The 72,089-nt window shown below is 39.5% G+C and overlaps 2 protein-coding genes across 2 annotated transcripts; one reads left to right on the top strand and one right to left on the bottom strand.

Moving 5' to 3' along the window:
• The first annotated feature begins 22,156 nt into the window (after positions 1 to 22,156).
• Positions 22,157 to 24,026, top strand: LOC104214691 (amino acid transporter AVT3C-like). Its single transcript, XM_009764400.2, has one exon. The coding sequence runs from the start codon at positions 22,494 to 22,496 to the stop codon at positions 23,769 to 23,771; it is 1,278 nt and encodes a 425-aa protein (XP_009762702.1). The 5' UTR covers positions 22,157 to 22,493; the 3' UTR covers positions 23,772 to 24,026.
• A 518-nt stretch (positions 24,027 to 24,544) lies between these two features.
• LOC104214692 (uncharacterized) lies at positions 24,545 to 56,764 on the bottom strand. The gene is made up of 13 exons (XM_009764401.2): positions 56,032 to 56,764; positions 54,078 to 55,179; positions 52,099 to 52,317; positions 37,618 to 37,844; positions 36,774 to 36,848; positions 35,711 to 35,782; positions 35,533 to 35,631; positions 35,338 to 35,406; positions 35,148 to 35,262; positions 34,177 to 34,245; positions 26,259 to 26,589; positions 25,967 to 26,087; positions 24,545 to 25,666 (listed from the first exon to the last, which is right to left on the bottom strand). Exons 1-13 carry the CDS (start codon positions 56,164 to 56,166, stop codon positions 24,869 to 24,871), a joined length of 3,432 nt encoding a protein of 1,143 aa, XP_009762703.1. The 5' UTR covers positions 56,167 to 56,764; the 3' UTR covers positions 24,545 to 24,868.
• Positions 56,765 to 72,089: the final 15,325 nt, after the last annotated feature.

Genomic DNA, 72,089 nt, shown 5'->3' with positions numbered 1-72,089 from the left:
CCATGTACTATATTTGGCTACTTCCTTTCACTTGGACCTGCAAAACGAAATCAGGGGTTAGTCTTAGGAACCCAAACTAGTTTAGGTCCCTTTCTATGGGCAAAGGGATAAATCAGATTTCTTCTAGCCCACCCAGGTAGCTTGTTCTTTTCTTGAACAAAATTTTTATTCTTTTGACTGGCCTTTTCTTTTGCATTACATTCATTTTTGTAATGACCAGTCTTGCCACAGTGGGTGCAGATTTTATTCTCAGGAAGTGTGAGGTACTTACTTTTAGGGTCCCATTTTGGTGCTTGAGTCTCATAGCCAAGTCCTCTTTTATTGTTGTCGTGATGCTCTTGCAACCACGAAAGTGCATCAGAATCTTATTCCATTTGCAAGTTCTGTCTAGTTCATGTTTCACCTTTCCTAGATCTTCTTGTAGGACTTTAATCAATTTATCCTTCTTATACAATTCATCCTTCATTTTACCTAAGTTTTCCTCTAGAGTGAGATAGGTGAGATCAGCTTTCTTCTTTCCTGTTCCTAGTTTCAGTTTTAGATTTTCAGACTTAAGTTCTAGGACACTAGTGTCAAGTTCAAGAACCTGGTTCTTCAACTCAGCATTTTTGCAATCACTCTCATTAGCCCTAGACTCTAGACTTTTGCATTTTGCTTTTAGGATCACACATTCCCTAGACAGATCTTCCTTTTCATTGTTCATTATTTCAGACTCATCAATGAAGTCTAGTAACAACTCAGATAACCTTTCTTTAGACAGAAATTTAATCTTGTTTTTGAGATGAAGAATACTTACCTCTTGTTCATCATCTGATTCTCTAATGGCCATAAGATCCTGTTCCTCTTCAGCTTCATCTTCTGAGTCCTCAACTAATATTTCTCCCCAGGCATCAACCATAGGCTTTGTTTATCCTTTGTTCCTTTTTGGTTGAACCTGTTCCTTGTTCATGTTCCTTCGTTTAGTCCTTTCTTTCTTCCACTCAATTTCCCATTGAGGGCAGTTCTTGATTATGTGATCAGTCTTACCACACTTGTAGCAATCCTCATTGGTCTGTTTCTCAGGAGCCCTTGGTTTGTTGAAGGTTGTACCTCTAGAAGAACCCTTTCCTCTCATCAGGTACTTTTTGAAATCTCTAGTGATCATAGCCATCTCATCATCCTCCAGATCTGAACCTTTAGCAATTCTGAGAGTTAGACTTCTCTCCTTCTTGGGTGTATCCATCTTCATAGTTTGCCTTTTCAGCTCATAAGCAGTAAGATTTCCAATCAGTTCATCTAGCTTGAGGGTAGCAATATTCTTAAATTCCTGAATAGTAGTGATTTTGCTTTCCCATGAGACTGGCAGAACCCTTGTCAAAATTTTCTCAGCCTTGTCTTCTTCAAGAATAATCCTTCCAAGAGACTTAAGTTCATTTGTCAGTGTAGTGAACCTAGTATACATCTCTTGGATAGTTTCTCCTTCCTTCATAGTAAAATTCTTATATTGAGAATACAACAGTGTTCCTCTGGATCTTTTCACTTGAGGTGTTCCTTCATGAGCCACTTGCAAAGTGTCCCAAATTTCTTTAGCAGTGATACAACTTTGGATCCTACTGTACTCATCTGGACCTAGTCCACACACAAGCCATTTCTTGGCCTTAGCATTTTTCTCCCACTTTTTCAGGTCTTCTGCAGTGCAGTCAGCCCTAGTCTTTGGCACATCCACTCCTTCATCATTCTTCTTTGTAGTTGCTAAAGGACCATCAGTGACTATGTCCCAAAGTTCATAGTCTTCTTCTATGATATGATCCCTCATCCTGTTCTTCCACCAGGAGTAGTACTATCTATTGAAAAGTGGAGGCCTGGCAGTGGATTACCCTTCCCTGTTCCCAGGTGGTGCACTCATGTTGATATTTTCCTAAGGTGTTAGTCTCTTCAAGGATAACCCGCTCTAACACCAATTGATGTTCTAAACGTTAATACCACACAAGAGGGAGTGATTTGTGTGGTACCCAATTTTCGCTCTAGAAGAACCTGGTTCTTCTAGGTGTTCTAACTACTACTATTTGTGGAATTTAAAAGTACATAAAATAAAGAACACAGAGATTTTTACGTGGAAAATACCTGGCTCAAAAGGTGAAAAAAACCACGACCTACTACTCAGTAGGATTTTCCCAAACTTTCACTAAAATCACTAAGCCAAAACAACATTTACAAAAACTCTTTGTAAACCTAAGGATTAACTCTAATGTCTGTGTGGCACACAACCTCAACTGTTGCGACACCTTCAAGTTAGCCTATAACTTGAACACTCAAAGTACCTACTACAAATGCTTCTATGAAAGCTGAAAGGTACAACTTTAAACTACCTACTACAATTGAACTAGAATAAGAAAAAACACAATGGAACTGGTTCTTCTATCTTGTTCAAGTAGCTTCAGAAGTGCACACTCGAATCTCACATGAATTGCTTGCAAAATTGCCTTGCTCTTTTGCTCTCAATTTAGTTTACCTTCTGCGTAAGTGCAATGCCTGTAAAATAGAACAATCACTGTTATTTAATGAGTTAGTAATTAGAGTTTGATTGAGACTCAATTGCTGATCTTCCATCAAAGTTGAGTCCTTGATCAACACAAACTCCAACCCTATCCTTAATCCGAATTTGTGTTCTCTTCTCATAAGGAGACTTTCCCTCCATATCCAATTTTTCGATCAGTTCAGGAGATATTGCTGCTTGATCAATGGGACTTATCTACTTCACGTGCATCTCACATGTATAGGTTGACAATCACTGTGCTTCACCTGATGGACCTGGTCCATGACTGAGTTCATTTGTCATTCTTCAAAACTTCACCTGTTCTTGGAACAACATAATGTATGGACCTTTCCAGTTGGGAGAAAATTTTCCTTTTGCTTCCTTATGATGGGGGAGAATACGCCTTAAAACGAGTTGCCCTACTTCAAAGTTTCTAGGCCGCACTTTTTTGTTGTAGGCACGGGCTATTCTTTGTTGATACAACTACCCGTGGCAGACTGCGGCCATTCGCCTTTCATCGATCAGGGTCAACTATTCCATACAGGTTTTGACCCACTCACTGTCTTCAATTTCAGCTTCAACAATGATTCGGAGAGAAGGGATTTCAACTTCCGCGGGTATTACGACTTTAGTGCCATAAACCAAAAGGTACGGGGTTGCTCCGACCGATGTGTGCATAGTGGTGCGATACCCCAACAATGCAAAAGGCAACTTTTCATGTCACTTCCTGGAACTTTGAATCATCTTTCTCAAAATATTTTTGATGTTCTTGTTTGCTGCTTCGACGACACCATTGGCTTTGGGATGATAAGGGGTAGAGTTTCGATGCGTTATCTTGAATTGTTCACATATCTCTCTCATCAAATTACTATTCAAATTTGTAGCATTATCTGTAATAATAGTTGCAGGAATACCAAAACGGCAGATGAGGTTGGAATGCACGAAGTCTACTACAGCTTTCTTAGTGACAGATTTGAGAGTAATTGCTTCGACCCACTTTGTGAAGTAGCCGATAGCGACTAATATGATTCTATGTCCATTTGAAGCTTTCGGCTCAATCGGCCCAATGATGTCCATGCCCCAGGTGACAAATAGACAGGGTGCTAATATAGGATGCAGTTCTGTAGGCGGTGCATGAATCAAATCACTGTGCACTTGACATTGATGACATTTACGGACGAAACTGAAGCAGTCTTTTTCCATAGTCATCCAGTAATAACCCGCTCGAACGATTTTCTTTGCCAAAATATACCTGTTCATGTGGGGTCCGCACACTCCTGCGTGTACTTCATACATGATCCTTCCAGCCTCTTCGGCGTCAACACATCTTAACAAGTTGAGATCCGGAGTCGTTTTGTATAAGACATCACCGCTCAAGAAGAAACCACTTGTGTGACGTCTAATGGCTCTCTTTTGGTCTCCATTGGCCTGCTTGGGGTATTCTTTAGTTTTCAGAAATCTTTTGATGTCATGATACCATGGCTGAATATTTGGTTCTACCTCAACTGTATTGCAGTACCCGTGCCTTTTCCCGGATTTGGATTTCCAAAGGGTCGATATGGGCATTGCCTGGGTATGGCAGCATTGAGGCCAAAGTAGCAAGTGCATCAGCTAGTTCATTGTGACAATGCGGGATGTACATGAACTCTATTGACTTGAATCGCTTTCTAAGATCTTCCGCATGTTGCCTGTAGGGAATAAGTTTGACATCTCGAGTCTCCCATTCTCCTTGGGCTTGTCGGATAATCAGATCCAAATCTCCCATGATTAACAATTCTTCGACATCTTGGTCAATTGCCATGTTCATACCCATAATGCAGGCTTCATATTCGGTAGTATTGTTTGTGCAGAAAAAACCGAAGCCGGGTTGTGGCTGGATAATGCTGACCAGTGGGTGAGATCAAGATTGCCCCAATTCCAACACCTTTTGCGTTTGCCGCTCCGTCAAAGAACATTTTCCAAGCATTGGTATCTTCGGATATTACCTCAACTGAATTTATCTCTTCATTCGGGAAATAGGTGCTCAATGGTTGGTATTCATTGTCAACTGGGTTTTCAGCCAAATGATCAGCTAAAGCCTGGGCTTTCATTGATGTGCGGGAGATGTAGACTATGTCAAGTTCAATGAGTAGGATCTGCCACTTTGCTAACCTCCCTGTGGGCATTGCCTTCTGGAATATGTACTTTAAAGCGTCCAACCTTGTGATGAGATAAGTGGTGCAGGCCAACAAGTAATGCCTCAGCTTCTGAGTAACCCAAGTCAGAGCGTAGCAAGTCCTTTCCAACAAGGTATATTTAGCTTCGTAACTTGTGAACGTTTTTCCCAAATAGTAGATTGCTTGTTCTTTCCTCCCGATCACGTCATATTGCCCGAGGACACATCCAAAAGAATTCTCCAAGACTGTCAAATACAAGAACAGAGGCCTTCCCAGTTCAGGTGGGACCAAAACTGGCGGGTTTGACAGATATTTTTTGATTTTGTCAAAGGCTTCTTGGCACTCGTCTATCCATTTAATTGTTGCATCTTTCTTCAACAGCTTGAAAATGGGTTCACATGTAAATGTTAACTGGGCAATGAATCGGCTAATGTAGTTCAATCTTCCCATCAAACTCATAACATCTTTCTTGGTTCTTGGAGGAGGCAACTATCGAATGGACTTTATCTTTGTTGGGTCTAACTCGATACCCCTCCGACTGACTATGAATCCTAAGAGTTTGCCAGACGGTACCCCAAATGCACACTTGGCTGGGTTTAGCTTCAGATCATATTTATATAGCCGCTCAAAGAATTTTCTCAAATACGAACATGGTCATCCTGGGTCCTGAACTTGATGATCAGTCGTCCACATACACGTCTATCTCTTGGTGCATCATATCATGGAAAATGGCAGTCATGGCCCTCATGTAGGTTGCCCCGGCATTCTTCAGTCCAAAAGGCATGACCCTGTAACAGTATGTGCCCCAGGGTGTGGTAAACGTTGTCTTTTCTGCATCCTCTTCATCCATCAACACCTGGTGATATCCTGCGTAACAATCTACGAAGGACTGTATCTCATGTTTGGCGCAGTTATCAGCAAGGATGTGGATGTTTGACAAAGGGAAGTTATCCTTAGGGCTTGCTTTATTCAGATCTCTGTAATCCACACACACTCGAGTTTTCCCATCTTTCTTTGGCACTGGAACTACATGTCTAACCACGTGGTGTATTGAACCACTCGGTTCACCCACGCTTTCAACTGTTTTGTGACCTCTTCTTTAATTTTGTCACTAATATCAGTTTTAAACTTTCTTTGCTTTTACTGTACAAGGGGGTATTCGGGGTAAGTTGGCAACTTGTGAATCACTAAATCGACACTTAGTCCTGGCATGTCATCGTATGACCAAGCAAACACATCTTTGAATTCAAACAAGAGTTGGACCAATGCGTCCAGGGTTTTTTCATCTGTGTGAATGCTTATCTTGGTTTCCTTGACTTCTTCAGAACTACCCAAATTAATCGGCTCACTATCATTTAAGTTCGGCTTAGGTTTATTCTCAAATTGTTCCAATTCTCGATTTATTTCCCTAAAAGCCTCTTATTCATCATATTCTGGTTCTTGGTTCATTATTTCACAGTTAGATAGCATGTTTGGATCTTGGCATGAAGTCCACAAGCATGTCATGTTATTTAAAGCTGCATTATTAGAACTGAAAGAAGAAATAAAAGAGAAGAATAGCAAAAATCAGAAAGAATAAAGAAAGATGAACGATGAAATATTGATTTCATTTCTTTGAATTTGAAGATAACATGGTTTACATTGGGAATTAAAGACATGAAACTAAAGAAAACATCCGAGTTACACCCTGAAATAACTTGTGATGCAGAAAAAGTGGTAGGACTGGACTACCAGGATTCCCGCCTGATTGGGAATGAAGTAGCCTTCCAATTTTGCAGTTTGGCACTAGGTCCCATGTATAGAACCTCAGCGGCGCTTGAGCCTTCCCCTAGTTGGACCATATGGGTTTCATACAGCATCTGCCTCATAGCCCCACAGATTTTTTCAATTTCCTCGGTTGTAAAGGCCTCATCTTTCTCTTCCTCATTGTATTTAGGCTTGACAAACATTCTATAAAGATGTAGAATCGGCTGAGGCAAGACCCAACCATTGTTCTTTCTTTCATCCACCCATTTTCCATCAGCTGATGTGGGTTGGAAACCTACCCCAAAGAACTTCTCACTAGTAGCCAGAGTGATAGGTTTGGCGATTCCTTGCAATGACTTCCCGAGCCCCTTCCCGGGTTTGTAACCATGCCTGATCATTTCTTTGGCAACCATGATTGATGCCTTTAAAAGAAAGGGTTGAGAGCAAGGGTTTCCTTCTTCACATTGGTCCGCGATCACAACCTCAAAAGCCTGATAGACTATATGTTCACTTCCTTCTCTAGCTTCAAGACAAGGGACTGACGGGTCCTGATAAATCGATTGCTCATCTTCCCCGTGAACTACAATCTCCTGATCTTCATGTTCGAATTTCACCATCTGGTGGAGAGTAGAAGGCACAACCCCTGCTGTGTGAATCCATAGCCTTCCCAAGAGGAAATTATAGGAAGTATCCATGTCTGTCACACCTCCTTTTTCCGCCCCCGCGAGGGGTGAAGGAGTTTTTTCCAATTAAAGGACAATCGAAACGGGATTTGTTTGTTTATTTCAGAGTCGCCACTTGGGAGATTTAGGGTGTCCCAAGTCACCAATTTAATCCCGAATCGAGGAAAAGAATGACTCTGTATTACAGTCCGCGAACCAAAAATCCGGATAAGGAATTCTGTTAACCCGGGAGAAGGTGTTAGGCATTCCCGAGTTCCGTGGTTCTAGCACGGTCGCTCAACTGTCATATTCGGCTTGTTTATCTGATTTTATACAATTATGAGCTAATGTGCAAGTTTTAACTTTTAACCGCTTTCGTCATTATTTATATATTTTTTCAAGAATTGCAACATCATGGAAATACATCTCCAACCACGTCACATCAATGCACCCGTGGTTGTTGGCACATTTCAACTCTGTTGAGATTTGGATTTGGGTCACATAAATGTGCACCCGAGTTTTAAGAAAATTAAATTATTAAAAGGCGTGCCTAAAGCGACTAGCGTATCATTTACTTTGGGTAGGGCCGTGAAATTTTGCTAAACGGTCCATCCCGAAGTCTAAGCAATTTTAAAGCAAATATTTACCGAGGGCCCCACAATTTTGTATTTTTATTCGGTGAGGCTCATCTCATTCTTATTTTTTAAAGGAATTTGCAACGTCATGGACATGCATCTCTTTCTATTAAGTTCGTTTTCTAAAATAAATGAAGAAAAGGTCCTACTTTATTTACATACTTTCGAGTTATTATAGTCAAGTTTCGAAAATGAGTCGTTTAAAGAGTTTACATGGACAACAGATATAATGTTCTATATACAAACAGTAAAAGAAAGAAAAGACTACATTAAACTACAACTTCAAATCTTTCTCATTTTTTGCATTCATGCTTCGAGTGGCTTACAAGATAAACCAGTGTATCAGTTTGTGTACCTGGTATTTGGAAGGCAAGGAAAGAAGATGAAGATCAGTAGAAGCAGCAGTAGTGTAAAGACACAGCAACAACAACAACCCAATAGCAATTCGACCCAGGTTCAAGGCCCAGAAAACTTTGAAGAAAACCGAACAACTCAATAGAACAAACCCAAAAGTATGTAAACAAACTAAACAGCAACAACCCACGCGTGTATTAAAACCCGAAACTAAACTCGTTTCTCACTTTGTTTTTGTTTTCTCTTTTTAAACTCTATCACACTCTCTTCAGATTTTTCAGAATGTATTCCTCTCTCAAAAATGTTCTCCCCCCTTTTTGTTCTGAAATTTTTATCTCCCCCAAAATTCTTCCAAAAATCCCCTAAAAATTCCTCTTTCTAAAAATTCTTCCAAAATCTCCTCTCTCAATTCAATCCCCTCATCCCCCTTATATACAAAGCAAGACCCCCTTTTACCTCTTTCCCCTTTAACTTTTATTATTACCCACACTTTTACTTTAGTAAAAGTAGTCAACGTGGGCCTCTCGTGTTCCCTCTTTTTGAAAAGTAGTCAAAGTGGGCCTTCATGTTCCCTCTTTTTGAAAAGTAGTCAAAGTGGGCCCCCTTGTTCCCTCTTTTTTGAAAAGAAGACATCATTATCCACCTTTTCCTTTTTGCTTTTATCATTACGTCTTGCCCCCCACCATAATTAAATAATCTGCGATTGGTTAATTCCCGTATTACCCCTAAAACTACTGTTACTGCCCTGATTCAAAATCTGTTATAACTTCAAAAATCTGTCCAAATAACAATTATCGCACATTTAAATAGCAATTAACTATAAAAATCACACAATTTAGACGTTAAATGCTAAAAATGCAACGTACATTATTTTTATGATTTTGTAAAACAAACTTAAATAAATACTAAATACAAATGCGGCATATTTTTGTAATTTTTTATTAATTTAACCAATAAACACGCACAGACAGAAATACAAATAATTATCAAAAATGCTACAAAAATTCTAAAATTGCACACAAAGGAAAATTGTTTTATTTTGGATTTTTTGGGAGTAATTCTTTCATAGGGAAAAAATCACGTGCTTACAATGTCTAAGACCTGAAAGGTCACCTCGAAGTCCACCGGGCCGATAGTCAGAATCAGATGAATCTTGCCTATTGTATCTCTCTTTATGCCGTCAAAGGCACGCACACAGACGTTTTTGGGTCTGATTCTCTCAGTACCGATTTCCATCCACTGCAGAGTTGAGAGAGGGCAAATATACACCCCAGAACCACCATCTAGCATGACCCTTTTCACATAATACCCCTCGCATTTAACTGTCAGGTAAAGGGCTTTGTTGTGTGCGGCCCCTTCCGGGGGCAAATCATTCTTGCTGAAAGAGATTTGATTGACTATAAAAAACCTCTCTGCCATCCTCTCCAACTGTTCTACAGTGGTTTCAATGGGCACGTATGCTTCATTAAGAGTTTTGATCAACACTTTTTGATGTTCAGTTGAATTCATTAGCAAAGACAACACGGAGACTTGGGCTGGAGACTTTCGAAGCTGGTCGATTATTTCGTAGTCTGCCATTTTCATTTTATGGAAGAATGTTTTCGCTTCTTCAGCACTCACTGGCTTCTTAGGTGGGAAACGCTTCTTTATGGAATTATTCACTTCCTCCAGATTGAGGTACTTCTCAGCCAGGTTATTTTCCTTAACTTCTCCCAAGATCTCTTTGCCTTTGTAAGTAACTACCGCTTTGATATAGTTCCATAGAACGGTAGTGGGATCTATCATGGGCCTTTGCGGTGCGTGGCCAATAACCATGGGCTCATTCAACCTTGGTGGAATTATTGGCCCCCGCACCACGTAGGTCCCCTTGGGTACATACATTTTGGATCACTTATTGATCTCAAACCTTCGAGGAGGGCTCAATTACATCTGTTCTTTCTTGTGGCCTCGGGGTACATAGAGAACAGCATCTTTCGAGGGCGCTACCCCGGTTTCTGCTTCCACTTTCTTTTCTGTCTTTTGAGGTATGGTTTTACTCTTTTTCTCCCCCTTGTCTTGTTTTGCGACAGCCCTTGGCTTCTTTTCCACATCGGTTATGGCAATGATGGCTTTTAGAGCTGGGTCAAACTCTTTGTCTTCACAGATCATTCCAATAACCGGCCCGTTGATGTGAGCCGGTAATGGATTGTTGGTTACATTAGGAACGCCTTTGTCCTTTAGAACTATTCTTTTTTGTTTTATCAGATTTTCTACAGCCCTCTTCAGGGTCCAACAGTCATCTGTATCATGCCCTTCTGCCCCTGAATGGTAGGCACATCGAGTACCAGCTCTGTAAGTGGGCGACGCTAGGTTATGCCGGGTTTGGGGTACAGGCTGCAACAAACCCATCTGGACAAGTTTGGGGAACATGCTGGAAAAAGACTTACCAATGGGTGTGAAGTTGGTATCTTGGGTGGTTCCCGGGCACGAAAGTTGTTCTGTAGAGGTCGGGGATTATAGTGAGCTTGGTGAGGAGGTTGATTTCTGGGAAATGGAGCTCGGTTTTGAATAAATTGTTGTTGTGGCCTAACGTAGGATTCATCACTGCGTATGGCTGAGGAACTATAGCATAAGCCACATCTTGGTGCGGATAGTAATGTTGTGGGGTTCTTTCAGAGAAAAGAGGGTTGGGTGGACGGGGTTTTCTTGCACTTGAAGTTGTCATTGCTGCTTCTTCCTTTTTCTTTCAATTTTCTACTCCTCCAGACCCGCCTTGGATTGCTTGGAAGGTAGCCCTTATAGTAGACTGACTCAAGATTTGCCCTGTTTTCAACCCATTTTCAACCATTTCATCAATTTTGATGGCTTCAGCAAAACGGCTTACCCATCGCAGACATCATGTTTTGATAATAATCAGCCTCTTAGGCTTGAAGGAAGACACTGACCATCTCGGACGCGTCCATTGGAGGTTTGACTCTGGCCGCTTGTTCGTGCTATTTGATAGCATATTCTTGAAGCTCTCCGAGGACTTCTTCTTTAGATTTGACAATGAATTCCTGTCAGGGGCAATGTCAATGTTATATTGAAACTGCCTGACAAATTCCCAAGCCAGGTTATCCCAGATATGCCAGCGAGATATATCCTGATCCATATACCATTCCGAAGCGATACCGACTAAACTCTCTCCAAAGTAAGCCATGAGAAGTTCTTCTTTTCCGCCTGCTCCCCGCAGTTGGTTGCAGTACCTTTTGAGGTGGGCAATGGGATCCCCATGCCCGTCATATTTTTCAAACTTCGAGGTTTTGAACCCCGAGGGTAGATGTATGTGCGGGAACATGCACAGGTCGGAGTAAGATACACTCTTTTGCCCACTCAAACCCTGTATATTTTTGAGACTTTGCTCCATGCTTCTCATCTTTCTGGTAATCTCCTCTTGTTCAGGGGTTTTTGCGGTTTTCTCCTGCCCTGCAGTAAACTCATACCGAGGTGGTTGAGGGTAAGCATTGGTAGAAAACTGGGTTAGTTCCATTGGGAAAGGTGGTGCTTGAAAGGTGAAAGAAGATGGATCGAAGCTAGGCCTGGGTAGAGTAGGTTGTGTCGCAGCTGAGCCGCAACTGAAGTTAACACCTGGGGGCGAGGCTCATAAGGTGTTCCTGCAAAGTGGGCGAAAATGGTAGGATATCCCAATGGGGTATTTGGATAATTTATGGGGATGTTGGAGGTCCCACTTTCCCTAGGAAACAGCTCAGGGAATCCAGGTATCGCACTTGGTGGTTCTTTTTCGTTTGCCCAGGCATCCCATATTTCCATCATGCGGAGACACATAAATCTATTTTCCTCAGCACTTGCTGACTCAGAAGTTGGGATGGCCGAGATCGGACTATCCTCCGGAATAGGAACTGTTGGCAGATGGATTTCCGAAAACATTTCAACGATTCCTTTTGACCTCGTGAAGTATTGATGTGAAGCCAGACTACCACAAAACCAACTACCTTACTATAGAACTTGGGCTTAATAGTAGACAACAAACCGGTCAGTTTGGAGCAGCTAACACATAGGTAATCGCATGTTGGGGTGTGATGTACCTAGACAGTTAAATGTGTTTCTACGTGTTTCGCAACGGTTGCGTGTTTCATCCCGGCTTTGCTTACTTTTCCCAATTTTCTTTTTCTTTCCGCTTTGACCTTTTTGTGTTTCTATTCCCATTTTCCGCTCTTTTCTTTCCTCTCTTTTCTTGCTCTCCTTTTTTTGTTTTTGTTTTGGTTTTCCTTTGGCTCTCTTTTTCTTTATTTTTGGGTTTTCTTTCAGTTCTTTCTTTTCACATCCTTCTCTTATTTGAGTTATTTACAAAAATCATGACCGAATCCGATGAGGATTGCCTATGTATCACGATACCACGTGAATCAGATCATTACGTAGTTCAAGAAAAATAAATGCAAAAATAAAGAAACAATTGTTTGGAAATTTTCAATTTTCATTAATAAAACTGCTAAAACTTTTCTATTACAAAAGACTTCAAACTACTCATTTCTTGGAATTTTTAAAACTACAAACAGACTCAAAAATAAATTCTAAACTAGAACTGCAATACAGACTCGATAAATGAAAAATCATGAGTACATAAGTGCTTCGACTCCTAGGGCATGTGGGACATTATTCGGTCTTGTCACGGGCCTATGTGCGAGATCCCCTTGAAGCCACTCCAAATCACTCATTATTTGGCGGACAAATGTCATTACTGCAGCAAATAAAGTGGTTTGAGTCATGTCCTCGCATGCGTGGCATTTCATAACGATGTAGTCGGCAATGGCTCTAACCCTCTCTCATAACACCCTTTTTCCTGAAGCAGGCACCCGATTTGCTGATTCCGAGCTTCCAACACTTGAGTGTCATGATGATTTTGATTCTGCAACTGTTGCATATCTTCCTCCATTTGAGCCATCAAAGCATAACAATGTTCCCTATCGGCTTTAAAGTTCCTAGCCTGTTTGTACGCCTCATTTTCAAGGGTGGTTAGCTTTCTCTTCAGATTGGTGATTGTCCCCTCATATTTTCTTTTCATTTGTCGCACAAACTCTACTCGCCCTTCTGTATTCTTTGCCAATTGTGCTCGGACTTTTGCTAGACTGGCCTTAGATTTTTCTAGGTCATCCTGATATTCGAGTAATTTCTTTCTCAGACTACTTATAAGCTTTTCATCTGCTCGGCTTCTTTCCGGGTTTCTAGCAGCTATTCTCATTTTATGGATCTGAGCTTTGAGGACTTCGTTTTCCTAAGTTAACTTCTTCTTTTCCCCTTCATTTGCGGCAGCTTGGATACTATTGCCAAATTTGAGGTCCCTGATTTGTCCCTCTAATTTACTTATCTTGGCCCTATAGCTTTCTTCTTTTGCCAACTAGTCCCACTGCTCCCGCGAGTCGTTAGTGAATTGTTGGACATGGGGTCTCTTAGCAGGTCTCTCAGGAATCTGAAACCTTTTACCGAACCAAATCATGTAATTGGGGTCTACCTCACCTCTAGCTAGATCCCGCACCATAGTCTTAGGTTCGAAAAATCTGCACTTCTGCACTCATTCCAACCTTGGCGAACTCTTCCTTCTAGAAATACAGCCTTTGGGCCCAATTTGACAACATGCCCACTCAAATCTTCATCATGGGGGACGGTTTGAAACCTGCCCAGTTGGCGCAAAACCCTATGAGGAGCATATGGCTGAATGCTCCAAATACCCATCAGGAGAAGATAGCACACTTCGGCTGACATGTATACAACTTTGGTGGCAGGGAGCCATCCGAACGTCCACTCAATTTTATCAGAAGTTAAAGAACTTAAGTGTGCAAACCAAGCGTCGGTACCCTCTGGAAATTTAACACCACCCACTCGGCTTTCAAATTCTTCGATGCAATTCAAACTAGTCATGTCGTAGTTCATGTACCCGACACGGTGGCAGAGATGTTCCTGTATCCACAATTGTAGTAGTAGGTTACAGCCTTGGAAGAATTTTCCCCCTTCTCGACAGGGGAACCAGGGTGCCATTAGTTTTCTTGATCGCGACATCAACCACTCCCATGAGGCCCAATTCTATGTTGCCGACTTTTCGCGGAAAAATTATAACACCCAAGAATGCTACTATAAAAACCAAACTCCGTCGTGCCTCCCATTTATCTTTATTTCCGACATGGGTCAAACCAGTATCCGATGCTTCAAAACCTTGGGGATTGCCATAGCGTTGGTACAAGAACTGGAAAGTGCAAAACCCTTCAGATAAATTCCCATCCTGAATATCCTGGCTAATACTCAACATATCCAGAAACTTGTGAGGAGATACTGGTCTCGATGACACTGGGTACCGACTTCTAAGGTTTTCGCTAAGGCCGACATAACCCGCAATTTCCTCTAGCGTGGGTGTGAGCACAAAATCAGAAAAGCGGAACACATTGCGAGTCGAATCCGAAAAAGGTATCAAGGCTTCAATCACGTCCAATCTTGGCTTGGTGTTCAAAAGTCCGATAAGACCACCCAAAACCTTTACCACGATTCCTCAGCTGGCTTTTCCTAAGTCGTTCTACCACATGTGGAGCTGTAAGGGGATCTCCTTAAAAGTTGTGAATGGTTCATTTTCATCTGTGCTCATCCTGCACATTTATTAGGGTAATTTAATTAAAAAGATTATGACTCATTTTGACTCAAGAAAAAGTTATCACTATTTTTTTTCAAAATTTTCAAAAAATTTGTTTCTGCAAATACGGCCTTTCAGCACTTCGGAAGAAGATTTTAAGGTTGTATTTGCTAACTGGCCAAAACTTTGAAAAAAGCGACTAAAGGTGGTTGTTCTTGCAAAAACGGTCTTCCGGTGCCATTTTGGGGACATTTCTATTTTAGACAAGAATGGCATCACCCTGCTTATTTAAAATAAAACAATAAAAATTTTGTTCTTTTTGGGCTATTTTCGTAAAATGGGGAAGTTGGACCTGATGGGAGTTGCCTACGTATCCCACATCTGGTGAGAATCAAACTGGTGTAGTTCAGGCAGATTTGACAAAATGAAAACAAAACCAACTATTTTTAAAAACAAAATTTTCTCTTCTTTTTTTTTTTTAAATTTCGGCAGAGTTTCAGTATATTTTTTGGACATTGGTTTTTGCAAAAATAAGCAATTATCTCTCTTAGCCCTCACATTGACTTTTCTTTTTTTCCAACTTTTCTCCTATTATTCATAAGCCGGTCAACATGCAAATCCGAAGCAAATAAATGCTCAAGTAGCAAGCAGGATGCATCAGGATGGTCTTTTCATTTCGGGTATACCTGTCCTGGACAGACCCAATCCCTGTGTTGAGTCTCCAAAGTCAAATGCACGTGATGCAAACAAACGTTCCTACTAGGGATCCGGCATGAGGTTTTGTTATGCTAGGTTTAAAACCTGGGTGTATTGTTCTAGACCTGGCTTACCCGAGCGGATAGATCGAGCCGGGGGGGCAGCATACCGGGAATACAGAAGCTTCACCGGCTTTGCAACTTGTCCGAACCTCGTTCTAAAATTGGATAAGACTCTAAACAGAAGAGAAGTCACATGAAGTGCACACTCCCCAGATGATTTAGAAGACTCAGAGAGAAGAAGGGTTTCGTAGCAGTTTATATACAGTTCACAAAATATCAAAGCGGTAAAAGCGGCAATTAGCACATTAGGCTTAAACATGTAAAAAAATCAGATAATAAATAAAGCAAACTACAACAGCTATTCTAAGCTCGAATTCTTGAACCCTGAACCGAAGTTCTGGGTTTGGGTCCCCAGCAGAGTCGCCGGAGCTGTCACACCTCCTTTTTACACACCCGAAGGTATATATATAGGGGAGTTTATCCACTTTAAGTGACATTATTCGAATTGGAATTATTTATTCAATTTTATTCAAAGTCACCACTTGGGATGGTTTGTTTTCTGGTGTCCCAAGTCACCGGTTTATTTTAAAATCCCAAATCAAGGAAAATTCGACTTTCCTTTTGAAGTCTGCGAACCAGAAATTCCCAATAAGGAATTATGTTAACCCGAGAGAAGGTGTTAGGCACCCCCAGATTCCGTGGTTCTAGCACGGTCGCTTAAACTATCATAATTGGCCTATTATCTGATTTTAATACATGTTTTAACCTATGGTATAATTCTAAATTATTAACCGCCTTTAATTACTTTTAGCAAGATTCAACGATATCTAAAACGCGTCTTTGAACCACGCCACATGAAATGCACCCACGGTCCGCGACACATTTTATTTTAACATTGTTGAGATTTGGATTTGGGTCACATGAAATGCACACCCGAGTTTAAGGAAGTTAATTTAAATTACGCGCCTAAAGCAGCTACGCACTTTCAAAATTTGCGAGGGCCATGGAAAATTCAACTAAATGGCACGCCTCGATTTTTAAGTATTAAAATTAATTAAATGAGGGCCATGCGTTTTGAAATTTTATTTGGCATGGCACGCCTCAAATTATTCTAACCAAAAAGGTTTTTAAAAAAACTTTTGGGGCCATAAGTTATAACTTGCCTAATATGGCTCGCCTCAAATCTCTTTTAAGAATCTAGTTAATTACGGAAAAAAAACATAAAGGGATTCTAATTACTTTATGCTAGATGTTCGAACCTATGTAGCAAATAATAGGCATTGTATTAAGTAACCAATTGTCTAAAAAGAAATTGCCTCCACAATAGCGACTGAACGAGGGAACTGGGTTCAACAAAACAAGATAGACCAAAATAATACAAAGTATATAATCCCATTTGCAAGTGTCTTCAGACTTGGGCCCAAGATGAGCCCAAATCTTTCAAGAACCTGAAGTGCAAGAATTTCAGTGTTCTAAGCTTTTCAGACTCCAGCCATTTTTTGGGTTTTCAGTATTTTTAATCTCTAAATTCTGACTTGTGAGTGAAGAAAGAGTGCCTTTATAGGCAAGCTTTAGAGCAGCAAGAATGAATTCAGTGTTTTGCACTTTAAACCCTTTGGAATTATCATTTTTACTGTTGTATTAGCTTAAAAATCAGTATTTCAGTTTAGTCTCAAAGACACCTTCCCAGAAGCTTCCTAAATCAGTTATACATATATTCCCTAGCCTAAATTCCTAAATTAACCCCTAGGAACCCTGTTTTTACCCTAAAACCAGACGGGTCAAATTGACCCAATGGTTCATACTGGCATGAGTCTAACAAGACCTGGGCTAATCCCTTTTCTTTGGGCCCAAGTCCAAATCAGAACTTCAACAGAAGATTCGAGAAAGCAGAAAAAGGAAAGGGCAATTCGGAGTCATTTGGACTCCCTGAACCAAAGGTTCTCAATGGCCCAAAACTAAAGGGAAATTCAAATAAAATTAAACTAACGAATCAAAACAAAACTAATGAAGATAATAATTAACATAAAACTTAAATTAAAAGAAACACATGCAGACATGATTTGAGAAAACAGAAAACAAGAAAGAAGAAAAAGAAGAAAATAGAAGAAGCTAGGAAAAAATGAAAAAGAGGAGATACTGAAAATACCTATCAAAAACAAACAGTCTTGATCTATCTTCAAAGGAAACTTCAATTTTTGACCGAAATGGACCTTAATCGTGTGTTCTCAAATGAAAACACACGAATAAAGTCGATTTCAACCTCAAATCTTCAATAAACTGGCCAATTTGGTTTTTGAGATTTTAGGGTTCAGATCTTCAATTTAAGATTTGAAGAGTTCCGGACAGATTCGAGGGCAAAGAGTTATGGATTTGGTATGAGGGAGTCATGGGGGTCATGTGGTGTAGATTTGAGATGATCTGGGGGTGGCGCCGCCGGCTTGAGGCGTTGGAAAATTGGGGCGGCTCTTAGGGTTTGGTTCGGTCTCTGAAGCGGAGGGGAAATGAGAGAGATGAGTGAGAGGGGGGTAGGGGCTTTAGGACAGTTATATAATAAGAGGGCCCTCAATCCCGGACCATTTGATCAGATGAGATCAACGGTCCTGATCAAAAGCGAATGAAACGGGGTCATTTGGTTGCTGAGTGGGATTTGGACCAGGTAGGGGGACGGGTTTTGGGCTGGTTTTGGTCGGGTATTTGAGAGTAAAATGATTGTTCTTGAGAAAAATTAAATAAATGGCCCAAAAATCTGATTCCCTCACTCTTTTGTTCCTTTTCTTTTCTTTTTCAATTTCAAAATTATTTTCCTTTTTTTCCAAATTAAAAAAATAAAACCTAAATTAATTCTTAAACCAAATTATCCTAGAAAATTAAATTAATTAACTCTAAGTAATAATTATCACAACTAATTAAATACCAAATTAAAAGAAAACTACCAAAATTCACGGCTAAAAATTAAAAATGCAAAAGTAAGTTATTTTTTGTGATTTTTCTATTTTTGTAAAACAAACTAATTTACTAATTAATCTAAAAATGTAATATTAAATCCTAAATGCAAACGCAATATATTTTTGTATTTTTTTATTTATGAATTAACTAAAATTAAACATGCACGCAAAAAATTCTACAATAATTCCTAAAATAACAAACAATTAAAAGGAAAAATCTAATTTTCGGAATCCTGTAGGAGTAATTTATGTGAAGCAAAAATTACATGCTCACAACAAGAAGAGACTCCTGGCACTGCAGAACGGAGCATAGAGAGCAGCTCACCACTAACTCTCCGTATAACGGGGGTACGCGCCTGAATGGCTGCTAGATGCACCTGCCTCAGATCTTGCACGATTAGTGTAGAAGTGTAGCGTGAGTACATAAACAACATGTACCCAGTAAGTATCTAGTCTAACCTCGAAAAAGTAGTGATGAGGGGTCGACATCGACATTTACTAAAGGTCAATGAATAAAGTACAAAAATTATAAATAGGCATGGAATACATTAATAATAACGAAATAATGAATAATAAGTTAGTGGTTCTTTAATTAAATATCAATCAAAAATCTCCAACTATCACATACTAATTTTAACAAATAAGAGCCATCAAGAAATTATAAATTCTTAAGTCATGGAGGAAATATCAAGTATAACTGGACTCCGAGAAATATCATGCATAATTTATGCCGGGGTCATATGGTCCGATCCAGAATAGTGTGTACACTGCCGAGGGTCGACCGCGTGAACTATAGATGTATCTATTATATTGCCAAGGCATTCGGACCGATCCACAGGAAGAAAGAATACCCTACGAATTTCGATTAATAGCTACTACATAAGAATAATACTCAAAGAAGGTATAATCCCCACCAACATTCAAGTAACCCACCAAAACTCAAATAGTGAAGCTCAGTCTTTATAAATCATTTATCCAATTTCAAATATAATTTAAGTAATTAAATTAAAAATTTGGGTACAAATAATACAAGTAATGCATTGTAGAGTCCTAAAACTATCCGGACATAAGCATTATTTTTAGTTGTCACGACCCAAGTTTCCCTCTGTAGGATGTCGTGACGGCATCTAGTCTCTAAGACTAGGTTATAAGCCTAACAATTTACGGAAAGAACTGAAACAACGACTAAAATCTAAACATCAGCATATATATATATATGTGTGTGTGTGTGTGTGTGTGTGTGTGTGTATGGCTTATGTAGATCAAATATGATGAATGGGATTGTTGCACTCCACTCGCCTCCAATGCGGAAGGCTGTCGTCGAAAAGTTTATGGACTGGATTCAGTCAGCCTCATGACATAATCAGAGTGAGGCTTTGGTTACCAGCAAATGCTTCTCCAAAGGCGACCCTCTCGAGTTTTCGGTTGTTTCCTATTCTATTATTTATTCTCGCATGCCCTCTTTCTTTTGTCTGTCTGATAAGAAGTTAGTAGTGAATCTCCGCCCTATATATATATATATATATATATATATATATATATATATATATATATATATATATATATATATATATAGAGAGAGAGAGAGAGAGAGAGAGAGAGAGAGAGAGAGAGAGAGAGACCTCGGCATGTACAAGTAAATCTGCAACTCAGAGTAAGAACAACTCCCAAAATCCAGTAGTTATATGTCACAAGTTTTAAAGGAAATACTAAATATCTCTATATATCAGAGTCTAAAGAGGATAAGGAAAACAACATAATAAGGATAGAGGGGGATTTCGAGGTCTGCGGACGCTGGCAGATATAGTTTGAAATCTCTAAACAGTAGCACAATACTCTACTATCGAGGCTTATAAGATATACCTGAGTCTGCACAAAAATATGTGCAGAAGCGTAGTATGAGTACATCACAATGGTACCTAGTAAGTGCCAAGCCTAACCTCGGTAGAGTAGTGACGAGGTCAGGCCAGGGCCCTACTGGAATATAAGAAATAAGGCAGAAGGTGAAATGATAAAAATAAATGGCCGATTAATGAAATAATAAGAATGTACGAAAAAGCAGCAGCACGAAAAACAAGAAGACAATTACAACACGTAAGGGAAACACACATCTTACAAGTTAAGGAATAACAAAATGAAACAGAGGGAGCAATAAATATAGGATCGGGGATAATACTCTCAAAATGACCGGTCAGGTCGTTATATTAGCTACGTGCGAACTCTCGTCACATCGTGTACACGTAGCACCCACAATTATTAGCAACCAACTATTTATAGCACCTACGGGGATAATTTCCTCTTATAAGGTTAGGCAAGAGACTTACCTCATTTTAAAATCCGCTTTTCGGTCCACAATTCACACTAAAAGCTTCAAATCGGTACCATGCAATTCGAAACTAGCCAAATATTGTACAAATTAATCAATATATGCTCAAAAGTTTATAATTTAACTATTAGAGTAACTACCCAACCCAAATTGGAAGATTCCTCACTCCATGCCCCAAGCCCCCGGGCCTACGTTCCCGGATTTCAGAAATATTTTGTAAATAAATATTACTCATAACCTCACGAACACAAATATATAATTTCTACCCAATTCCATAATTATTTTCATGGTCTAATCCCATTTTTATCAAAACCTAGGTTTTCTCCAACTAAATCCTATAATTTTCACAATTTATATGTAAAAATCTACTCAAAATCCATGTATTAAACTCACATTAAGTAGTAATTACTTAACTTACAATGATGGGTGAAAAATCCCACTCCAAGAGCTCCAAAATCGGCTAACCCAAAGTGAAATGAGAGAAAATGAATCCAATCCCCGATTTAAAACAAGTCTCTACCTAGTTGACCCTTCTTCGCGATCGGGGAAGAAGCCACGCGATTGCGAAGGCAAAGTTGGCCTAGGCCCTGAGATCCTTCATCGCGAACGCGAGGGCTCTCTCACGTTGAGACTTTTAAGAGAGCCTCCTCGCCCACCATAAATGATTGATCATACGCCTTCTGATCCGTGTAACTCTTCTGTGTGGACTGTCTTGTGCGAATTCGCTCCTGAATCAACTTTACCTTCTCCAAGGCATCCTTCACTAAATCAGTGTTATATAACCTAGCATCACCGGGCTCAAACCATCCGATGGGTGAATGACTTCGCCGACCATATAAAGTCATCTGTTGTACTGTTTTAGAGAGAATTTGAGTTAAGAGACTAATCCAAAAAAAAGAAAGTGATATATATATATATATATATATATATATATATATATATATATATATTATAAAATGACAATCTCCTCAGTATATTTTAATCATCCCATGAAAATGACAATCTCCTCAGTATTAACCAACTCATAACAATCATTTCATTATTATATCCCCTATAAACAATGCTTGCATCATAATTTTCGCGTATCTAATGTGTGAACTAACTTTTAGACAAGTTGAGATTTTTGTTATGTACTAGGTGGAAGAAAATTGTGATAGGAATTAGGTCACACTTGTTTGTTTCTGCAATCTGCAATAGTATTTGTGTATTGATGCTCATACTACGTGCATCTTGCCCGTCACTTTATAGCCTTTTAGGTTTGTATATTCATCAAAGGAAACTTGTTAAACAATGGTCTTTTTCAATATTTTAAAATTATGTAAAATATTTGTTAATGAATAATGATTGAAAGTTGAAACAACTTCATATGACCGACCATCTGTCTTTTTTCACCAGAAACCAAAACTTATTTTGACCACACAAAAAAATAAAAAAATAAAAGCCGTGCACAGATTTCTTAGCTCCATAAAATATCATTGTCACTTTCAAAGGTTTTCTTTAAATGGTCTCTTGATTTTTTCTCTCGCTTGACGAAAAAGTGTACATCTATGCAGCTTCCACCGCCATTTTCTCCTCCTCAAAACTCCCTCTGAACCCCAGAACTTGGCACTTTGAAACATTGAAACAAACTTCAATTATCTTTCTTTCATCTGTAATAACTGAAATAAACTTAAAGTTTCTCTCTTTGATCTGTAATAACTACAATTTCTTCACAGTTTGAGTAATCTAAATCAATAAAGTTGTAATCTTTACTGGTTTTTTGGTCACTAATTTGGATTCTTGATTTGAACTGTGAACTATGGGGTTTGAGAAAGACAAAGCAAGTTCATCATCCCATATTCTGCAAATCCCAAGAGAAGATACACCACTTTTAGCCAACACCCAACATCTTTCTTCACCTTCCAAAACTTTTGCTAATGTTTTCATAGCAGTAGTAGGAGCTGGAGTTCTTGGTCTTCCTTATAGTTTCAAGAAAACAGGATGGGTAATGGGTACTCTCATGCTTTTATCAGTAGCAACTCTTACTTGCTATTGTATGATGCTTCTTGTTTATTCAAGGAGAAAGCTAGAATCCCATTTCAAAGTTGCCAAGATTTCATCTTTTGGTGATTTGGGATATGCTGTGTGTGGATCTGTAGGTAGATGTACAGTAGATGCTATGATTGTTATGTCTCAAGCTGGTTTTTGTATAAGTTACTTGATTTTCATAGCCAATACATTAGCACACTTATTCAATTATTCTGTTACAAATCCAAGTCCTAAAATCTTGGGGTTGTCACCTAAAAAAGTGTATATTTGGAGTTGTTTCCCATTTCAGTTGGGGTTGAATTCAATCCCTACACTCACTCACTTAGCCCCTTTGAGTATATTTGCTGATGTTGTTGATTTAGGTGCTATGGGGGTAGTTATGGCTGAGGATGTGTTGATTTTTCTAAAGAATAGACCTGTTCTTGAAACATTTGGTGGGTTCAGTGTTTTCTTCTATGGTCTTGGTGTATCTGTTTATGCTTTTGAAGGTGTTGGGATGGTCTTACCTTTAGAAGCAGAGATGAAAGACAAGGAAAAATTTGGGAAAATCTTGGGTTTGTCAATGGCTTTCATTTCTTTGATGTATGGTTCTTTTGGAGTATTGGGGTACTTTGCCTTTGGGGAAGAGACCAAAGATATAATCACAACCAATCTTGGGAGAGGATTGCTTAGCACATTAGTGCAAATTGGACTTTGCATAAACCTTTTCTTTACTTTCCCATTAATGATGAATCCTGTTTATGAAGTGATGGAAAGGAGATTTTGTGAAGGGAGATACTGCTTTTGGTTGAGATGGATTGTGGTTTTGGTAGTCACTTTAGTGGCATTAATGGTGCCAAATTTTGCTGATTTCTTGTCACTAGTTGGGAGCAGTGTGTGCATTGTTTTGGGGTTTGTGCTACCTGCTTTGTTTCACTTAATTGTATTCAAGAAAGAACTAGGATGGCTTGGTTTGGCTTTGGATTCTGCACTTGTTTTAATGGGTGCAGTTTTGGCTATCTATGGAACTTATTCTTCCATGCTGGAGATCTTTGGAGTCAAAGCATAAAGTTGGCTACTTGCTTCCTATTACAATTTAATTGAATCATTTTATATATTTATATATATATAATCATGTACTCTCTGGTTTAGGTTGAGTTCAAATTACTCCCTAGAAGAGGTGGATCTAGGGCGGGTTCTGTTGATGTGTACATATAATAAGATCACATCTAGATTATGGATTCTCTTTGAGGATAAGTTTTCCTTTTTGTTCCTACCTTTTTGTAGTAAATTTTCTTCAACAAACGGTCATTAATATGTCTTACTGTTTATGCCATGGAGTGAGTCACAGTATTGTGCCTCTTTTGTTCTCTCAAATAATAGCGGAAGATGATACAATGTGATTCATTTAGTTTTATATGACTTGCAATGATAGGCAGAAGTTAATTTCAAAGACTAATAATTTTCTATTTTCCCTTTGAATTTAACGCATTCATCGAAAATGTTTCTGCCTTTTTCTTTTTTCAACCAATCTCTTCGGTTTTACTTGCCTGTCGAACCAAATTTGACTGATTAAAGAGACTATAAGAGGGTTGCAGTTTCCTGTCTTAGTTTAATTAAGTGTAGCCAGTTCCAAGCTCGAATTAAAGAGAAAGGTGGTGATAGATCATCACCACAGGCATGATGAAACCATGATGAATGTTTTGAATACTAAATTAGAGCGAAACTGATACCTATGATTTATTTGATCCTACCGCAAATCCTCAACTTTATCATAATAACTGACAATCAAGTGGATACAAATCACTCTCGAACCTAAATAACTCTAAACTAGGAACTGACTGAAAAGAAAAGAACATTATTACATGTTTTATACATTGAATATGGGTGAATGCAACAAAAGCTCAGCTCACCTTTAAACAACAATAGGAGAGAAGGAAAAGGTCAAAATACACCCCCTCCCCCACCCCAAAGAAAAATGAAAGAAAAACCCAGCTAATGAGAAAATATTAGATAATACAACTCTTCGTAACACTCATGCCACAACGAAAGACTAGCTAATCACAACCAATTCACTATCCCTACAACCAAAAGAACAGACCAAAGACAGCTTTAAATAGAGGGGGGAAACGAGACCATATGCGAGCAAGGAAATCCATTACCACATTAAAATGCTTTCCAACTATCAGAATCTCTCTTTGGTGTCTGACTCCCCACTGATGTCTTAAATGGTTCATGATGGGACCCAAATGGATCTGCATCATCAAAGGATGAGAAACCATGACCATAATCTGTGTCACGGGTGCTGCCGATAGAATCAAACCTTGATAGTGACTTTTGAGGGGGAAAGAGCCCAAAATTATAATCAGAATCTGCCGTGCTGCGAAATGAATCAAACCTAGCGAAGGAGCCACGCTGCTGGGACGAACCATTATCATACTCAGAGTCTGTAGTGCTGCGCATCGAATCAAATCTTGAAAACTCACGACTAGCAAAGGGGCCACCATCGTGCGTGTTGAAGGAATCATATCTGGAAAAGCTGCTCAAGGGCTCCTCAGACATATCACTAGATCTTCGAGGCGTAGAACTAAACATAGGTGTGCTTGGAACCGAGTCAGCGAAGGCAAATGGACTCTTTTTCTGGAACGTGTTATCCGCAAGTGGGGAGCCACCTGCATTATAGGCTGGTGTGCTAGGAACAGAATCAAAGAAAGGACTTTGCCTAGAGAACAAGTTGTCTGCCTGTGGGACTCCAGGGTTGTAAGTTGGGGTGCTTGGAACAGAATCAAAGAATAGGCTTTGCTTTGGGAACTGGTTCTCTGAGTAACTGATCCCACTATTGTAACTAGGGGTGCTAGGAATAGAATCAAAAAATGGGGTTTGCTTCGGGAGTGTGATACTGGAATTTGTGGAGCCCGTTTTTATAGGCTTTAGGCCCCAGTCATCATCATCAAAAAGAGAATCCTGCAATACCGTAGAAAATTAGCAATATAATAGGCCCTTCAACTAAGCCAATGACAGATGAAATATTTCAAGCACCACAGATAAGCCGAAAATTGTCTAGACCAAAATGCAGTAGACATGCAGTGACAACAAAAAGGCATGCAAAGGATGCTAAGGCCGAAGAAATGTTGGTGCCCCGGAAGATGCTTTTCCTATAACCTAGTAATTGAAAAAGTGAAAGAACGAACATCTGATGTATCCATTTACCTTTTTCTTTTCTTTTTTTCTTATAACAAAAATGAAATAGATGTATCCACTTACCTTAGAAGCAGAATTGAAGTCCCACGCAGCATCTGCATCACGGCCTGTATCAAATGCACCCCAACCAGATTCATCAAATTTTTTGTCCCCAGAGAACACAGACTCAGTCCCCCAGCGTTCACTGCACTAGTAAATTATTCAGAAGTTCAGATTTCTAAGAAAAGCTAACAGTTTAGTTCTGAATCCATCAAAGAATATGATTGAATAATAGAATAGGTGGCACATTATTTGGAGAATATAACACCATGAGAGATCAAATCACCAAAAGAGAAGAACAAAAACAACACATTACCTTTGGGCAGCATGGGGTGAACCATCAAAAGTACTGTCCCTCCTATTCAGTGATTCTTCAAATTCTTTTGACGGGCTCTCAACTGCACTACTCCTGGTTGGACTATCAGCTGGACTTCTTGCTGAATGGGCAGCCTCCGCATCACTCTCTCTAGCTTTTACTGGGCTTGGTAACTTCTCTGCCTTTGCATCAGTGCCAGCATCGGCAGATGATTTTCCAGTATCATGGTCATTCAAAGAAGATGCTTTCTCCCGGACCAATGGGGTTTTTGGTTTAGGAGGGGCAATGACATTTTGTACATCAAGAGTGAGCTCCTTCACAAATGTGAATTCTGAGAAGGACAATTATTCAACAATACAATGAGTTCAGAATTTCGGACAACTTGAAAAATATTATTATTATTATTATTATTATTATTATTATTATTATTAATAACAATAATAATATTATTGCTACTAATGTGGGATATTGCTACTAATGTGCTATGCCCTCTGTGAAGCTGAGGATGAAACAAGAGAACACTTATTCTTTGTGTGAATATTCCGAAGAAGTATGGAGCAGGCTACGGATATGGCAAGGGAATATCTAGGCAGCCGAATGAATGGTCAATAGAGCAAAGTTGGGCAGAGACATATGCAAAAGGGAAGAATGGGAGTGCCGAAATATACAGAATTGCTCTAGCTGCCTGTGCCTACTATATGGCAAGAAAGAAATCTCACAATCTTCCAAGACAAAAGGAGAAATGCCGACATCCTCATCAGGATGATAGTGCAAGATATACATGCTCGGGGGGGGGGGGGGGGGGGTTGCAATGTGAAAGTTGCTGGCACAGCTGAAGACATTGAATTGGTATCCTTAGTTGTAATGGTGTTGTCCACTGGTGCTGGTTAGAATAGATTGCTGTTTAGATGAGCTTGTAGTGCAGGTTTTTTCTTTTACTGAAGCTTGAGTCGGTTATCAAGTTGTTAGAGAGTTAGTATGTCATAGTGTCCCACATTGGTAGGGAAGGATTTAGTACTATTTGAACACCCTATATAAATAAGGCTAATAAAAGACACAAATGTATACAAGAAATTCTTTCTTCCCATGTCTTAGACTCTCACATGGTCTCAGAGCAACCGTAAGAGACCTATCGCTGATCACTTTGTTTTATCGGCATTCTACTCCTAATCTATGTATTTATCTGGTGGCATATGTTGACGAAATCGTTATTGTTAGAGATAGCTATGTAATTGTCCCACATTGGAAGAGGAGTAGTATCCCCTTTGTATAGAGTAGCTATAAATAGCACCTCTTGTATTGCATCACATACAATATATCAATATATCATATTTTCTCCCGTACCTTCTCACATGGTATCAGAGCTATCGTGAGAGATTTATCGTTGTGCATAAATTCCAGCGATTCCGGGAAGTAAAATCAGTCACCGGAACCCTTTTTTTCCGGCGACTTTCAAAGTTGTTTTGCATCTGCTTTGTCTCGGTCAGTGTTGTGCACAAAATCCAACACTACCACAAGAGTAGTCACTGTCCGGCGACCAAATCCCAGTGAAAATCTCCGGCGGTACTGTAGCTGTCCAAAGAAAATTTTCCGGCGAAGTTCCAACGTTGCGTGGGCCACCTTCCGGCCATTTTTTGGCGACGACTCTTCAGGACAGATTGTTTCCCTTGCAATTCCGAGCCTACCCATCCAGGTTACACCAAATTCCGACCACTTTTTTATTTTTCCGGCGTGAATAGTGATTTCAAAAAGTTGACTTCCGGCCATTTTTTGAAAAAGTTCCTTCAGAACAGTTGGGTCTTCTGGTAATTCCGATCCTACCCCTACTGTTTTTATTTCATTCCGACCACTTTGAATATTTTCCGGCTGCAACAGTAACTTTCCAACTGCTACAGTAGTTTACTATTCTGGTTCAGTGTTCCTTACTCTATTTTCAGTGGATTACAGTTGATTATTTCTCTTATTTGGTAATAATTTACAAGATGTCTTTGGGAATTGATGTTTTTGGGTCTAAAAGCATGAGTTCTGGAAACTCTAATGTTATGATTACCTCGGAACCTTTAATGGGAGGTTCAAACTACTTAGCTTGGGCTTCATCTGTCGAGTTGTGGTGTAAAGGTCAAGGTGTGCAAGATCATCTGATTAAACAGTCTAGCGAAGGAGATGAAAAGGCGATAGCGCTTTGGGCAAAAATTGATGCTCAATTATGTAGCATCTTGTGGCGTTCTATTGATTCTAAGTTGATGCCTTTGTTTCGGCCATTCCAGACATGTTATTTGGTTTGGGCAAAGGCTCGTACGTTATACACTAATGATATATCTCGCTTCTATGATGTGATATCACGGATGACAAACTTAAAGAAGCAAGAATTAGATATGTCTACTTACTTGGGTCAGGTACAGGCAGTCATGGAGGAATTTGAGACATTGATGCCAGTTTCTGCTAGTGTGTCAAAACAACAAGAGCAGCGACAGAAAATGTTTCTAGTTCTTACACTCGCTGGACTTCCTCATGATCTTGATTCAGTACGAGACCAGATTTTGGCGAGTCCGACTGTCCCTACAGTTGATGAATTATTCTCTCGATTACTTCGCCTTGCTGCAGCACCAAGTCACCCAGTGATTTCATTACAGAAACTTGATTCCTCTGTTCTTGCATCCCAGACAGTGGATGTTCGGGCATCTCAAGCTATGGAGAATAGACGAGGAGGCGGTCGTTTTGGGAGATCTAGACCCAAGTGTTCTTATTGTCACAAACTTGGACACACTCGCGAAATGTGTTATTCCTTAAATGGCCGTCCACCCAAAAATGCCTACGTTGCTCAGAGCGAGACTACAGGTAACCAGGGCTTTTCTGTATCTAAAGAAGAATATAATGAGCTCCTTCAGTATCGAGCAAGTAAGCAAACATCTCCACAAGTAGCCTCAGTTGCCCAGACTGACACTCCTATTGCTGGTAATTCTTTTGCTTGTGTTTCCCAGTCTAGTACTCTTGGACCATGGGTCATGGACTCAGGCGCTTCTGATCATATCTCTGGTAATAAATCACTTTTGTCGAATATTGTATATTCACAGTCTCTTCCTACTGTTACTTTAGCCAATGGATGTCAAACTAAGGCACAAGGAGTTGGACAAGCCAACCCATTGTCTTCTATCACCCTAGATTCCGTTCTTTATGTTCCTGGTTGTCCTTTTAGTCTTGCATCTGTTAGTCGTTTGACTCGTGCCCTCAATTGTGGTATATATTTTATTGATGATTCTTTTATTATGCAGGACCGCAGTACGGGACGGACAATTGGTACAGGTCGTGAATCAGAAGGTCTTTACTACCTTAACTCGCTCAGTCCTTCCACAACATGTCTAGTTACAGATCCTCCAGATCTAATCCACAGACGTTTAGGACATCCGAGTTTATCCAAACTTCAAAAGATGGTGCCTAGTTTATCCAGTTTGTCTAGATTAGATTGTGAGTCGTGTCAGCTTGGGAAACATACCCGAGCTTCCTTTACGCGTAGTGTTGAGAGTCATGCAGAGTCTGTTTTCTCCTTGGTTCATTCTGATATATGGGGTCCTAGTAGAGTCAGTTCAACCTTGGGATTTCGTTATTTTGTTAGCTTTATTGATGATTACTCAAGATGTACTTGGCTTTTCTTAATGAAAGATCGTTCTGAGTTATTCTCTATATTCCAGAGTTTTTGTGCTGAAATCAAAAACCAATTTGGTGTCTCTATCCGCATTTTTCGCAGTGATAATGCCTTAGAATATGTATCTTCTCAGTTTCAGCAGTTTATGTCTTCTCATGGAATTATTCATCAGACATCTTGTCCTTATACCCCTCAGCAAAATGGGGTTGCAGAAAGAAAGAATAGGCACCTTATTGAGACTGCTCGCACACTTCTAATTGAGTCTCGTGTTCCGCTGCGTTTTTGGGGCGATGCAGTTCTCACAGCTTGTTATTTGATTAATAGGATGCCTTCATCTCCCATCAAGGGTCAGATTCCACATTCAATATTGTTTCCCCAGTCAGCCTTATACCCTCTTCCACCTCGGGTTTTTGGGAGCACATGTTTTGTTCATAACTTAGCCCCGGGGAAAGATAAGTTAGCTCCTCGTGCTCTCAAGTGTGTCTTCCTTGGTTATTCTCGTGTTCAGAAGGGATATCATTGTTATTCACCTGATCTTCATAGGTACCTTATGTCAGCTGACGTCACATTTTTTGAGTCTAAACCTTTCTTCACAACTGATGTCACTTCTGCTGACCACCATGACATATCTGAGGTCTTACCTATACCGACTTTTGAGGAGTTTAGTAATCCTTCTCCACCTTCAACCACAGAGGTTTCACCCATACCAACTTTTGAGGAGTCCAGTGTTATCCCTCCTAGTTCCCCAGCCACAGGAACACCACTCTTGACTTATCATCGTCGTTCGCGCCCTACATCAGGCCCATCTGGTTCTCGTCCTGCACCTGACACGGCTCCTACTGCGGATCCTGCTCCTAGTACACCGATTGCACTTCGAAAAGGTATACGGACCACACTAAACCCTAATCCTCATTATGTTGGTTTGAGTTATCATCGTCTGTCATCTCCCCATTATGCTTTTATATCTTCATTGTCCTCGGTTTCCATCCCTAAGTCTACAGGTGAAGCATTGTCTCATCCAGGATGGCGACAGGCTATGAGTGACGAGATGTCTGCTTTACATACAAGTGGTACATGGGAGCTTGTTCCTCTTCCTTCAGGTAAATCTACCGTTGGTTGTCGTTGGGTTTATGCAGTCAAAGTTGGTCCCGATGGCCAGATTGATCGACTTAAGGCACGTCTTGTTGCCAAAGGATACACTCAAATATTTGGGCTAGATTACAGTGATACCTTCTCTCCAGTGGCTAAAGTGGCATCAGTTCGCCTTTTTCTATCCATGGCTGCAGTTCGTCATTGGCCCCTCTATCAGTTGGACATTAAGAATGTCTTTCTTCATGGTGATCTTGAGGATGAGGTTTATATGGAGCAACCACCTGGTTTTATTGCTCAGGGGAGTCTCGTGGCCTTGTATGTCGCTTGCGTCGGTCACTTTATGGTCTAAAGCAGTCTCCTCGAGCCTGGTTTGGTAAGTTCAGCACGGTTATCCAGGAGTTTGGCATGACTCGTAGTGAAGCTGATCACTCTGTGTTTTATTGCCACTCTGCTTCAAGTCTATGTATTTATCTGGTAGTCTATGTTGATGATATTGTTATTACGGGCAATGATCAGGATGGTATTACTAATCTGAAGCAGCATCTCTTCCAGCACTTTCAAACTAAGGATCTAGGCAGATTGAAGTACTTTCTAGGTATTGAGGTTGCTCAATCTAGCTCAGGTATTGTTATTTCTCAAAGGAAATATGTGTTAGACATTCTTGAGGAAACAGGGATGACAGGTTGCAGACCTGTTGACACGCCGATGGATCCGAATTCTAAACTTCTGCCTGGACAGGGGGAGCCGCTTAGCGATCCTGCAAGCTATAGGCGGCTGGTTGGTAAATTAAATTATCTCACAGTGACTAGGCCCGACATTTCTTATCCTGTGAGTGTTGTAAGTCAGTTTATGAATTCTCCCTGTGATAGTCATTGGGATGCAGTTGTCCGCATTATCCGGTATATAAAATCGGCTCCAGGTAAAGGATTACTGTTTGAGGATCGAGGTCATGAGCAGATCGTTGGGTACTCGGATGCTGATTGGGCAGGATCACCTTCTGATAGACGTTCTACGTCTGGATATTGTGTTTTAGTAGGAGGAAATTTGGTGTCCTGGAAAAGTAAGAAACAGAATGTAGTTGCTCGGTCTAGTGCAGAAGCAGAATACCGAGCAATGGCTATGGCAACATGTGAACTAGTCTGGACCAAACAATTGCTCAAGGAGTTGAAATTTGGTGAAATCAGTCGGATGGAACTTGTGTGCGATAATCAAGCTGCACTTCATATTGCATCAAATCCGGTGTTTCATGAGAGAACTAAACACATTGAGATTGATTGTCACTTCGTCAGAGAAAAGATACTCTCAGGAGATATTACTACGAAGTTTGTGAGATCGAATGATCAACTTGCAGATATTTTCACCAAGTCCCTCACTAGTCCTCGCATTGATTATATATGTAACAAGCTCGGTACATATGATTTATATGCTCCGGCTTGAGGGGAGTGTTAGAGATAGCTATGTAATTGTCCCACATTGGAATAGGAGTAGTATCCCCTTTGTATAAGAGTAGCTATAAATAGCACCTCTTGTATTGCATCACATACAATATATCAATATATCATATTTTCTCCCGTGCCTTCTCACAGTTATAACTGGGCAATAATCAGGATGGTATTACTAATCTCGTGCAACATCTCTTTCAACACTTCCAGACTAAGAATCTGGGTAGATAAAAAATATTCTTTAGGTATTAAGGTTGCTCAGTCTAGTTCAGATATTGTTATTTCACAAAGGAAATATGTTTTCGTCATTCTTGAGAATGATGGATTGCAGACTCGTTAACACTCCAATGGATCCGAATGCTAAGCTTCTGCCAGGACAATGGAAGCCTCTTAGCAATCCTGCAAAATATAGACGGCTGGTTGGCAAATTGAATTACCTCAAGATATAGGCGGCTGGTTGGCAAATTGAATTACCTCACAGTGACTAGACCTGACATTTCCTTTCCTGTGAGTGTGGTAAGTCACTTAAAGGACTCTCCTTGTGATAGTCATTGGGATGCAGTTGTCCGCATTCTTCGGTATACAAAATCAGCTCCAGGCAAAGGACTACTATTAGAGGATAGGGGCCATGAGCAAATTATTTGATACACAGATGCTAATCGGGCAAGATTACCTTTTGATAGATGTTCTACGTCTGGATATTGTGTTTTAGTATGAAGTAATTTGGTCTCTTGAAAAAGCAAAAAGCAGAATGTGGTTGCTCGATCTAGTGCAGAAGCAAAATATCGAGCAGTGGCTATCGCAAAATGTGTAGTTTGGATCAAACAGTTGCTCAGAGAATTAAAAGTTGGAGAAATCTGTCAGATAGAACTTATGTGTGATAATCAAGTTGACATTCATATTGCATCAAATCCAATGTTCCATGAGAAGACCAAACACATTGAGATTGATTGTCACTTCATCAGAGAGAACATACTCTCAGGAGTTATTGTTACAAAGTTTGTGAAGTCTAATGATCAGCTTACAAATATATTTGGAAAAATGACAGTGTATAGTCACTCTTAAAATAATAGCCAAAAAAATGTATATTTTTTTATATATATACATTCTGTAGGTTATATACAAAAACTATACAAATTTTATACACTTTTTCGGCTACCAAATATAAATAGTTTCTGACGCGGGCTAAAACTGATAATACCCCCAAATATTTTCACTCAGTCCCTCACTGATCCTCATATTAGTTACATATATAACAAGCTCGGTACATATGATTTATATGCACCGGCTTGAGGGGGAGTGTTAGAGAGCTAGTATATAGTAGTATGTATAATGTCCCACATTGGTAGAGAAGGGTTTAGTACTGTGTAAACACCCTATGTAAATAGGGCTAATGTAAGACACAAATGTTTACAAGAAATTCTTTCTTCTCATGTCTTAAACTCTCACACAAGCTTTAGGGGTTTTTGCTTTGTAGGTAAATATTTTCTCCCTGGTAATGAGATCTTACTTACCCAAAAAAAGAATTAATAATTAATAATAATTATAATAATAATGATGATAATAATTTTTTTTAAAAATGCACAAAGCAAAGGGAGGAAAAGAAGATGATCCGGTGGTCTCTATAGGCACTATGAAAGTCAAGTCTTTTAATCTAAAAATGATAAGCTGATAAGATGGTCTCTGGACCACTTTGGAGGCACTTTGAATGTTTGATTTTAAAATGACGTTTACAGCGTACCTTCATCATCAAATTTATCCCACGCTCCATCCCAGTCAGCTGCCCCCTCTTGGATGCCCGGTTGCCAACCTTTACAATTATTACTAATATATCAGAAAGTATTAAAAAATAAGCAATGAAAATCAGAGAAGCTTAGGCAAAAAAAAATACAAGAATCATCAAAATGGCATGTTATCCAGGGGCGGAGCTACGTACTAAATTTAGGTGCTTCAGCACCCATTAAACTTTACACAACATAGGTATAGTTATATAAGAAATTTGAGGCATCTGATATAAAAGGAAAAGAAAGCACCTACCAACCAAAAAATTAAGTAGTTACGACACATCAAGAAAAATTAAGCACCCACGAACATAAAATCCTGGATCCGTCACTGATGTTATCCCATTTTCCCACCAAGGTACAGACCTTTAGATGAACACACACAGCTCTTCGACATCAGAATTAGTCCCAACTCATGATCTAGATGCACATGATTTAAATATAAAGGTATAGGTCTCTTTAGAGATATTGAAATATATAAATACTCCTTTTAACTTGTATACATGCCACATATTACATTCTCATACTATCAACAGGTTTTTATTTTTATAATCAACAGGGTAGAAAACTATAAAACTGGAAGAAATCCTAATGAAGCCAGCAAGAAGTTAATAATGATACCCCCAATTAAGTACTACACTGAACTTGGGTGCCAAAAGGAAGGCTTCGGCTTGAGGCTGAAGCCAACAAAAGTAAAACATAAATGGCACTTTAAAGAACAACTAAACAGCCGGGTAGAACCCAAATTTCTCGCGAATACCAATAACTCAAATGGGATCAATTCAGAACCAAAAATAACAGGGAATGCAGGAAACAAATTTTCGACAATGTTTTTAATCTGGATTTTATGGTATCAAGAATAAGAACATATAAAATAGCTCAATAAAAGCACATATAATTGCAAGAACTACAAAAATACTAGCGCAAGTACCAAATGGAAGCTCAAGCAGAGTAGTTGGTTTGGCCCGTAGCCCATAAGTTTTGCACCGTTCGTTCAATGCTTTTACTAGCCCCTCGAGGTCTGCCTGAATCTGATTAGCACGGTCCTACAAAAGCCAGAGTTTAAATCTGAAATGTTCTAGCTATCTCCAGCAAATCTATTAGTGGTAAAATATAGCTACCTGGATACCATCAGTTTTGCCATCTTGATCCATTTTGACAATCGTTCTATAAAGCTCCATTTTTTTCTCCTACAAAAGGTTCAGCAGAACACAATATCACAAGAAAAGCTCTGCCAGATTGTACAATTCACTAGACGCTAGCAGAGCAGAAGAGTTAGTATCAGTGAATTGGGTTAGGAAGAGCCACAGAAATACCTGAATATCCCGAAATGTGGCCTCCTCAATTGTCAACTTAGAAGCAACATCTCCAGTCTGCTTGTATTTCTCTTCATATTTTTTAGCCAGTAATTCGACCTGTAAAATGGTCAACTTTTATTAGTTAACAAAAAATTGGTCGTGCGCTCAAATTTGTTGTGTTCAAAATAAGTTTTACCTCTTTTTTGTCAGCAGAAGTTCTTTCGGTGATCTCATTCAGTCTATTATCGCATCGGCTTTTGTATAGAATCTGATGTAAAAGGCCAAAGAAAAGCAGACAGTTTTAGTGATGTGCTTTCAACTTCAGCTATCCATAGCTGAACACGGCAGCAAGGAAACCCATCGATCAGTTAATAGAAATTCATGGCTTCAGGAAGAACATCACAAAACCAAGGGTATAAATAAATGTATGACATGATACCCTAGAGCATATAAAGATATAATCACTAATTATTCAGAACTTGGTAAGCCATAGCCATAAGAAAAAAAAATTAATTCACGTGGCCTGAATGAAATGGAACACCTTTAAGCTGTTGTATGAAATATGAATAATAAAAGACACTAAATAGTAAGTGAATTTCAGACTCAAAAGTCAATAGATTAGTCAAGGAGCCAAGTAGAAATAGTGGAACTGTGACCTGCACTCTTAATCTCAGCTGAATCTTATCATCCAAGATCCCGCTGCATTTTGTGGCTATGGGTCATAATTCTATACTCGTCCAGATCTAGACACCCATAACTACTTAGTATTTGAAGGTTCCTGCTGTTAGCATGGTGAACCAAAATAGTGCAGCAGTGAAAACCTCAGGAAAAAGAAATAGCTAGTCAAGGTGTGCGCAAGCATTAACCTCTTGTTTGTGCTAATCTTAGTGCAAACTTTACCAAGAATCCAAGCGGACATGCAAAGTCATCAAAAAGATTGAAACTGACTTATTACTAGGATGGACGAAATCGGTTTCCATGTAGCTGCTTGTCTGGCACTATTTGGTCACTAATGAGATAACAAGTCAAACAAACTAAACACAATCAGTAGTACACATAGGCAGGAAATTCTACCCTGGGAATAACACCTAATATGTCCCCCAAGGGCATGGCGGGACCAATTTCAGGATTTATTTCCCAGCTTAGAAACACTGAGAGATCTATTTTTCTATTCTTTTCTTTTTTTAATAAAGTAAACATTGAGAGATATCTGAATAAAACCGAGAGAACTTTAGATACATAATGATCAAGATACTCACCAATTCTTGCATCTTTGCATGGTAGAACTGAATTTTTTCTTTGGCGTCTAAAATTTCCTTCTCCAGTTCCATGACCTGTGATTGGCATTATGGCATAAGAGATAAAGGAATAACCGTCAATTACTATTGGTTATTAGGAGTAATCACCAATAAATCAAGCTTGAACTGACAAAAGAACTTAAGCATCAAGTTAGATCAACGTTTTTTAAATCAAATACGAAGATTCAGCATTGTTCGTTAACAGCACCAACTTTAACTCGTAAAGAACAAAATTGTATTACCAATGGCTTCAAAGCATCGAAGTAGCATTTGCAATTCCACAAAGTCCAGATATTATGAGCACGTGAGAAATATCCAAAAATTTACTGCTTATGAAATTATGACGGACCAGACACCATGTCAGTAGCATATATATTTCACAATCTGAAGCAAACATAATGCTTTGCTCCGCAAGGTCACAGCATTGTTTCTATTCTTCAGTTCCTAAACAGAATTACTCGCTTGCCTTTTCATACATCAGATCCAAAATAAAGTAAATACAACAAATGCCGTAACAAAACACGGAAGAGACAGACAGTCTCTTGGAAGATTTACCCTGTGGTATATTACACACGTCAACAAGTAGACATAAGATATGAGATTTGACAAAATGACCACCACTCTAGTACCTAGTGAAAAAGATCCAATCCCAAATACCAGTGTTTCTCTCACTGGTTGTTCATAATTCAGGAAGCAATTATAGAAAAGAAAAAGAAAAAAAAAAAGCAGAAAGGGGGAATTGAGCCAAGTAAAGGAGACTGGAAAAAACATTTGAAAGAACATTTATAGCCGACATATAGCCGACCTTCTTCTCTGCATCAGTTGCTTCCTGGAACTTCGAGTTCAATGAATCCTGTTCCTCTGTGCTAAGTTGGTCAACCAGATGCTTCTCCAATACTGGAACTTTCGCCTTCTGTTTACTAGGCTGCACAGTTTCATCAGGCTGGGGAATGGGAACTGGACGTGGAGGCTTCCCCGGAGCACCAGAAGCCACTTGGTGTGCACCCCTTGGCCCCTGTGTTTGCTGGAAACCTAGAGAGGAAGAATGACGAGATTAACTGAATAGTTGGAATTCACAAGTGAGATACTCAATATAGATACAACAAAAAACCCAGTGTAATCCCACAGAAGGGCGCTGAGGAAAGTAGTGTGTACACAGACCTTACCCCTACCTTATAAAGGTAGAGAGGCTGTTTCCAATAGACCCTCCGCTCAAACGAAAAAGAAGCCGTAGCAATAAGCAGTAACAACAACAAGATACAAAGATACCTGAGCGAAAGAGACAACACGAAGTAATATAAATCTAAGAATCAGAAAATACGAGAATATAGGCCAGCAGGAGCGAAATCTGAGAATACAAGAATAATACTACTAGTATGAAAAAGAAATACACTTGACTCCCTACTAAACATCTACCCTAATTCTCGACCTTCACGCCCTCCTATCAAGAGTCATGTCCTCGGTAAGCTGGAACTACACCATGTCCTGTCTACCGTCTACGGTCTACCCAATACTTCTTTAACCTACCTCTATCTCTGCTCAGACCCACCAATGTCAACCTCTCACACCTCCTCACTGGGGCATATGTGTCTCTCCTTGTCACATGCCCGAACCTCTTAGCCTCACTTTTTTGCATCTTTTCCTCTAGGGGAGTCACTCTCACCTTGTCTCGAATATCTTCATTCCTAATCTTATCTCTCCTGGTATGCCCACACATCCATCTTAACATTCTCATTTCTGCTTCTTTTATTTTCTGGATATGGGATTTCTTGACTGGCCATCGCTCAGCTCCATACAACATTGTCGGCCTAACCACCACTCTGTCGAACTTACCTGTGAGAATGCACAGGAGAAAAATCTTATTCACTAATTAATTGACAATGATACAATGAGCCCTATATATACAATACACGTCCTACTCCTAATACATATGGGATTAGGGTTATTTACTACTATTTATACAATGAAACTAACACTCCCCCCTCAAGCTGTTGCATATAAATCATATGTACCGAGCTTGTTACATATATAACTAATACGAGGACTAGTGAGGGACTTGGTGAAAATATCAGCAAGTTGATCATTCGACTTCACAAATTTTGTAGCAATATCTCCCGAGAGTATCTTTTCTCTAACAAAGTGATAGTCAATCTCGATGTATTTAGTTCTCTCATGGAACACTGGATTTGACGCAATATGAAGAGCAGCTTGATTATCACACACAAGTCCCATCTGACTAATATCACCAAATTTCAACTCCTTGAGCAACTGTTTGATCCAAATTAGCTCACATGTGGCCATAGCCATTGCTCGATATTCTGCTTCTGCACTAGACCGAGCAACCACATTTTGTTTCTTGCTCTTCCAAGACACCAAATTTCCTCCTACTAAGACACAATATCCAGACGTAGAACGTCTATCAGAAGGTGATCCTGCCCAATCAGCATCTGAGTATCCAACGATCTGCTCATGGCCTCGATCCTCAAACAATAAGCATTTGCCTGGAGCTGATTTTATATACCGAAGAATGCGGACAACTGCATCCCAATGACTATCACAGGGAGAATCCATAAACTGACTCACAACACTCACAGGAAAGGAAATGTCAGGTCTAGTCACTGTGAGGTAATTTAATTTACCAACCAACCGCCTATATCTTGCAGGATCGCTAAGAGGCTCCCCTGTCCTAGCAGAAGTTTAGAATTCGGATCCATCGGAGTGTCAACAGGTCTACAACCTGTCATTCCTGTCTCCTCAAGAATATCTAAGGCATACTTCCGTTGTGAGATCACAATACCTGAGTTAGACTGAGCGACCTCAATACCCAGAAAATACTTTAATCTGCCCAGATCCTTAGTCTGAAAGTGCTGAAAGAGATGGTGCTTCAACTTACTAATAGCATCCTAATCATTGCCGGTAATAACAATATCGTCAACATAAACGACCAGATAAATACAGAGATTTGAAGCAGAATGTCGACAAAATACAGAGTGATCAGCTTCACTACGAGTCATGCCAAACTCCTGAATAACTGTGCTGAACTTACCAAACCAGGCTCGAGGAGACTGCTTTAGACCATAGAGGGACCGATGCAACCGACATACAAGGCCACTAGACTCCCCCTGAGCAACAAAACCAGGTGATTGCTCCATATAAACCTCATCCTCAAGGTCACCGTGAAGAAAAGCAATCTTAATGTCCAATTGATAGAGAGGCCAATGGCGAACAGCAGCCATGGATAGAAAAATGCGGACTGATGCAATTTTAGCCACGGGAGAGAAAGTATCACTGTAATCGAGTCCAAATATCTGAGTATATCCGTTGGCAACAAGACGAGCCTTAAGTCGATCAACCTGGCCATCTGGACCAACTTTGACTGCATACACCCAACGACAACCAACAGTCGATTTACCCGAAGGAAGAGGAACAAGCTCCCAAGTACTACTCGTATGTAAAGCAGACATCTCGTCAATCATAGTCTGTCGCCATCCGAGATGAGACAGTGCTTCACCTGTAGACTTAGGGATGGAAACAGAGGACAAAGATGACACAAATGCACAATGGGATGATGAGAGACGATGGTAACTTAAACCGATATAATGAGGATTAGGATTAAGTGTGGACCGTACACCTTTTCGTAGTGCAATCGGTTGATTAAGAGGAGACAAGTCTGAAGTATTAGCAGGGTCAGGTGCAGGACGTGAATCAGCTGGGCCTGATGCTGGGGGCGGACGACGATGATAAGTCAGGAGTGGTGGAGTTGTAGAAGGTTGAACTAGACTAGGCGGTGGCACTGGAGCTATAGTTGGTGGAACTGGACTAGGTGGTGGCACTGGAGCTATAGTTAGTGGAACTGGACTAGGTGGTGGCACTGGACTCGGTGGTGACACCGGAGCTATAGGTGGTGGAGCTGTAACTGGAACTGTAGGTGGTGGAGCTGTAACTGGAACTGTAGGCGGTGGAGCTATGGAGGAACATGAATGGGAGATAGGGACTGAATCTCCAAAAGAAAGAACGGGTAGCACCTCAGAAATATATAAGCGATTAACTGGACCTGTGAAGTATGATTGGGTTTCAAAGAAGGTAACATCAGAAGACATAAGAAATCGCTGAAGGTCAGAAGAATAACATCGATATCCCTTTTGCGTTCTCGAGTAACCCAGAAATATGCACTTAAGAGCACGAGGAGCTAACTTATCTTTTCCTGGAGTAAAGTCATGCACAAAGCACGTACTCCCAAAGACACGGGGTGGAAGAAAGAACAAAGATAAGTGGGAAAATAGGACAGAGAATGGAACTTGATTTTGGATACCTGAAGATGGCATACGATTAATAAGGTAACAAGATGTAAGAACTGCATCCCCCAAAAACGCAGCGGAACATAAGATTGTATGAGTAGGGTACGAGCAGTTTCAATAAGATGTCTATTCTTTCTTTCAGCTACCCCATTTTGTTGGGATGTGTACGGACAAGATGTTTGATGAATAATCCCATAGGAGTTCATAAACTGCTGAAATGGGGAAGACAAATACTCTAGGGCATTATCACTACGAAATGTGCGGATAGAAACCCCAAATTGATTTTGAATTTCAGCGTGAAAGGTCTGGAAAATAGAAAACAACTCAGATCGATTTTTCATCAAAAATGTCCAAGTGCACCTGGAATAATCATCAATGAAGCTAACAAAGTAGCGGAATCCTAAGGTAGAACTAACCCGACTAGGACCCAAGACATCTGGATGGACTAAAGTAAAGGGCGACTCTGCTCGATTATCAAGACGCCGCGGGTAATGGGAGCGGGTATGCTTACCGAGCTGACACGACTCACACTCTAGAGTGGACAAGTGAGATAAGCCAAGTACCATTTTCTGAAGTTTTGACAAACTGGGATGTCTTAACCGTTTATGTAATAAATCTGGTGAATCAGTAACGGGACAAGTTATTGGAGGAACACAAGATGCGAGTCCATGTGATTTTGCAAGGATAAGGTAATATAGTCCATCTGTTTCACGTCCGGTACCAATGATCCGCCCTGTACTGCGTTCCTGTATAAAAACAAGGTCATCAAGAAATAAAACAGCAGATTTAAGTGATTTGGCTAAGCGACTAAGGGCTATGAGATTAAAAGGACTACCAGGAACATAAAGGACTGAGGCTAAAGGTAAGGAAGGAAGCGGACTTGCTTGACCTATTGCAGTTGTCATGGCTTGAGACCCATTGGCCATTGTGACTGTTGGAAGAGATTGAGAATATGAAATACTAGTGAAAAGAGATTTGTTACCAAAAATATGATCAGATGCACCTGAATTAATGACCCAAGACTCGAAAGGTGAAGATTGGGAGACACAAGTCATGCTACTATTTGTTGGAACAACGGAGGCTAATCCTGAAGTTGTCTGTTTACGTGCTTTGTGCTGAAGGTACTCAATATAATCTGGTAAAGAAACCATCTGGATTGGATTTAATGCATTCGATCCAACGAATTGTGAGTCTAAGGCTTCTAATAAGAATGACATTATAATGTTCACGCCGGAAAAGGTCAGAAAATTGTTTGGAAATCACTGTTTCACTGTTATTGTTCACCGGAAACACTGTAGCTCGCCGGAAAATAAAAAAGTCGTTGGAATCTGATGTAAACTTGATGGGTAGGCTCGGAAAAGCAAGACGATTACTCTGTCCAAAAGAAACTTTCTCCAAAATCTGGCCGGAAACACTGTAGCTCGCCGGAAAATTCCAAAGTTGTAGGAATTTGTCAGGGATAGCAATGGTCGACTCGGAATTGCTGTGCGAGTGACCTTTCCTGAAGGAAGTTCGTCCGAAAATGGCGGGAAGGGGTCCCACGCGCCCGGCGCGTGCACAGATCTCGCTGGAAAATCTTGAGTTTGCCCGGCGCGTGAGGGCGCATGGCAATGAGTTTTCCGGTGGGTTTTTTGGGATTTGGTCGCTGGGCTACGGCGGACCTTGTGGTGGTGTTGGTTTGTTCACAACACTGATAAATAATGACTTTGACGCAAACAGTCACTTAGGTCACCGGAAAATTACACGGTGACGACTGATTTCTTCCCGGATGTCGTTGGAATGACGCACAACGATTATTATCTCACCAATGCTCTGATACCATGTGAGAATGCACGGGAGAAAAACTTATTGACTAATTAGTTGACAATGATACAGTGAGCCCTATACATACAATACATGTCCTACTCCTAATACATAGGGGATTAGGGTTATTTACTACTATTAATACAATGAAACTAACATTACCTTTTAAGTCTTGGCGGCACATTCTTATCTTCACAAGAAATACCAAATGCCTTATTGATTGACATACTAGTTATCCCACTCTTGTAATTCCTTTAAATTGTAATATTAATTTTTCACCATATAAATGAGTCCGTGAAAATAGTAACTAAGATTTAGCTTCCTTCTCGAACTCAATAACATAGAAAGCGATCTGAAATTCTTACCCCTCTTATAGAATATCACCAGTTTCTATAAAAAGAAATAATCCATCTACCACATTTATCAACTATATTCTCTTTAAAAAATGTAGAGCATTGCTCTAGCACAAATAAAAAATTTCATTGTTAATTTCTGCTTGATTTTATCCACATGCTATGGTATACTAACAAAAAATACAAATACATGTGTGCCGATCATGTACTTGAATAAGTGGAAAATAAAATCTTATATTTTCGCATTGTTCAATGGAAGGTCTTATATTAACAAATCTAAAATTCTAAACCACAACTATGATATTTTTTATAAGCCTAAACCACACTTGGAGATATTAACCGTTATTAGATCAAAGAAGAAAAAGCTTTTTTGAAACTTCAGAAAAAATATTTAGCAACCCATCTCACTAAGTTGTACCTTTTATAATTAATATTTTTAATAAAAAGCAAAAACAAAACGTTGAGTAAATCCAAAGAAATGAAAGCAGAGAACATTTTTGTCTTGCTTCAACAAACTCTAAGATTATTGAAGCTCTTCCATGCACAGCACCACCCCTTCAAATCCACCTCTCTGTTTTAAACTTCTTTCTTTTATCTTAAATATATAGCAGGTTCTCAGGTAGGCATTTGAAAAGGATCTTAGAGAAATGTTCCATGAATGAATTCACAACAACAAAATAATTATGCCCCATTTAAAACTAGTCAGCTCAGCTCAGCTCGAATCTCACCTCATTTCAAACTAGTCGGTTCGCCTGGGACTCATCAATATTCACTCCACTCCATTAGGACCCGCTTAATTTCAATAATAATTTGTCTCTAGAGACATATATGGTTGCTCTAGAAGTTCTCCATATTTTCTATCTACATACAAAACGTTAAACAAACCAGAGAGACTCTTGACAATCACCGAACATAAGTGTACTTCTAACATGACTAACTCTTAACCTCAACTTATTGGTTATAATGGTATTGCCTAATATGCCTTTTGTTTTTATTGTGTTTTGTTTTCAATTATGTGCGTCTATATTTAGAGATTGAAAGATCTTTTAAAACAACTTTTCTCAATGTAATTTTAATCAATCTTATCCTTTTTAATACCTTCCGACATCGTAATGTTGCATATGTGGCACCAAAAGAACGGTGTATTTGGAGGTCTACGTCGATGAGTTGTCAAGCGAACAACGTAGAAAAGCACGAGAGGTGTGCAGAGCTTTAAGCACAAAGTGCAATTAAGGCTTAGGGTTTAGCGAAGAGAGGAACTAACGAGAAAAAAAACATAAATGTAAGGGAAGAGAAACTAATCGCTAGATTTAACATGACTAAACCTTAACCTCAGCTAATTGATACAATGTATCGCCTATATTTCTTTTGCTTCTATTGTATTTAGTTCTTATTTATGTATTTTAAAAGATTGTACATCTTTTAAGACAACTTCTCTCAATGTAATTGTATTCCATCTTATCCCCATTTTAACACCTTCAATCATCGTAATGTCACAACTAGAGACTAGCATATTTGGGGTTGTACATAGAATAGCCAAGAAAAGGCATAGAAAAGCCCTAAGGTCTACTGAGCTTTAAGCACAAAAAGCAATCAAAATGCACAACACAGGTTTTGCCGAAGAAAGGAACTAAGGAAGAAAAAAAAAAAGAAAAAACATATATGTAATACAAGAAAAACTAAAAATAAATGGGAAAAAAAGGTATTAGGACAGAAGAATTGAAAAACTACAATTAAGAGAAATACAGGAAGTAAAACAACACGTCAATCAAGTTCAAGAAACATTTAACATCTTTTATTTAGATGTAAAGACGAAGTTTACAGCGATTAGTTTTCTTATGCTAGATTTATAATTTGTTATTCCTAATTACTAAACAGTTCATTCATAATGTATTGTTAACAATTGATGTATCACTCTGCCAACAATATTTATTACTAAGTGTTGGTATCGTAATGCCTTAACACAACGATGCCTGCAATATAGCTCCACCCAAGCAAGCGAATGTGCAGAACCTGATTAGCTAGCTTCAAAACTAAAATGCGCCTTAAGCAAGCCTCTAAGAATACTGCTACGTATGACATGGTCATACCATCTCAAGTGACCATATTTCGTTTTATCATCTGAGTGCTACTTGTACTTTATATCAGATGTGCTCAATTCTAATATTGTTTAATAATGTGTGACTGCACATATATCTTATTATTCACCTTTTACATTTTGTGAATATGTTGGGCCTTAGATGCCTAATGCTCAATTTCATATAATATGGCTGGTCACATGACCATTATTTCTTTGATGAAGTCTGGTCTCATAACCATTATGTTCAACTTGTCTTTCACTTTTGTAGGTTTTTCCTATCACATAACACTCCTCTATTCCAGAAATACTGTTTTTGTTCTTTTTTATTTAAATAGTACATAAATCTACAACCAGGGATAACATAGTTTGAATAAAGCCCCAAAGTAAAAATACATTCTGTGTCACTAGGAAAACAAACAGAATTAAACCTACAGCAAAAAAAGATGCCAACATCAAAAACCAGTACAATCTGTGAAATATGTTTTACTTCGATCTTGTCTCATCTTTCAGAGCTTCGATCTATAATCGCATCTTTCTGTAGATTATCTACTTTTTGGTATACCTCGCTTTTCCATTATCAATAAAATAAAACTTTTTATATGGCATTCCCTTCTTCATCAATTCATTATGGGTAAAACTGCATTGCATCATTGGTAATGATATTGACCATTTATGACTTCAGTAAGAGGGACTGAACCTGACATGGTCGAAGATGCAGCTATGGTCTTAAATACGAGTATATAGAAAAGAGAAACTCGGTGCACTAAGCTTTTGCCATGTTGTAATGACTCGGCTGGTCGTTTCGAGAGTTGTAGCCCCGTTTCCCCCATTTCCTGCTTCTTTTGTGTTCTACAGTTGTATTGTGACTTATCGGGTTGCTTGGTTCGGGTTTGGGTTAATTCGGAATGAATTGAGACAGTTAGTCTCTTAATTGGAAATTTAAGTAGGAAAAGTAGACCGGATGTCGACTTACGTGTAAACGACCTCGGATTTGAATTTTGATGGTTCCGTTAGCTCCATTAGGTAATTTTGGACTTACAAGCACATCCGGAATGTAATTTGGAGGTCCGTAGTAGAATTAGGCTTGAATTGGCGAAAGTTGAAATTTTGGCAAATTTGACCGGCAGTGAAAATTTTGTTGTCGGGGTCGGATTTGATTTCCGGAAATTGGAGTAGGTTTGTGGTGTCATTTATGACTTGTGTGTAATTGAGGTCAATCGGACGTGGTCTGATAGGTTTCAGCGCCGTTTGTAGAATTTGGAAGTTTAGAAGTTCATTAGGCTTGAATCCGAGTGTAATTCATGTTTTGATGTTGTTTGAGGTGATTTTAGGATTCGACTAAGTCCATATAACGTTTGGGACTTGTTGGTATGTTTGGTTAAGGTTCTAAGGGCCTCGGGGTGATTTCGGGTGGTTAACGGCTTGATTTTTAGTTGAGGAATGCAGCTGATGTGATGCTGCTACTGGTGTAACCGCACCTGCGGAGTGGGCACCGCAGGTGCGAGCCCGCAGAAGCGTGGCAAGGATCGCAGATGCGGCCAAGAATGAGATGGGCAAAGGTCGCAGGTGCGAAGACTTTCTCGCACCTGCGATGGTCGCAGAAGCGGGCAGAAGGGCGCAGATGCGAGGTTTATCCGCAGGTGCGATGTGGCTTCCGCACCTGCGATGTGCGCAAATGCGGTCTTGTGATCGCGGAAGCGAGGCAGTGGCTTAAGTGACTTTCCGCAAAAGCGGAGTTTTGACCGCAGATGCGGATAGAGACCCGCAGGTGCGAAAAGCCTGGGCAGGATGTTTAAAAACAAGGGTTCGCGATTTTAGTCTTATTTCAACATTTTGGACTCGGACATAGGCGATTTTGGAGAGAATTTTCGAGGGGATTTTTGAGGTAAGCTTCTTGTACTCGTTTTTTATCATAAATCTTGATTTCCCATTGTTTTTCCCATCTAGATTGTGTAGTGTTGAGGTGAAATTTGGGGGTTTGAGGCTAGGGATTTGGAAAATGAATTTTGGGATTTGGATGACCATTTGGTGTTGGAAATGAATTTTGGGGATTTGGATGACCATTTGGTGTCGGATTTTAGTAGATTTGGTATGGTTAGACTCGTGAGTGAATGGGCTTTCGGGTTTTGTGACTTTTGTAGGATTTCGAGAGCCGATTTCGGATTTTGGCTATAATTTAGTAGATTTCTTGTGGAATTGATCCCTTTAGCCTTTATTGATTGTATTGTACTACTTGTGGCTAGATTCGGGACGTTTGGTGATCAATTTGAGGGGCAAAGGCATTGCGGAGTAGGATTTTGCCCGGGTTGAGATAAGTAACGCTTTCAAACTTGGTTCTGAGGGTTCGAAACCCCGAATTATGTGTTATGTGACTGGTATTGAGGTGACGCACATGCCAAGGTGACGGGCGTGCGGGCGTGCGCCGTGAGAATTGTGACCCGGCTCATTCCATGGCATTGTATAGTGACTCTATCTTGTTGATATCTGTGATTTCATTATGTGATAAAGTAATTGAGTTGTAAATCATGCTTGATATCATGTTTAGGCTTTATGCTAGTACTGTGGGACCCCTAGTGGTCGTTTCTTGTTGTCATCTCACTGATTTCATTGACATCATGTACTCAGTCACGTTCATGCATTTCATATCATATCTCAGTCTCGGTTGTTATTTATTGATACATCATATCATCGTTTCGGGCTAGTTTTCATGACATTGTGAGCCCCTGAGTGAGACTGAAGAGATTGATGACTGAGAGAGGCCGAGAGCCTAATTATGAGTGACAGTTATGGGATCGGGTTGCACGCCGCAGCGGTTATATTGATGTTATGTTAGCGCTTGGGCTATAGGTGCCCCTCCGGAGTATGTAACACACTCTCAGTGAGCGCGGATGATATTATTGAGGGATGGATCTTCCCTGGACATGGATCTTGTCCAAAGTACTTGACACCTGGAGATGGATCTTCTCCATAGGGCTGGATTGGCCTTACTCGGTACTAGGTGACTTATAGTCAGTGATGTATATATTCCGAGATGGATATTCCCTGGGTCATACAGGCCATATACAGTACCGAGTGGTTAAGCATTTGAGAGTTTGAACACATGCAGCTGACAGCATGGTGCATCACGTACAGTATGTGCATTGGCATGTAGAGATAGCAAAATTATATTCTTTATATTGTTCGGATCTGATGCACTTTACTTTTTTGAGTTGCTTATATAATTTGAAGCATGCTTACATTTCTGCACAGTTATTTCTATTTTATATGTACTGGTTGAGCTCGTCACTGCCTTTCAGTCCAAAGTTTGGACTTATTACTTACTAAGTTGGATGTACTCACGTTACTCCATGCACCTCGTGTGCAGATCCAGGCGCTTCTGGTCACGGCGGTGGTTGTTGATTGAGGCTTCAGAGCTCGGAGACTACCAAGGTAGCTGCACGGCGTTCGCTGGCCTTGACTCTACTTCTTTATAACTGGTTGTATTTCAGTTTATTTCTCTAGACTCTGTAGTGGACTGTATTCTAATTTAGACGTTTATGTACTCAGTGACACCCCGGTTTTGGGTTAGATTGTATCGTATTTTGGGATTTATTCTGTTTTCAAAAGTTTTCTTTAATGTTAACTACTTCCGGCTTTATTTTCAAGTTATTATTATTGTGATGAGTTGTTAAGTAGAGGCTGGTCTAGTTTCACGATTAGCGCCATCACGCCAGTTGATTCGGCTCGTGGCACATGCACAGTTTGACAAAGGGCCAAACAACATTAGCTTATTGTACACAGCCTTCCATACATCTCAGCAAAAGGTTTCTACATTTTGAACCCATGACCTCCAAGCCACACGGCGGCAACTCTTGCCATTGTGACAAGGCCCCGCTCCTCTAAGTACGAATATACATACTATAAGAAAATATAAGTATATACACTTGAAAACAATTAACAATTTACTCTGATAGTTGTACAAAATAGCAAGGCAACCTAGATCAAGAACTTTTGACCTTCCACTTATGTTTTGGCAATCTACTAGTAAGGTCCCACTCGTAGTTAAATTAGTAGATATATAGAAGTATCGTCTGTTATTGGCCATATAATCCAACATCGATGAAAGCAATTATGTAACAAAAGACAAATACTAACTTAGCTACCACAAACTGAGAAGACACTCTCATCCATTGTATTAAGGAATTTTAGCCGCAAGCAGAGGCGGATCTAGGATTTCTAGTACATGGTTGCACTACAAAAAAAAAAAAAGATAAAACCTTCAACACCATTCAACCTTCTTGGAGCATGGGTGCCAGCAGTTACTATTATATCAATTTAAAAAAAATTGTACATAAAATATCTAATTTTACAGAGAGACCATGGGTTCACGCGCCTCATAATTAAGTCTATAAATCTGCCCCTGGCCGCAAGTTAAGTTATGTTCCTCCTAGTAATACTAATAAGGATCACATCTATTTACCCATATTAGTTGTTCAAGTTCTAAAATTAATAATAGACTTAATCAAAACCAACTATGAATATTCTATCAGTAACTGTTTTTAAAGTGTGAGGGCCAAAATTATATTCATTAATAAATAAAGTTTCCAAATGCATGTGTACATGATCGACTCAAAAGCAAGGGCGGACCCACCTAGGGTCAAGCGGGTTCAATTGAATCCCCTTCGTCGGAAAATCTTAACATATATACTTTAAAAGTTAAGTTTAAAAAGCGAAGCCGGGCGTCATTTGTTTTTGTAATGTATTGAATCCGCTTGACCGAAGATACAGAAGCGAAAAGATGGCAAAGCGGGTTCATATATTTCAAGAAGGTCGTGATTTCGAATCCCTGTTGCTATTGTTCTGTGGTTATATATGATTCGTGCGTGAGTTTTACGTATTTACTCCATCCGCACTAGTTTTTCTTTCCTTTCTATTTCGCTCCTTTTTCTTTTTCTTTTTCTTTTTCTTTTTCTTTTTCTTTTTCTTTTTCTTTTCCTTTTCTTTCTATTTTACTTTGCAAATGTATGTATTTTACTTGTTTTCTTTATTCTCATCTAATAAGAGTCATTTAAAAGCTCATTTTATGTTTTAAGAAATTAAAACTTGGTGATTTTGTGTCTATTTAATAAATTTGTTAAAATATGCAAGTATAATGATTTTATATTATTTATACTTTATTGATTCAATATTAATTTAGCTTATGTTCAAATTAAATGTTTTGGATTCCATCGGAATTGTTAGCTTATAAGTTCCTTTTCTTTAATAATTTGTGTTGGTATGCTTATAACTCTTTATACTTGTTGTCTTCTTCTCAGTAAATAACAACTTTGCTATTTATAAACAAGAAATAGATTTTTCTTAGAATCAATAAAATTTTACATTTATTAAATAGATTTTTTTAAGTTTAAAAGGCAGTTGATATTTCTCAAATTTAAATGGAGGAATACATATGCGACTACTTAAACTTGTCCAATATTTTTATCTAGCTATCTCAACTGAGGCTTATTCCTATTAGATACTCAAGTTTTATTGAATATGTGTCTATTAAACATAACAAGCTGACATGGCAAAAAGAAAAAAATCTCACTAATTTTAGGGCGCGTGAGTAATTCAAAATTCTCATTTTTTCTTTTCTTTTATTTTTTAAAATAATAATTTTTCAGAAACCACTGTTCCACCACAGCCGCCGCCACAAAAATTCAGCCACCATAAAAGTTCGACCATCACAAAAATCAAACCACCACAAACACTTCTAGCCGGTGTTCTTTTTTCAGAAGCACCATCAACACCATTGCTCTATTACCGCGGCCACCACAAGAAATTCAGCCGTCAACGAAATTCGACTGCCACAACTACCTCTAGCCAACGTCCATTTTCTCTTCTCTTTAAATCACCACCATGAGCGCACCACTAGATATCCTCCTTAAATCACCATAAAACTCCTTTAAAGCGAGTGACAGTGGGGAGAGAGGGAGGAAGAAGAAAGGGATTTTGTGAAAATAAAAGAAGAAAGGTAGGGTACTGGGTGGGGGAAGAAGAAAGGGAAGGTGGGAGGGAGAAGAAAATATTTTCTGAAAAATGGAAGAAAAAAGGGAGGATGGGAAGGGGGACTTGGTGCAACCGTAGAAGGGCTTGCGGCGCCTGTGACAGTAGAGGGGTTGGGCAGGGTTTTCTTATCCTTTTTTAATAGATTTTCCTTTTCCTTTTTTGCTAAAAAGTATTTTATAATTTATTAACGCCAAAAGCCATGTGACTTTTTTCCCTTTGATAATTTTTGCCACGTCAATGCTTGTGAAGTACACGTACCATACTTTTTTTACTGATCAATTTTGTGTGTATAATAGGCACGTATGCAATAAAGCTAGTGTATCTAATAGGAACAAACCTCAATTGAGGTAGCTAGATTAAAGTATTGGACAAGTTTAAGTAGCCGCATATGTATTCCGCCAATTTAAATTAAATTAGAGAGATAAATACAAATATTAAATTAACGTTTTACAGTTTTTGTTAAAACAAATTAAAAAATTCAACGTTATTTAATAACTAGCGAGCGCAAACTCCAAGTTCAAAATGGTTTCACCTTGAGTATGAGTTATGAACAACGAAAAAGGAATGCACATACATAAATCACATTTGCCGGGCTCAACGACGTCCATATTTTTATTTATCGTCGTTTCAGATTGAACCCGCTTGTATAAAATTCTGGGTCCGCCACTGCTCACAAACCATGTCCAAAACATATATGTGCATAGTGTAAAAAGGATGAAATATACCTGATGTGTGTCTCCAAGCTGTCGCACCATGTGATCCTGTAGGCTGACCAGAAGCAGGCAATAATGACTCGTCAAAGATAAGATTAGCTGGAAGGACTGAAGGAAGAGGGCGACCTTCCCTGTGCCGCTCCATCAGGTAAAGTGCAATGCAGAATTCCCTCAAAGAAAGCATGCTGTCATTGTCTTGATCCGATAAATCCCACACCTGTTTTAAGACCTCTGATAAACCAAAAGCAAGCTGCTTTAATGTCCCAACGGACCAAGTAAACACCAGCTTGGCTTTAAGATAGAGACCAAGATATTCTAAGATAATTGTAGGCAAGATTCTCAAAAGAGTAAGAGATATGCTATCACACTCTAAGTAGGCCGTATAAACAATGTCCCAAAGAGCCAAGTGACCAATAGCTTAGCATTGTGACACAGCAAGTACAATGCCTCAAAGCAATTGTAGCGACAAGTCTCAAAGAAGTGAGAATGATATGCTTTTACCACTAATTTGTTGTTCCTTTTTTTAACACGGTATGCTCTACCACTGCTGTTTACTAACATTGTAAGTTTTTGTTGCAAAAGCTACTAGCTGTTGAACGGAAACTGTAAAGCTAGGAAACCTAAAGTAAAAGCCCCAAGAATGGAACTTCTTTGTTCAGGGAAGAAATGTACTTGGTGAATTCCATTTTCTGTCCAGTTTATACTCTATACGACGGCTTTCTTATTATCATAAAAATTATATTTCATATTTGTTTTTTAGGATATTAGAAGTAATTATGGTAGTCGCAGTAAGTTTCAGATTATTAGTCACTTCAACAGCATACATGGTCCAAATGTGTCTTTAGTAATCAATGGTCTTTATCAAAAAAATTGTTATGCTCAATGTTGTTATCCTCAAGTCCCACTTTTTCTCGCAATCCATTTGCAGCTTAATCCAAATTCACCCACTTGTAAGGTGCTCAACAGAGTGAATTACACCTTTTAACAAGCAATAATGCAGTGTCCACAGGACCTACTTTATATACAAAGTAAAACAATTATTTTCTTCTATCTCTAGAAATACGATTGGGACTAAAATTAACTCGTTAATCTCCGTGCCTAGCATGTAAAATTAATGGACAGACTACTACTATTATGATGTTAAGATTCTTTATGGGAAGGCAACTTCTACCAGTAACTAATCTATAGATGACAACTGGCTCAATTCATCAGTGAGGACTTGTCCTATAACAGGACATTTTGGCATAGGTAGAATGTGTTTTTACTAAACTATTTAGACGTAATGGGGAATCTCTATATGCAAGAAGTACACAGTCCCATGACTCTTTCAAAGTGATAGTTCTAATGGCACCGAGTCCATCCTACTAATACTCCGACCAATGATCCAGCAGCAAAAATTTAATTCTGGAAATTAAAATTTCTTCCACAAGACAGTGACTACACCTCTTCCAGTGAGATTCCGGAGATCCAAACTGTTTTTTCTTTTTGGTGACTGAGAAGTCTCCGAGGGCCAATGGCGCACGGTTTGAAACTCGGTGGATAATGGGCCCGTCATTCTACCCTTCTCCACTTAAACACCAAGCTTTTGTCTGTGGCAGGGTTCAAACCTGTGACGTGCGCCTACCCCACACATCACAAGCTGCGCTCTTACCACTATACCAAAGCCCTGTGGGCTTCCGGCGATCCAAAATTTTCGGACAACTTTTCGACAACCATTTCCTTTTCAATGACTCTTTCTATATAAGCAAATCAAGTTGGTTTCCCTAAGACAAGTAAAGTGAAGTAAATATCAAGAGAAAGGGAAAAACTAACAAGAGAAGTAAACATAAGTCAGAAAAGGATAGAGCCATTTGCTGAAGTTTTGAGCAGTTTGAATCCAATAAACAGTTCAAGAGGCATATAGCAAACCTAAGCGCTTACTCTTAGTAACAAGAAGGATCTAACAGAAGGACACGGAATCTCAGAGCAAAATCAGAGAAAGCAAATCTCACCTCGAGGCAGCTTCCAACTTAGAAACAGGCTCCGTGCCTCTGTGCCAGTAATTTTTCCATCCCTGTCTGTGTCCACTGCCATAAATACTTTGCAATACTTCTGATAGTCAGACTGCGTGATCCTTGGCCACGGAAGCTGAGACTGGCCAGGAAGAGAATTTCTAGCTGCACTAGGAATTGCAGCAGAACTTTGCACTTGAACCTGTTGATTTGGTCTCACAATCAAATGAGCTTGCTGATGCTGGTGAACCAGTTGCTGAGGAAGTGTAGTCTGCGAATCAATTGAGCTAGCCTTTATAGGAGGTTGGGGCCCTGTAGGTGCTGGGACTGTGGCTGATGAAACTGCGGAAGATATAGTTGGTGTGGAGCTTTGCTTGGGTTGAACTGATGCAACTGAAAAAACATCTCCAAAGAGCGACTCCGATGGAAATCCATTTCCTGCAACTGGAACGGCTTTAGGAACTTTGGCATCAGGCAGGTTACCATGCGACAAAGTTGCATCATTTGATTTTGATAGATCTGGTTGCAGTGATGACGTGGTTGCTTGATGGGTTTGTTGTGCAGAAGGCGTCAATGCAACAAGACCAAATGCATCCTGACTTATAGAACTGACACTTGTATTTGGGGCTTGGGAACCAGGACCTGCTTGTGAGCCACCATTCCGACCAGCAGGCAAATCAGTGGAACTGGGAGGGCGAGAAGCTACAACAGTACTTCCAACTAGCATTCCTTGACCAGAAATATTTGGTTGAGATTGGAAACCAGGGCTTGGATTCGAGGGCCGAGGAGGCCTCATGTAATGACTTTGCTGAGCTGGTAAGCCGTGTTGACCCCTAATGCCAAAAGTTTGAGCTGCTGTTGGAGTAGCACCACTAACTGGAGGAACTGCAGCCCCAACCTTATTAGTTGGTTGGGGAACGGGTACAGCTGCAAGGTTTATTTGGGGGGCAGGAATTTTAGCTGAAGCTGGAGTGAATAGCGCAGCCTTCACTATTTCTGGAGTCAACTCTCGCTTTTGTGCCACTGTGACGAGCTTAAGAGCATTATAAAATTCTTGGCGACCAAGGAACCCAGTACGACTTTGATCAGCATAGGTCCATATCTACATAAAGCAAAAGAAAATGTGAAATTTAGTATTAAAAATAAATTAGTACATCGATACTCCAGATATCTAACAAGAGTCACAGCGACTACACAAACTACTTCTTCCCCAACTTGACTACGTTGAACTTGATACCTAGACCTGACTCTAGCAAGCAGCATATTAATTGTAGAGCTACTTAATCCAACACCAGCTAGAATATCAAGACACGGTTCACCAAGCACAGGCTGAACCACAAAGCTATTTGCCACTCTTTTTTCCTCTGCTCAAGTTTACTAAAACATATTTTACTAACTAGGTCCTGGGTTCACCAGTAAGCATTCTTCTTTCTCTCAGTTTGTGGACCACTATTATGTATTATTAGAATTGAAACTGAAGGTTTCAAATTATCAAAACATAGCTATGGTTGTGACAGTTCTTGTAAAAAAAAATCATCTCACCACTGGAAGAAACTTTTCAGTATCTATTATCCATTATCATAATTGCTCAAGTTCCTGAAAATTAGTTCAGTATAATAACTGCAAAAACTTACTTTTTGCCAAACAACTGAATAACCATATATTCCATCTCAGTGCACCCCCTTATACCTATCATGCGACAAATTAGCAGCTAAAATGATCTAAAAAATTATACCTAACATACTTCAAAAAATAGAACAAGAAAAAAAAATTGAAGTACGTAGCAATCACGTGAACTTCATGGCTATGTGAAACAGTTCAAACTTAAGCGCATTGAAACAGGGCCAGCTTGCCTAATTATGAAAACTTGGTAGCATATAAAAAATTATATTAATTCTATTTCTTCTTATTACACGGCTGGTGGAAAAAAACCAAAATGCAGAAATGAAAAAACCTGAGCGAGGACTGGTTGAGGCAAATTGGAGCCTTTGAAAAAGGCAACAGCCTCAGGGCCACTGATCCGACCATCCTGATCCAAATCAGCTCGCCGAAAATAGGCCTCAAATTGATCCATATTCGGCGAAGCCATTAGTAAATTGATATGTCGCTTTTACAAATCCTTCCAACTTATTGCGACACTGAATTAGATCTGCGAGTAAAGCAAGCGTTATCGACTCATTTTATGAATGATATAAAATTCGAAGGGTTCTAGAAGATCCGACGAGTTCGCCGACGGCGACTTGCCGGTGGAGTAGCGGCCGGTGGGGCGGGAGATAGAGAGGATGATGTGGTAAAGTGAGAAAAAACAGTGCATCCACCGTGGTAGTTTGTTTGTCTTTTGATCAAAGCTTTGCTTTCATTTCAATGGATGGTGTTCTTCATCAATTAAATTATTATGCTGGATTCTTTTCGTTTTAATCCTTTTTGCCATAAATATTGAATTTTCTCAAATTCGATTGATGAAACACATTGAGCGAAAACAATAATGCCAATTATTTTGCAGCAAAAGTATAAGAATATTTTATAACCTAGTAACAGCAAAGGATTGTCTTATTCCCTCCTATTAGGATTAGGACCTCTTTCCTTATATTTTTAATGGAAAAAAGTTTTGATACTTTTATATATTACTTTCAAAAACGTTTTTTATTTCTCATTTGGTATTCTTATTGAAACTTCGGACCAATTCAAATTCACGAAAACTCATTAAAGGGTTAGTACTCTTATTAAGATATTTTTCACACACAAGCTCGAAAAAAAAATTCTAATTAAGGATGATAGTTCTCGTTCGAACTAAATATAAAAAAAAAAAAAGCTTAAGGCTTGAAATGAAATAGAGATTCTTTCTCCTAACGTAAGCAATAGCACACAAAAGGCAATAAAAAGACACAAATAGATTTTCAACCTTAATAGTTGGGAAAGGGAGCAAGTACATGATTTTATTCTCACCACAATCTTAATAAATAGGGAAAATACATAAAGTACTCATTAAACGTGTCCGAAAAAATCATTTATACACCCAAACTTTATGGGCGACCTTTTACCCCCTCATTCTTGATTGAAGTGTATTAATGATCTCCCTGAAATTAAAAAACCACTTTTATACTATAAAGTGTTACACACGCCCCTGCCACGTCAGAACCACATAAATGTCATCTAAAAAAAATTCTCGTTTTTCCTTTTCTTTTTTTCTTTTGAAATTTTTCCAATTTATCCATCACCCTCCTCCGTTTTCTGTAAGATCCACCAACACCCATATTCCACCATGAAACATCAAAGCTCAAACTGCCCAAGAAAACTTTATTTCTTGACTTTCTTTTTTTCTAATATAATTTATAATTTATTACATAAAAATATTAAAATTATTAAACTTGAATGTCAAATTAGTTACCCAACTGCCCCGTCATTCCACATATCCTCTGAAATTCATCCATGGTCAAATCTCAAATCAAGATCCACTTGATTTTTTCTTTCTATATCTTAAATTTTAATCTTCGTAAATGATTTTATGTGAGACTGTTTCATCGGAATTTTATTTGCTGATAGTCTTTTAGCGAATTTTTTTGTCCGACAAACCCAATTGCTTTACTTTTTTTCCCTTTTCCTTCTCGTTTTCTCTCTTCCTCTTTTTTCTGTCAAATCCTTCTAATTAACTTAGCATCAAAGATGTTGCTGGATATAGTGGTTGCATTAACAATAGAATTTTATAGTTTTCACCATTTAAATGTTGTACCAGTTTTTTATTGCTACTCTAGCTTCTTTTCATCTACTCAAATACTAGTGAAAAGGGAGTTCCAAATAGATCCAGAACAACAAAAGGTGTGTTTGGAAAAAAATGATAGAGATGATTTTTGTTGTTGCCTTGTTGGTTCATAAAGTTAGGTCATTTTAATTGCAGGGAAGAAGAAAAGGAAGAAAGTTAAAGAGCAGAGAAGAAAAAAGAACAAAAAATAAAACGAAAAGATTAAGAAAAACTTAAATTTAATTAAAAATGATATTTGTGAAAGCTAATTCATTTTAACTTCTTTTTTTGCCAGCCATGCTCTTTTAAGAAAGTGTAAATACGATCTCTGCCAACTCACCTCTAAGGGGGATAATTAATACACTTCGATCAAGAATGAGGGGGTAAAAGGTCGCCCATAAAATTTAGATGTGTAAATAATTTTTCCGAACAAGTTTAATGTGTACTTTATGCATTTTCTCTAATATATATCTCTATGTCATGATCAAAATACTACGCACACAGCCAACGACTGAAAGGGGCAAAGATCTTATATATTTCATTACAATATTTTGTGGTATTTTCTAAAGATTGAGGGGTGATAATAATATCTTGAAACCTAGCCGTTGACTCAAAAGGCTAAAAGATAAAAGAGCTTAACTTTTATGAAAATCAAATTATCCTAAATGGGAAAAAGTCAATATTGGGTTGTTTCTAGAAAAATAACAGAATTTAACGTTATTGCATTTGAAAAATGAAAGATAAAGAAACATTGGACCAGTGAATACGAGGTCCATTTTCTCCACTTTCTTTTCTTGTCTTGTGTGTATCCTTTTCATCGTATGCGAATAGGCCATAAATACACAGGTCTAAAATAAAAGTTTACAATGCAGAAGTGTATAATGTGGAAACAAAGTTATAAATGTACATATCGATAGACGAAAATGGATAAATGTTGAAATGTATTTTCCTAAAATAAAATATTTAAGTCGTATGGTGAATGAAAATGACAGTTGAACATACCATAACTTTGGACTTCAATATCGTATACGGTTAAAACCGGGCCTATCCAATTTTACTATTTGATCGAGGCCAGAGAATTGCACCAAAGGCCAGTCTCGTAGTGGATCAGACCAGGGCACGAAGACGAGGCATCAAGTTTGAGAATCGAGGTGCCTGTCGGGATCGAGGCCAGCAATGATCGAGATCAAACATGGCAGACTTCGAGCAAAGGGCAATAATGGAAAAGCGAGATATCCGTAGCCGGTCGAAGATCATGGCGGAAATCCCGGAACAGATCAAATCAAGGCGATTGTTTAGGCTAAACATGAGATTTACTTCCGTAATTAGAATTGTACCATAGATAGGATTCTTATACTATTTAAAGAGGGTTCTGATCATTTTGTAAACACCTTACATTGACACGTATCAAAGCAATACAATACTTTCTAGCTTATATTCCTGTTAATCAGATTGTTATATTTTAACTATTCTTACATCGATTAGTTCGAGGGTATTCAAACTCGAGGGCTGAATTCCGTTCAAATACTGGTTTGCTTAATTTTATTGTTGATTTCTATTATTACTCTTTACATTTATCAATTGGTATTAGGTGAAATCACGGGTCCTTAAAAGCATATTATAAGTTGAATTGTTATCCAATTTTAAGGGTAAACAGTTTGGCGCCCACCGTGGGGTTAAGGATAATAGTGATTGCTTGGTATTAATTCTCGTAACATACACTACTTTACGCTTGTTCTTGTGAGTATTTTTTATTTCAGGATCAATATGTCTAACTCGCAAGCAGTACCTACTCACGTCGATGACGGCCTCAGTTTACACGGAGAAAATGATAATGTAGCCACCCCAGGGATCGAAGTGCCTTAAGCTGGCCACGAGGGAGTACCAATCGTAGACCCCGTCGAAGTCAGTTCGCACGTCGCCCTAAATGCAAATCTGGGCGTCGACCCTAGAAATGGTGTCCGCAGAGATTCTCGAGTAGCCGATCAAAACGCACAGAGTGGTGGAGAAGGCGGAATTAGCCTTCGAATGATATTCGAAATATTGCAGACTCAACAAACTGCGATAGCACAACTTCAAAATCAGAATCGAGCACAAGCAGAATAGAGCTCGAAACATCACAGGAGGTTGTTCACAGAATCGAACCTGTACCAGAGAAATTGAACGCCAATGAATCGGGATTGATCCCGCTATTATGAAGATGCTCGAGGAGCTCACTAAGCAGATCGAATCATGTGAAACTAAAATCGAGGCTAATGACAAAAAGGTAGAAACGTACAATTAACGGGTTGACCAAATACCGGGGGCACCCCCGATACTAAAGGGTTTGGACTCGAAGAAGTTCGTGCAGAAGCCTTTCCCTCCAAGTGCGGCTCCGAAGCCCATTCCTAAGAAATTCCGTATGCTAGAAATTCCCAAATACAATGGGACCACCGACCCTAATGAGCACGTTACTTCTTACATATGCGCAATAAATGGGAATGACTTAGAAGACGATGAGATTGAATCCGTTCTATTGAAGAAATTTGGAGAAAATTTATCTAAGGGTGTCATGATATGGTATCATAACATACCTCCCAACTCTATTGATTCGTTTGTTATGCTCGCAGATTCTTTTTTGAAAGCCCACGTCGGAGCCATTAAAGTTGCAACAAGGAAATCAGACCTCTTTAAGGTAAGACAGAAGGATAACGAGATACTCAGGAAATTCGTATCTCGGTTCCAAATGGAGAGAATGGATTTGCCTCCAATCACCGATGACTAGGCTGTTCAAGCTTTTACACAAGGTCTCAACGCTCAGAGCTCCATAGATTCACAACAGTTGAAGCAAAATTTGATCGAATATCCTGCTGTCACTTGGGCCGATGTACACAATAGGTATCAGTCGAAGATTAGGGTCAAAGATGATCAACTAGGAACTCCAATTGCTTCGATTTATCCTAGCAGGCTCATGGACAGAGTTAAAAGGGACGTCGATCGGGAATCACGATCAAATAGAGATAGATACCAGCCATACAGTGGAGATCGGATAAATAACGAGCCCGGACGCAACCCTTATGGAAATGATAGAAGGAATGATCGGGGACAGAGTTCCCAGGGGCTTATGAGCAAAAGTGGTTTCGATAGGGATGTCGGTTCCAAGGAAGCACCTCGACTGTCAGAATATAACCTCAGCGTCGATGCGTCAGGTATTGTATCAGCCATCGGTCGGATTAAGGATACTAGATGGCCCAGACCCTTACAGACCGATCCAGCTCAAAGGAACCCTAATCAAATGTGCAAATACCATGGTACCCATAGTCATAGAATTGAAGACTGCAGACAGCTGAGAGAGGAGGTGGCCTGTCTATTCAACGAGGGTCACCTTCGAGAATTCTTAAGTGATCGGGCCAGAACCACTTCAAAAATAGAGATTCGAACAGGCAGAACGAACAAGAAGAGCCACAACATGTAATTTATATGATCATTGGTGGGGTCGATATCCCTCAAGGACCGGTATTCAAACGCACCAAAGTGACGATCACGAGGGAAAAGCAAACTCGGGACTACTTACCAGAAGTAACCTTGTCTTTCAACGACGAGGACGCAGAAGGGATCGAACAACCTCGCAACGACGCACTGATAATGTCTATCCTTATGAATAAAAATCAAGTTAAACGTATGTTAATTGATCCAGATAGCTCTGCAAATATTATTCTATCAAAGATCGTAGAGCAACTCGGCCTCCAAGATCAGATCATGCCTGAAGCTCGGGTACTTAACTGCTTCAAGATGGCAAGTAAAACCACCAATGAGAAAATCATTCTACCAGCAAACGTGGTCGGGACTATCCAGGAAACAAATTTCCATGTGATCGAAGGCGACATGAGATATAATGTGCTGGTCGGAAGGCCTGAGATTCATAATATGAGAGTAGTGCCCTCGACGCTTCACCAAGTCTTGAAATTCCAAACATCAGAAGGAATCAAAATGGCGTATGGTGAACAACCTGCCGCCAAGGAAATGTTCGCAATCGATGAGGTAATACCGATATCGGCATTGTCATCAACAAAGGGATCGGAGTCGAAGGGAAAACAAAAAGTTAAATAGTAACCACAGTCGCCGGCCTCAGACCAATCAGAGGAATAGGAAACCTTCGAGGATGATGATTATATGATACCTCAAACCTTCGTAATCCCCAATGATTCCGATGCAACAAAGTCAATGGTCGAAAAGATGAAAAAAGTCATATTAATCGAGCATCTGCTCGATCGAAAGGTATACCTGGGCACGGGGTTAACTCCCGAGCTCAGGAAAAAGCTCATTCAATTACTTTTAAATAACATGGATTGTTTTGCTTGGTCCCACTTAGATATGACAGGGATCCCACCGGAGATCACTACACATCGACTGAGCTTGGACCCGAAGTTCCACTCGATGAAACAAAAGAGGAGACCTAAGTCCGAGGTAAAACATGCATTTATTAAGGACGGGGTAACAAAACTTCTTAATATAGGATCCATTCAGGAGGCAAAATATCATGAATGGTTAGCAAACGTAGTTGTATTCCCTAGAAAGGGAAACAAACTTAAAATGTGCGTAGACTATAAGGATTTAAACAAGGCATGCCCTAAAGATTCCTTTCCTTTGCCGAATATCGATCGCATGATCGATGCCATGGCCGACCACAAGATCCTTAGCTTTCTCAATGCCTACTCCGGGTACAATCAACTACAGATGAACCTGGAGGATCAGGAAAAGACTTCATTCAACACTAAGTAAAACATCTATTGCTATAATGTAATGTCGTTTGGACTGAAACATGTTGGTGCTACTTATCAATGCCTAGTAAATCAAATGTTCGAAGAACAAATAGGTAAATCAATGGAGGTTTATATTGTGATATGCTAGTTAAGTTCCTACGAGCAGAGGACCATTTGAAACATTTGCAGGAAACCTTCAACATACTTAGAAAGTATAACATGAAGCTTAACTCAGAGAAATGCACATTCGGGGTTGGCTCGGTCAAGCTCCTCGGCTTTATAGTATCAAATCATGGATCGAAATCAACCCCGATAAAATCAAGGCAATCAAAGACATCACAGTTGTTGACAACGTCAAGGTCGTACAAAGGTTAACAGGACACATAGCCGCCCTAGGTCGATTTATTTTGAGGTCCTCAGATAGGAGCCATCGTTTTTTCTCACTGCTTAAGAAAAAGAGCAATTTCGCATGGACCCCATAATGTCAACAGGCTTTGGAGGAACTCAAACGACACCTGTCAAGTTCGCCATTGCTTTCCTCAAAGGTGGAAAAGCAACTTTACTTGTACTTTGCAGTCTCAGAGGTAGCGGTAAGTGGAGTCTTAGTTCAAGAAGAGCAAGGTACGCAATTTTCTGTCTATTATGTTAGTAGGACCTTAGGTGTAGTCAAGACCCGATACCCACACTTAGAAAAATTAGCGCTTGTTTTAATAAGCACCTTTAGCAAATTAAAACCATATTCCAATTTGCGTTGTAACCACCTACCCCCTTCACAACATTTTGTACAAACCTGAACTCTCGGGCCGATTGGCCAAATAGGCCATCGAGATCAGCGGGTACGATATCGAGTATCAACCCCGAACGTCCATCAAGTCTCAAATCTTAGCAGATTTTGTGACCGACTTCACGTCAGCCCTCATACCCGAGGTTGAAAAGGAACTATTATTAAAATCAGATACATCATCGGGGGGTGTGGGCCCTCTTCACGGACGACGCTTCGAATGTGAAAGGGTCCGTGCTAGGCATTGTTTTAAAGCCACCCACATGTAATATGATTAGACAGTCTATTAAAACTTCTAAATTAACTAACAATAAGGCCGAGTATGAGGCCATGATTGCAGGTATCGGGTTAGCTAAATCTTGGGAGCGGAGGTCATTGAGGCCAAGTGCGACTCCCAACTAGTGGTAAATCAGGTCAACAGAACTTTTGAGGTTCGAGAAGATCAAATGCACAGATACTTGGACAAATTGTAGGTGTCTCTACATCGATTTAAAGAATGGACCCTACAACACGTACCTCGAGAACAAAATAGCGAGGGTGATGCCCTCGCAAATTTGGGGTCATCGATCGAAGATGATGAACTTAGCTCGGGGACTGTCGTACAACTTTCGAGGTTAGTAAACGAAGAAGGACACATCGAGATAAACTCTACAAGTCTAACCTGGGATTGAAGGAATAAGTATATCAAATACCTAAAAACGGGAAGCTTCCTCGGATCCTAAAGAATCAAGGACTCTACGCACTAAGGCCGCATGGTTCACTTTGGCCAAAGATGGAACACTGTATCGGAGAACGTTCGATGGACCGCTAGCAAAATGTTTGGGACCAGGAGACACCAAATACGTTCTACGAGAAATTCACGAGGGAACTTGTGGAAACCATTCTAGTGTCGAGTCATTGGTTCACAAAGTCATCAGAGCAGGATACTATTAGGTCGATATAGAAAAAGACACTAAAGAATTTGTTCAAAAATGCGACAAATGTCAAAGGTATGCGCCGATGATCCACCAACCTGGAAAGAATCTCCACTCAGTCCTATCCCCATGGTCGCTCATGAAATGGGGGATGGATATTGTCGGCCCTCTACCATTGGCCCCAGGTAAAGCTAAATTCATTTTGTTTATGACTTACTATTTTCTAAGTGGGTTAAAGCACATGCCTTCGAGAAAGTTAGAGAAAAAGAAGTTATAGACTTCATCTGGGATCATATTATATGCCGATTTGGAATGCCTGTAGAGATCGTATGCTACAATGAAAAGCAATTTGTCAGCAACAAAGTGACGAGGTTTTTCGAACATCACAAAATAAAGAGGATCATGTCAACGTTGTATCATTCTAGTGGGAATGGACAGGGCGAATCGACAAATAAGACCGTCATCCAAAATCTAAAGAAAAGATTGAACGAAGCCAAAGGAAAATGGAGAGAGGTATTGCTCGAGGTCCTTTGAGCATATAGAACAATGTCGAAATCCAGTATGAGGGCAACACCGTTCTCTTTAGTCTACAGTGCCGAAGTTCTGATCCCGGTCGAATTTGGGGAACCTAGCTTCAGGTTTCGGTATGCAATGGAAGAGTCAAACCACGAGGCTATGAATACGAGCCTAGAATTGCTAGATGAAAGGCGAGATGCCACCCTCGTTCGAATGTCAATGCATAAATAGTGAATCGAGAGGTATTACAACCAAAGATCCAATCTTCGACACTTTAAAATTGCGGAATTAGTTCTGAGAAAGGCCACCATTAATACTCGGGACCCAAATGAAGGAAGCCTGAACTATAAAGAACCGTATCAGGTCCTTGATATCGTCGAAAAAGGATCATACAAACTTGGCACGATGGACAACGAGCAATAACCAAACAATTGGAACATATCACTCCTCAAAGGATATTACTATTAAGCTACAAACTTCTCCATTTTCATTTGTATTTTATACTAACCGATTGTAGGTGTCCGATCGAAGATATCGAGTAACTCTTAAACACAAAGTCCTTAGGTTTTAAAGCACGCATTGCACTCTTTTTCCCTTAGACCGGTTTTTGTCCTAAGTGGGTTTTTCCGGCGAGGTTTTTAACGAGGCAACCATTATGTGTACTACTTTGAGGTAATTCAACAGTATCCGAGGCTTCATTACAATCAACCTCGAATATTGGGGGGCATCACCCTCGGATGTTAACTTTGTTACAAGGAAGGTACTTCGTGTCGACAGGGTCTCGATAGGTAAAATTTTGTAAAGGCCAAACGGTTAAACGAATTCTGCCCATGTAGATTACTCGAGCCCTAAAAGCAAACATGCACGCTTGTATAATCTATTGAAAGAAGTATTTTCCCTTGCCAAATATTTCATGCCTTAGAGAAATTTTCACCTTACAATTTCATACTTCTGATCTATTGTGGAAATAGGCTTATAGGCCGATCATAACTGAAGTTCAATCAACTTATCCCATACTCGGGGATTACCGTCCGAAAAATTGATAAAATCGAACTACTAAAATCTCGAGATTACAAGACCTTAAAAAGGCAACCCTCATTTTTTTATAGGCCACGGCCACCCCACTCGGGGACTGAAACTTCGATCAAGTTCGAAGTGTAATCGGCAAATAAGCCCAAGAGGCAAAATCCAAAGTTAGAGGCTACGGCCAAACCACCACGGTTCGGAGACGTCCGAATTTTGTAATAAAATAGGCCTTCAAATATTTCCATAAAACCAGTTTAAAAACTAACCTCGGCAAATTTACAAAGGGTTTCGATCACATCAACCCTCGAAAACCCTAAGGGGTACTGAATTGTTCGAACTCCCGAACGAGCTTATTTCACACTAAGCGTAACGAAGCAAAGGGTTTCAGAAATATTAACCCTCGAAAACCCTAATGGATACAGATTTATCTCGTGCTAAGGCATAACAAATTTTTACATGATTAACTTTTTAAGCCGAAAAGGGAAAAAGTCATTCTTTTAAAGCCATATTGGCCTAATTCAAGAGCCTAGGGCCGTTTTATTTTTGAGTTCGAGAAGCCATCCTCACTCAACTAAAACCTAAGGGTCATCCTACTTCGAGTTCGAGCAAATACTCACTCGATTATAAAGACTACACTAGTCCGACTTCTGTCAAATTGCCCAAGCCTCATACTTATGAAAATTTTCAAGACATGGTCAAAACAGAATTTGTACAAGGCGTAATCAAAGAGAAAAGAAATTTACTTGGATCAGTCAGGATCCTACACAAAAAATTCAAAAAAGAAAAAATTCTAAGTGCCTAATTTTCCTCGAGAGCTACACCTTCACCATTGGAATCCCCTCCGCTCTCGGATCCACTCATGCTCCCGGAATTGTCATCATCAGAAGAGAGCAACGCTTTGGCTTCCGCCTTGATCTCTTTCGCGTTCTCGATCTCGACGACAAGGTTAAAGCAATGAGCATGAATCTCCTCAAGAGTCTCTCTTCAAGACTGGTACTTGGCATGCTCGGCAGCCCAGTATGGCCGAGTCTGAGCATTGTCAAAAACTTCCTTTGCTCGAGCTTGAGCAGCTTCAACATCAGCTCGTTAGACGGCCACGATCGCCTCCGCGTCAGCCTTTACTTTTTCTACCTCAGATGTGACCTTTGCAAGTTCGGCGGCCAACCGAGCCTCGAGCTCCTCAATTTTCCTGGCTTGGGTCGAGCTTTCCTCCTTCATGCTTTGGAGTTGATGTTTGGCCGATGATATTTGGGCTCGAGCAGTATCTTTCTCCAAGGCAAGGCGGTCCATGTTTTATTTCCACCCCAAAGTCGCCGCCCTCATCATGTTGGCCTCCTCACGGGGCTATTTGATCTTTTCGGCCTTCTGTTGAACCTACAGAATCGAAGTATTAGTCGTCGTTCCCGAATCGATACATCGAGTTTCTAAAAAAAAATTCATTACCTGCTCGATTAGGTCGGTCTGCTCTTTATGAGCTGTGGCCAATTCGGCTCAGAGGTCCTTGATCTCCTCTTCTGTTTTCCCGCTGAGAAGTTTGAGGGCATTTCTCTCCTCTGTGAGCCTTTGAAGATCGGCCTCGTATTGGCTTAGCTCTGCTCGGGATTTAGAAAACACATTCCGATGAGGTGTCAATGCCTATGTAGAAAGAAAGGAAATTAGACAAGAAAAAATAAATACAAGTGAGATATTGATGAGGGGAGTTGATATTTACCCGACTCAGGAGTTGTTGGGCCTCATCAAAGATACTCTATGCCTCACTCGGGTTGGTAGCATCTTCAACTCTTATAAAACAACCACGGAAAAGGTCCTCCCCTCCGTGGGCTCCTTCCATATCGGGGGTCCCCATGGCCTGGGCTTCATGAATTGTCCTCTCAAAAAATGTAGGGAAGGGCGGCGAATCGCCGATTTCTATTGCCCCAAGCAAGTCACTTGGGGCGTTCTCTTCATTTTGAAGGGCCTCCGAGCCAGTCCCTTCAGGCATATCCACCGATTGCTCATTTCGGCAGAGATGTCTTCAGCCTCTAACGACTTGGGGACTTTTCTCGGGACCTCTTCCAAGATCTCTTCGGTTCTAGGCTGAACCTCTTCGACCCTCACCGGCTCAGCGGCCTTTGGGGCCTCGGTGCTCCTCTTTGTTCGGGCCACCAGCTCGAAGCCAACATTTTCATTTTCATTTTCTTCCTCTCTTAGTCGCTGAACTACATCCGCAGGCAGGATGGCAGTGTCTTTCTTCGACTTGCTAGCCTTACTCTTCTTGGGCTTTGGAGTCTCGGAGGTTGAGACACTCTTTCTCTTTTTATCCTTCGCCGGCTTCGGGACTAGGGGCAAGACCTTCTCCTCCCTAGATAGGGGCCTCATGACAACATCTTTTCCGAGGCCTATATGAAAGGAAGCCAAGTAAGTATAAAGAGGAATATTTTAGCGAAAATCATCAGGTATGTGAAAAAGGGTTTACCGTGATTTTTGGCCTCCCATCAGCCTCTTTCCAAATCACGCCATGAGCGCTCGACATACGAAGAGATCGAAGTTAATTTTCAGACCCAACTTTTGAGGTTAGGAATTACACCGGGCATCCAAGAGACCGCTACATCATATAGAAGGATGTCGATAAAGAGAAGCAAAGATTCAAAATAATAAATGGACTCTAAAGGCAGGATTGTACTTACGCTTCATATTCCACTACTCGAGAAAAGGAATTTTCTTAGCCGGGATTAGGTCGGGAGTCTTCACTCGAACGAGCCTTCCCATCCATCCCCAATCCTTGTCCTCATCTATACTCGAGAACAATACCTTCGTGGACCGACGTTGGAGTTTTATTAACCCGCCTCAAAAGAGACGGGAGTTGTACAACCTGATGAGGTGGTCGAGGGTAAAAGGCATCCCTTCGGCTTTATTCGTTAAGAATCGGAGCAGAATGACAATCCGCCAAAAGAAAGGATGGATCTGACCGAGGGTTATTTGATATTGGTAGTAAAAAATCGATAATGACGGGATCAACATGGCCCAGGGTGAAAGGGTAAGTGTAAATACCTAGAAACCCTTCCACACTAGTAGTGATGTCTTCTTCGGGTGCCGGAATCACTACCTTTTTATCTTCCCAATGACAGTCTTTCTTTACCTACTTAAGGTCACTCTCAGTTATCGAGTACATATATCTCGACATAGGCTCACACCGACCAGGGATCGACGAAGTCTTCTCGACTCTGAAATCAGAATCAAGGACACCCCCCTCTCGGGAACGCACTCCTCAGGGCGCGGCTCACACCGGTGTTTTATCATCGGCTTCACGATGAAGAGGCATTTTTCTTTTGAGAAATAGTTTTTAACATTTTTGCCATTTTTGTGTAAGTTCAACGAAAGAAGAAGAGGATAAGGTTTGGTGTTTTGAGGGAAGATTGATAACGAAGCCTAAAGATTGTGCAGAACGGAAAAGCTTAAAAGATGCAAAAAGCTTTGAATATTAGAGCAGAGATCAAGAGTAAAGTTTGGGCAAAGAGAAAGGAAAGCACATTTATAGGATGAAGATGACGGTTTAGAACCAGTAATAGCCGACAACAACTGACAGGCATTTAATGCCTCGATATATGAACCGACGGAACGTTTCAATTACTTTTGTCGCTTGCATCACGAGAATGACGTCATGACAGGTTGAGGTATAAAATCGAAGGCTCGTTTCTTCTCATTACACTTCAAGAAACGAGGGGACTATCTATATATGGTTAAAATTGGGCTTATTTACTATTTGATCGAGGCCAGAGAATTGCATCAAAGGCCAGCCTCATAGCGGATCAGACCAGGGCACGAAGACGAGGCATCAAGTTTTAGAATCGAGGTGTCTGTCGGGATCAAGACTAGCAATGATCGAGACCAAATATGGCAGACTTCGAGGAAAGCGCTATAACGGAAAAACGAGATATCCGTGGCCGGTCGAAGATCATGGTGGAAATCCCAGAATATATCAAATCAAGGGCGATTGTTTAGGCTAATTATGGGATTTACTTCTGTAATTAGAATTGTACCATAGATAGGATTCCTCTACTATATAAAGAGGGTTCTAATCATTTTTTAAATTCCTTACATTGACACATACCAAAGCAATACAATACTTTCTAGCTTTTATTCATGTTCATCATATTGTTATATTTTTAGCTATTCTTGCATCGATCAGTTCGAGGGTATTCAAACTCGAGGGCTGAATTCCGTTCAAACACTGGTTTGCTTAATTTTATTGTTGATTTCTATTATTACTCTTTACATTTATCCATTGGTATTAGGTAAAATCATATGTCCTTAAAATCACATTATAAATTTAATTGTTATACAGTTTTAAGGGTAAACAAATATATTCATATCAACACTTAAAACATTTCAATAATTAATGGTGAAAAATAATGTTATATGTTAAATTTTTATTTAAAAGATTAACCAACCTACATTGAAGTGCGTACTTACATTACTTTTCATGTTATTAATCGCGACCAATATACCCTATTATTTGTAATTAACAATAAGTGACCTAATCTTGTAAAAAAAATTAAACTGTCAACGTATAAATGCTAAGCACATGTTTTTCTCTTAAGAAATATATTCTCAAATTTTAACATCTTGTCAATGATTTATTAATTCCGCACATCAGTGTTTGTTTTACAATTTTTTTCATTTCAACTTCAACTTGAAATAAAAAAATTGAAGTTGAAAAGTTAATTTAAGAAATATAAAGCTCATAATCTAAACACAATTTTCACTTTCAAATAATTTTTTTAACTTCAATTTCAAATATTCATTTTTTTAACTTCACCCAAATATTACTCAAACAGCCATAACAACCTCATTTAAGCGGCTTCCGAAAAATAAAGCATTTTACAAAGTTTTAGCTTAGAAGTTTCAATTTTTCATAAAACTTATGTAAATTATAAATTTTTGGGAGCCTTTCATTACAGCTTCGTAAAAGTTAGTGGATAAAATTAATTTTTTCAGTGCCATATCAAAAGCGAAACTTGCCGTTTGAGAGGCTAGGGAAAAGGTCAAAATAGCACGGTATAGCCAGTTTTCTGGTCATTCAAAAATAGCCATTGTTTATTAAGTCAATGAAAAATAGTCACTATTTTGTTGTAACAGAGACCGGTCCCGCATAATATACGGGAGTTCGGTGCATCTGTGTACGAACTCCAACATATTATGCTGGACCGGTATACTTTGCTGACTACTGTATAATATACGGGAGACTGGAGCACCGGTGCTCTAAACTCCAGTATATTATACTGGACATTTATACTTGCTGGAACTCCAGTATATTATGCTGGAGTTCTAGTGTACTTATGCTGGAACTCCAACATATTATGCTGGAGTTCCAGGATAACCGTAGAATATGCTGGAGTTCAAGCATACTTATGCTGGAACTCCAATATAATATACGGGCGTATTTTCCGGGTTTTGAACAGTGTTTTCGCTCAAATTTATCTTTACATGAAAAGTGGCTAAATTTCGATTACTTTTGAAACTGAGCTATTTTTGAATGACCAGTTGTAAATCTGACTATTTTTAAATTTCTCCCCAGGGAAAAGGTCTACTCCCTCCGGTCCACAATTAATGACAAATTTACTTTGGGAATGCCCATTAAGAAAATACCTTGGGTCCACAATAAATGACCAATTTGCTTTGGGCACATCCATTAAGGAAATATCAAATTCTAGATGAAAATAGTTAGTATGACTAAACTACCCTTCATTAAATGTTGCACCATAGTTATAGTAGTACGTACTTCTCTTCTCAAATGTGAGGAGAGAATGACTTATTAGAGATACGTACACAAGGGTAATTTTGGAAAAACAAATTGAATTTTTTCTTGATTATATAAATGGACACTTATTTTAGATCAAAATAAAAAACAAATTGGTCACTTATTGTGGACCGGAGGGAGTACTAAATTCTAGACAAAAATAGTTAGTGTGACTCAACTACCCTTAATTAAATGTTGCAGCATAATTTAATGTGAGAAGTAAAAAAGACTTTTTAGGGATACATACATAAGGGTAATTTTAGAAAAACAAATTGAATTTTTTCTTGATTATATAAATGGATACTTATTTTGGACCAAAATAAAAAAGCAAACTGGTCACTTATTGTGAACCGAAGGGAATAAAATTTATCTGGAAGTTTAGAGCAGAGTTTCGACATTTTAAATTAAACTTAATGTACAAATAAGCTAAGTATAATAAAAGTTTGAGTTTATCTTAAGAATGTTCAGCTCCTTTTTAATTTAGTTTTCTATGTCTATCTATTTGTGAGAGGAGT

Source organism: Nicotiana sylvestris, chromosome 2 (genome assembly GCF_000393655.2).
Source record: "Nicotiana sylvestris chromosome 2, ASM39365v2, whole genome shotgun sequence".
In the NCBI taxonomy this organism is placed as follows: Eukaryota; Viridiplantae; Streptophyta; class Magnoliopsida; order Solanales; family Solanaceae; genus Nicotiana; species Nicotiana sylvestris.
This window is presented reverse-complemented; position numbering and strand designations above follow the sequence as displayed.

What these genes read in the sequence shown, in the direction of transcription:
- LOC104214692 (XM_009764401.2), bottom strand. Translation starts at nt 56,166, where the DNA reads ATGGCTTCGCCGAATATGGATCAATTTGAGGCCTATTTTCGGCGAGCT. An exon ending in CTTCTGCTGACAAAAAAGAG is followed by an intron (nt 35,632 to 35,710) that starts GTAAAACTTATT and finishes ACCATTTTACAG; the next exon opens with GTCGAATTACTGGCTAAAAA. An exon ending in GGATAAATTTGATGATGAAG is followed by an intron (nt 26,590 to 34,176) that starts GTACGCTGTAAA and finishes TGTCCTTCTCAG; the next exon opens with AATTCACATTTGTGAAGGAG.
- LOC104214691 (XM_009764400.2), top strand. Translation starts at nt 22,494, where the DNA reads ATGGGGTTTGAGAAAGACAAAGCAAGTTCATCATCCCATATTCTGCAA.